General features: G+C 41.1%; 4 protein-coding genes across 4 annotated transcripts in view; 2 read left to right on the forward strand and 2 right to left on the reverse strand.

Annotated features, from left to right (window-relative positions):
• Positions 1–5041: 5041 nt before the first annotated feature.
• calca (calcitonin/calcitonin-related polypeptide, alpha) lies at positions 5042–6523 on the reverse strand. Its single transcript, XM_076110235.1, has 3 exons — positions 6438–6523; positions 5994–6119; positions 5042–5323 (listed from the first exon to the last, which is right to left on the reverse strand). The coding sequence occupies exons 1-3, from the start codon at positions 6521–6523 to the stop codon at positions 5146–5148; spliced, it is 390 nt and encodes a 129-aa protein (XP_075966350.1). The 3' UTR covers positions 5042–5145.
• Positions 6524–14135: 7612 nt separating this feature from the next.
• Positions 14136–17237, forward strand: cyp2r1 (cytochrome P450, family 2, subfamily R, polypeptide 1). Its single transcript, XM_076109736.1, has 5 exons — positions 14136–14372; positions 14954–15095; positions 15212–15844; positions 15997–16326; positions 17020–17237. The coding sequence occupies exons 1-5, from the start codon at positions 14136–14138 to the stop codon at positions 17235–17237; spliced, it is 1560 nt and encodes a 519-aa protein (XP_075965851.1).
• Positions 17238–19237: 2000 nt separating this feature from the next.
• On the reverse strand, positions 19238–60090 carry pde3b (phosphodiesterase 3B). Its single transcript, XM_076109734.1, has 16 exons — positions 59054–60090; positions 32407–32457; positions 31431–31679; positions 30759–30913; positions 29306–29406; positions 28970–29192; positions 28780–28871; positions 28038–28183; positions 27645–27770; positions 27126–27237; positions 26809–26922; positions 25470–25669; positions 23571–23774; positions 23208–23369; positions 22320–22578; positions 19238–22205 (listed from the first exon to the last, which is right to left on the reverse strand). Exons 1-16 carry the CDS (start codon positions 59939–59941, stop codon positions 21982–21984), a joined length of 3306 nt encoding a protein of 1101 aa, XP_075965849.1. The 5' UTR covers positions 59942–60090; the 3' UTR covers positions 19238–21981.
• A 3231-nt stretch (positions 60091–63321) lies between these two features.
• copb1 (COPI coat complex subunit beta 1) overlaps positions 63322–71640 on the forward strand; it is an 8761-nt gene continuing 442 nt past the window's right edge. The window contains exons 1-21 of the mRNA XM_076109735.1: positions 63322–63479; positions 65146–65299; positions 65627–65856; positions 66033–66202; positions 66322–66436; positions 66548–66640; positions 66752–66889; positions 67037–67156; positions 67438–67545; positions 67668–67814; positions 67943–68088; positions 68590–68686; positions 68790–68950; positions 69070–69190; positions 69286–69513; positions 69957–70136; positions 70293–70437; positions 70574–70693; positions 70810–70955; positions 71148–71237; positions 71429–71584. Coding sequence (XP_075965850.1) covers positions 65209–65299; positions 65627–65856; positions 66033–66202; positions 66322–66436; positions 66548–66640; positions 66752–66889; positions 67037–67156; positions 67438–67545; positions 67668–67814; positions 67943–68088; positions 68590–68686; positions 68790–68950; positions 69070–69190; positions 69286–69513; positions 69957–70136; positions 70293–70437; positions 70574–70693; positions 70810–70955; positions 71148–71237; positions 71429–71584 — 2802 coding nt within the window. The 5' untranslated portion in view covers positions 63322–63479; positions 65146–65208. The remainder of the gene's footprint in view (positions 63480–65145; positions 65300–65626; positions 65857–66032; positions 66203–66321; positions 66437–66547; positions 66641–66751; positions 66890–67036; positions 67157–67437; positions 67546–67667; positions 67815–67942; positions 68089–68589; positions 68687–68789; positions 68951–69069; positions 69191–69285; positions 69514–69956; positions 70137–70292; positions 70438–70573; positions 70694–70809; positions 70956–71147; positions 71238–71428; positions 71585–71640) is intronic.

Raw genomic sequence — 71640 nt, forward strand, 5'->3', positions numbered from 1 at the left:
CCTGTGATGGAAGCTAAAAGTGTCAATATGTATAGAAAAGTTTTGTCCCAGACAACCAGTCTGCATGCACAAAACATCTGTGATCCTGCAGCTAAACAAGAAAAGTAAGCTATAGCTCTAACTGACTCAGTTTGTCATCCAGATGGTGATGAGGGGAAAGTGACAGATGCTCGTCCCCAGACACTCAAGAGATCTGGCATCTCGAACAGCTCCTCCGGGGCTCTGAACTATCTCTACCACCAGCCCTCATCTCCTTCATTAGCTCTGTTTGCACATGGCTACTCACATCCAAGAGTGACCCACTCTCATCTGTCTAATCAACTCTGATATGCGTCATCTGTCAACACTCAGGGGAGAGAATTGCAAATTTTAAACACACCCTTGGACATGTTTCAACCACCACGGACAATATCATGTTTGTTTTTCAAAATTCACAGCTTCTTTAGGACTGCATATAAAAAAAGTTTAGAATAAGGAAAGCTTAGAGCATTTACTTTCTATCAAGCACTGGCAATCAATTACGCACAAGTATGTGATTTTGTTTTGCTTCTGTAGTTTACGATTATTAAGTCTATTTTTATGTTAAACTTCAAACATATTTAGTTGATAATTAAGTCTATTTCTTTGTTAAACTTCAAACATATTTAGTATAGTACGTGGCGGACAAGTGGACAAACAATCAGTGCTAAAAGCCTACATAAAGTGTTTACTTCAAAAAATCGAAAAGTCAAACAAAAAGAAAGGCTGCGAATATGGTAGAAAATATCCAAACTACCTATCGATGCCATTGATCAGAATCTACCAGTGAAACAACATTGAAATGTGTGTCAGGCTTGACACAGGTCAGTAGTTGGATGATACTAGCTGTGCCGAGTTTCAGGCAATCACATCTGTGTTGCTGTTAATAAATGCTCTGTGCCATCATATGTCCAGTAGACACACAGGACATTCTGTGAAACAGCTACCAGAGATCGAGATCCCTGCACTATAAAAACACAGCAGTAAACATACTGTCCAAACTTCAAAAAATGTTTACAAATGTGTGAGTGAAAGTGGCCAAACTTTCAACCTTGTGGTGAAAAATCCTACGTTGGTCGACTGTACACATTAAACTAGCTTTGACACTACTGAGTTTACATGACTTCTCTACACCATTCATAACAAGTCACACTTTTATCAAGGTGTGAGGTGTTTTAAACAGAGACTAATTCCCATATTGTACATTGCTGCAATATACACAACACCGTGCATCTGTGTTGTGTTATAATAATCCCTTGGTGTGGATGTTCCAAATTTTAAAAAAAGCAGTTCCTCCCTGAAGAGACAGTAGAATGGAGGGGTCAAACAACTTGTAGAACAAGCATGTCAATTAGGGAAGACGAGCAGCCGTGAAGCTCTGGGTCTGTTACACAGGAACTCCAGAGAAATAGCACTCAAGGGGGCTGTTAAGCCTGTAACAAATCGTTCTTGAGGATTAGCTCTGCAGGGAAATGTCAGGGTAACTGTTGCTATAACACAACATTTGCAAAAGAGGAGGAAGAGGGAGCAAAACTCTGTGTGTATTTCGTTGGCCGCTGAATATACACTTAGAAGATGGCCAGAAACTGATTCAAAGTCGTTACATAGGGACCAACTATTCATATGCTGAACAAACAAAGGACATTTTCCTGGTTTCGCAAAATAAATGCATTTCAGTAACAGCTGTGACAGAGTAAGCTGATATTATCTTTCAGAACATTGAGCTAACGTCTAACAGTCTGTCAGACATTGGAAACAAACGTTACAGTGGCTTGCAGTGTACGTCACACACCAGCCCATCCTTGCAAAGCTTTTATAAGTGGCTGATGTAAACCAACATTTACAAAGAGATTCAAGGAGGGACAAAATGGTTGATGAATGCATGGATTAAACATCTAAAAATGAAAAACCTAATACTACCCCATCAGTCACTCACTGTCTCAGGGAATGTGACAACATTTAACGTATCCAAAATAATTAACTTGAACTAAACTTAACAACTTTGTAAGGAAACCCTCAGCAGTGACAACGTAGATCTGCATGCGTGAGGTATACGTAACGTTATGTGCTGTGAAACCATTAGAAGCGCAGAAAGGAAAAGACGCAGTGTGGACAGCAGAGAATAAGACCAGCTTTCACAGTCTGGGAGGCCCGGAGCGAACAAGGTGAGCCGATGAAACTCCTCATGAGCTCAAAAATTAAAACCATCATGTTGATCTACCAACGTTGATGAATGACGACAAGATGTTACAAATGCCAAACACACATACACAGTCTTCATCGTGTCAGGTGAATTATTGAGCACTGGTCACTTGCCGTTCACTGTATAACTTGCAGTCATTGGTCATGCACCTTCTCCGGCGTCTTCTTGGTAGCCTTGTTGTTATTGTATGCTGCACGATGTCGCTTTAAAGGTTCATTATTAACCGATCTCTACTATATATTTATATATAGAAAAAAACTTTTAAACTAAACCACTGTATTGCTAATTGTTTTCTTCGCCACAGACTGCCCGCGTGAGGACAGGGCTTGGTTCTCGTTAATTGGTGACGCCCCCTCCCAGCCCAGGTAACTGTTAAAGGGGAGTACACACACACACACACACACACACACACGCACACACACACCTGGTTATACAGGTGCATAGGCCTAATGAAAAATGTATAAGGCCCCTTGCAGGGGTTAGAAGTTACTACTTTCGCCGCTGTGGGACTAATAAAGGATTATCTTATTTGATCTTGGTATAACACTTTCGAATCTCTACTGTTGAATGCACTGAGTCGAGTTGCATTATGGGTGATGTAGACAGCAGGGTTAGGGTTAGGTTTTTAGGGTTTTCATAAGGAAGAAGAATGCATGGAATGAAATAGATGATATCTCTGGTTCTGCATTGCTTTTCATCTTTTCCTCTGTCCATTGTGAATCCCACAACCTTATAGGAGTGCCATGTTGAAATAGATGTTAACTAAGTCTCCTGTTGGCTAATTTACATCAGGCTTTTAATAGACGTAATATAATGTAAATAAGACGTTATGCATCCCACGGGTAGTTTGTCCATATTCTAAGCTAAATAGGTAACTACATATATTATAAATTATTATATTGGCATTTAACAGCTACAGCACAAAATGTGTGCACATAGGTAGGGTGGGAGATACTTACAGTGAGACGATATAAATGTGTCAACCATTAGAGATTTTGCCATGTCATCTCTCTTGGTGTATGATAAGTGAATATCATAAACTGTATGATTTGATGCCCTTGCTTCTCATAACACATTATATGATCCTTTTTGAAATGAATAGATAGTGCTGCTGGAAAGCCAAGTATGGTTTACAGCTTATATCACCCAATAAAACAAAAACACAGTCAGACATGGAAGCCTAATGTAGCTAAAATACAATTTATTCCGGCTTTCAATTCACGATTATTACAATATTTAGAACCATGAGTACATTTTTCACCCTCGCATTGTGCACTATAATGAAATCTAATGAAGTGTTACATCAAGGCACAAGACAGCCATAGTTGTTGAGGGTTTTGTTGGTAGTGCAGACATTCAGTATCAGACTTCCACTTCACCTCACTGTTATGCTGATACAGGTCAGAATAATAGAATACAAGCAAAGACAGAGACAAACACATTGTCATCCCTCTAAGCAAAGGAAGAAAAATCTTTAAGTTTAGTTCATTTTTTTTCCTTGATGACGATGACACTAGTTATTTCTCTGTTTTTAAGCACAGACAAAGAATTAACACTGACAACTTTCTGAAAACAAGTCAGATCAGTCCATATTTGTTAAAAAACGGGCAACTATATATGTTCATCCAAGTGTTTGCAGGTAGACGATGATGCAGTTTTGTCACTCAAAGGAGGCAGTCGTTCCTAAAGAGCCAAAGAGAGGACAGAAAAAAGTTCAACTTCTAGAAAGAAAAGCTTTATTTCATAGATTGACAGTCGAGATCCACAGAAAGTAAGAGACACAGGTATCAAAGTTCCTTAGTTGTAAAATACCTTTTTGGCCACAGGGATCTCTCACAAAAAACACAATTTTATAAAGTTCATACACACTGAACCTGTCTCAAAGAGGACAGTAGAGTCAATCGGGTTTTTTTGCTGGTTGCAAATCAGGTTTGGTCAGCGTGTGGCACATAAATGACCATTAAGAGTAACTTGTGGATGTCCATACTTACCAACAAAATTAACATAATTGATTGTTATATCTAATTTCAGGAAATTTCAAATGTAGGTGCCCATTATAGGAATTTCACAATTCCAATATACATAATGGTAGAGCTTACACAAATCTGTAAAGTTGAATGATTTTGTTGAACTCGCTCTCTTGTACTTTATCTACACTATTATGCTTCAATGAGTGCTAACATACCATGTATCTGCTCTTGTGCTCACACAGGGCCGCGCCGCTTCCGTCTGCCAAACGCCTGGGCACCCACGTTGGTGGGAACAAAGTTGCTGTGTCCCAGTCCTCCTGACCGACTCAGGAAGTCAGCCAAGCGGTGGGTTACACAGGTGGCAGTGTTGCATCCCCGCTTCTGTGCTGTTGCATTACTTGCAAGAATGGAAAAGATAGTGAACACAGTAAGATACTCAGACATCTGAAAGACACACGTTTAACAGTATTATTTAGCATCAACAACAAATTAAACACAATGGAAATACAAAAACAGGAAATGATTCCAATAATTGTGTGTGCGTTATAGTCATGCTTACCCTTTTCTCCTTTCCTGTTTTATTCAATGAGTAATGTACAACCTATGTTTTCAATCTCGAATGAATTAAGAACAACTTCCATGTAAAAGATGAATTTATTAAAGGGGAACCAGGTTACTATGAAGAGAAAAATAATTAGAAAGGTTTTTAGCTGTTTCTATATTTTATTGTATTGTACAGAACTACCTTAGTAACACCATTTTTGGAGCTTTCAAGTCTCTGTCGAAATCGAATGCCTGCCAGTGGAAAATCAAAGCAAGGCTGTCTCTATGAAGTTAGTCAGACAAATAGGATCCACATGCATCAGCAGTCTTGTGAATGGAAACGGAGCTGGATGAACGAGCAAACGTTAACTCAGACAGACAGAAGAATAGAGTGGGCTGGAAACGAGAGTTTTAATTGTATGAGTTGCCGTAGTTTTCATATTGCTCAGAGAGACTTCGCTTCTTGCCAGGCGTCTGCGCTCCTACGTCGGTGCGGGGATAGGTTTGGAGTTTGTGAATATCCTGGGAGAGTTTGCCCAGCACACAAGTGCTTAAGCCGGTGCAGCGCTTAGAAATGGGTCTATCCAAGCTGTTAGGAACACAAGCAAACGTGCAGAAACAGGCTTACAGTAACTGTGGCATGCACATAAATATGAATAGTTACATGCATGATGTTCTAAAACGTCATGCGTTAAATTAATATTTGAAATGCATGCTAACAGATTTAACAGGCATATGAAGATATCTCGTAGTTGAGTTGTCATGCTATGCATGTTCAGTTTCTAGGATATCTATCATGCAGGTTCCCGCCTGTTCTTTGACATCATGCTCTCTTCAGTTTTATGACAAGGACACTTTCTTTCAGGCACATCATTTACTATTATTCTGAATAGATGGATGGATGAATTACTTACTGCAGTCCATGCATTAAGGGATTATGACAAAGAGTAGTTTTACATGAATTTCACTATATACACCTTGATAAAAAACAATAAAGACCAAAGCTGGAGCTGTTGGGCTTATAAACAAAAGTGTGTTATATGTTGCTATGATAAATAGATAGATAGATGGATAGATGGATAGATAGATAGATAGATAGATAGATAGATAGATAGATAGATAGATAGATAGATAGATAGATAGATAGATAGATAGATAGATAGATAGATAGATGGATGGATACCACAGCCTTTATTAAACTGTATTATAATCAGGGTTAACTATAATACGATAATACCTAAAAATAATAAAAGCCATACCTGTTTCCATCAGCTGTTTGGTGGTCTTGCTCATCTGAAGTGATCTGCATGAACTCCTTGATAGCTCTGAGTAAACTTTGGGCATCATCATTCGATAGTGTGACTCCATCTGACATTGACTCCTTACTAGATCTGAAAATAAACATTTGATTAAGTAATCTCTCCGGTTCTGCAACATTGGTTTCACTCATTTCAAAAGCTAACATGAACGTAGTAGCATTTTTACATCTATAAGCTTGCAAACTGATCTTTGGGAATTTGAGGAAATTAAGTTTATGAATAAAAAAATCAAACATATTTGGTTAGTTATGGTAAACAAGGAAAACTGTTCTGCAGAAATAGTTTTGAACACATTAAAAAAAATTAACATAATTCAAATAATCACAATGTTTCTTACAAGGTTAATCTATTTTATTCTTTATGGAATAATGCCATAACTCTCACCTGGATGGAGCTGCCTGTGAGACGTATATCTGACAACTGATCAGCACATAGGCAAGAAGGAGATTCCAGAGTTTCAGCATTGTCATGATTCCCTGTGAAAAACACATAGAATACAAACAAGGGAATCAAAATTGTTGCAAGGAAAAGTTTTTAAAATGTCCACAACATTTGATTCAAGTAAACATGATTTCTTATTAGTGCGGACTTACTCATCTAGTGCATGCACTCACTGCTATGAATCTTCTCTCTCTCTCTCTCTCTCTCTCTCTCTCTCTCTCTCTCTTACACACCCTCACTGTTAGAGCCGCTGAACTTGCGGAGGCTGATAGAATAGTTATTGGTGATATACTGCCACTGGAAGCTTTGCCAGCAACTATAACAGCAGCTCTGTCCATTAGCAGAATTAGCTGCAGCCTATCATAGATAGTATAACGTCATCAAACCAGCAAAGCTGCATCTCCCCACTGTTAGCACTCAGTATCCACCAGTACAGGTGGCTATCCAGTCTAGTCCTCACCTTCTCCAAAAAACACATATTCTGCTATTTATCTAACTCTTTAACAGTGACAGCATAATTTGAACAATCAACTAAAAAAACAGTCTTTTATCAATACTCACCGTGAGATAATAAATCTTCTAGTAATTAAGAAATTCAATGATAGTCTCACTTGTGAATCTGCTGAGCACTCTTTACAGTGCAGGGTTTTATATATGTCCCCCATGGGTGTCTTTATTAAGTGGTCATAGTCTATTGGCCAGTCAAATGGTTTAGCTCAAACTGCGAGCCAATCAGAAGTACTACGTCACTTACAGCAGGCCAGTAAAAGAGCTTGTACGTAACTGGCGTCAATAAATGGTCATCAGTGTGTTTAATTCACAAAAAACTGCCACGTATTTCAATGAGAAAACAAAACCTCACTGTCATAGTTAGTTTTAATTAAAATGGTCAGAGAATTTAAACATAAATCAGCAGTGCCTCCGTTATTGAAATATGTGATTCAATGTGATTTTTAATGTTGGGCCATTTCATCTGTAAGTGGTTAAGATGAACAAGGTTAGGGCTAATAAGAGGCACGAGATCCAAAGGTGTGCAGTACCTACTCACATACAGTGGGGACAAGATTCAGCACATTTACGAAGACAGTGAATGTCCACAGTTGATTCATGTTTCATTACGTATTACCAGATAGCAATGTCTTAAACTAAAAAAAAAAAACGTGTGACCTTTGTTGCAGTCATTCACTCAAGTTGCATTTTGAAATTGGCAAGAGGAACAGGGTCAAAGGTCAAGCGCATGGCTCAAATGTTCATCAGTATGCCATCTAACAGCCAAACAATTTGCAATTTGAATGTTTCAATATAATATTGCCCCATTTGACACTGCTGAACAATTTAGAAGTGTGTCTGTAAATACCAGAGTAATTTGTATCCAACGTGTTATTAGCTCTCGGCATCAGTTAACCTTGGTGTCAATTTCTGAAGCACAAAAGCACAAAGTAGATTTTAACTTCCCATGCCTCTGCATCAAATTCTATTCCTGACTTTTTCTGACTGTTTTGATCCTGTGCATTTTCATATTTTATATACAATAGGATAAAATAATGCCTTTCTTGAATGGGAATAGTGTCCATGGATACACTAAACCTTCCCACAGAATACAGTAGTGTCCATCCGGTTTCTCCGAGCTAATTACTGTGCTGTTGGTCTCTGGCCATCTTGTAATTCCCCTTGTGTAACAATATTGGATGATGTATCATAAAGCACCCTCCCTCCCAGTTAGTTTTGCGTCACAAGGAAACTCATTAGTGTGGATGAGCCTTTTAGTACTACTGAGCAGACCTGCAGGCTCTATACCAGAAGCCCTAAATTAGTCTCCAACAGCTCCATATGATGTCAGAAACTGCTCATGGAGGACTTAAGACTTTGGAGAAACCCAGTACAACCCAGTACAGCAGATATGTGAAGATAGAAAATCATGAGCATAGTACACCGATTCTGGATGTCAGTGCTCAAACAATCTTACTGTTTGAAAATTCACCAAAATGATTATAAATACACAAGTTAAAAGTCACGCTAACCACCTCTCAAACTCCGACAAGAAGGATCTCTTCCTCCATGACAAGAGCCGCCTTACACGAGTCTGTGTAAAAGTAAATACTCTCCACATTGTTTTGTACTCGAGGTGCTCCCAGGCCTTGGTTCACCACGGCCTGCTCTGATCAGTGACACGAGTTGAGGCAGAGAAATTACATTCCAAGGGGAAAAGAGTATTGTCAAGAATGCAATTATCTCACACTGTTCACAATCCCTAAAGTTTGGCACGAATTGGCCTGAACAATTAATTGCAACACAGGAGAGCATTCATGACAGAGAGGGCAGTGTTATGCTCAGTGCAGTGCTCATCAGTCTGAGCTGTGTCCCTGTGTGAACGTGTCTTCTCCCAGAGAGAAGCACCACTGTTCTTGGCTGGGAATAAAAAGTCTCAAAGAGAAGTTCCCTTTAAAGCTCACTCATATCAACATCTTGCATTTTTCGAACAGGCAGCAAGAGTAGATAATCAGCTGGAATGATACCACAGTTAGGCTATATACTGTATATTAAATATTTAAGTTGGTACATGAGGATTGTGGAAATTTGAGCATATGGATCATTGTGAGGTGAAGTGTACATCAGTCCTCTGAATTTTCGCCCTTCTAAGCCTCCATCCAGGCTAGTGTTGAATGTTGGAAGGCAAGCTGAACATTGAATAAGTCTTGACATTATACGGTCAGCTAGAAATAAAAAAAAATGCTCCTTGTCCAAGAATGTAGACAGATCCTCAATAAGAGAGGAAGAGAAACTCAGAGAATTTTATTTTTTTGTGAAACTAGAAAAGAGTCTACAACTGTTTTGGGAAGGGAGCAGTCTGACCAGGCAGAGACAGCTTCACACAAATATCACTATGGTACCTGATCTGCAGGAACACCTTCGCATGACCACTCAACTCACCTAAGCATAACAGATCCATTAAAAATGGCGGGAAATGTCAATGTGACTCCATTTGCACTACTGTCAGCTTTTAAGATGAAATCAATTGCCAGGTTGTAAGTGAGAATGTTTTTCTTGATATCAGGACCTGATAGACACAAATAGACAGTGGTTCATAGACACAAACAGTTGGACACCACTTTGGGGATGAGTTTTTTGGTTCAGTCCTAAAGTAGCAAGCTTTTAAGTGTTGTGAGTGTGAAAATAAAGCAATTGTGGCACTGTTGGCTGGATGACCTCTGAACCTACACTGGAACTGTCAGAATGGAGGAAGCAGAAAATTAACAAGTTAGTAAGTTGATGAGAAACTTTATTGTCCCCGTTGTGGAAAATTATCTTTGGCTTGACCACGAAGTGTTAAAACAATCCAGTGAAATTGTGAACACAGGCCAATGATGAGAACAAACAGCAACTGTGTGAAAACCTTTAATGGAAGTGAAGTGCCTGAAAACAGTTTACAGATCAGTCTCTGCACCTTCACAAAGAACATAAAATCACCCTCATTCCTTGCTCATGGAATTGCAAACATGAGATGAAGTATCCATTAGCAAAGGGACTTACACCTGCTGCTCTCCATTAGAAAGCTCACCAAACCTAGCATAATATTTAAACACCTGGCCGGTGGTTGCAGAGGGATTACAAGACCTCTTGATCTTCCTGCCACTTTCATTGTGTTCTAGGGAAAAAAAGAGGTTCTGGACAGCATTAGTATTACCAGGGAAGGTCGGTAATTCGATTTTTCCCCATGCACTTGATAATTCCAGTCATCCGGATAGTAAATAATTTACTGTAGAACCACAGTAGGGACCCACCCAAACGAACATGCCACACAATGCCCTACAGTTTAGCTAAACAGGAAGAGCATCTTCAAATGGCCTTATAATGTATAGCGACTGATGCTGTTCCACCACACATACAGTAAATGCATTAAATCCCATATATTGATCAGGAAATGAATACAATTATCCCAGGATAGGGTTATTATGACAATATGTAGAGAGGGGGGGGGGGGGGGGGGGGGGGGGGGGGGTGACATCATCAGGGTTATTTTAAATTGTTTATTTTTTATTTATTTTTTATTTTTCCAGATTAGATAACATGTTTGGGGTCAAGAAGTAAAAATGAAATGCCACACCTGACATGACCTGATAATATTTATGTCCTCTTTTTTTCCTTCCAGGTTCAACGTTTCCTGCCTTGTTGCTCCTCATATTACACCTGTATATTCTTGACATTTCCAAGAAGAAGCGGTCGTGATTATGTCAAATATGTCTTTCCATATTTCTTTTCCATAATTCTTTCCATGCCAAAATATGCTCAATGTTAACCACCTGGACACTCGTTGTGTCGCTGGTGTTTTGATTAATTCAACCGCTAACAAGATAATGCAACAGTGAGAACATGTTTATTTGATTAAATTTGACAGATGTGTTTAACGCTTCCAGAATAGCTTTTGAGTCTCTGGAGCTGGCAGGAAGCAAAGAAATAATTTGCAAGAATGTCCTCATTAGGTAGCCCTAACAAATATGAATGATTGGGAGAGGTCTATAGAGACTAAGTCTAAGAAAAAAGTTTACCAGCTGCCTCAGCAGGAAGGAACGGCTGGGAAAACAACTTCATGTCAGGTCAAGTTTAACTGATCACACAGCAGCATGGAGAGCATGGTTCTACTAAAGTGCTATAGTTTAAAACCCCATTAATGAGATGATAGTTTCTTGGGTTAACCCTTACAAGCTCTATCCGTTTTCAACTACAGACCATATAGCAAAAAGCTGTAGGCAAAACAATAAGTGAATTAATAAATAAATGTATAGTGAATACACTGTCCTACAGTTTTATGTATGTATTAAAAAGTGTTACCTGTTTTTAGAACATCCATGCACAGTCCTGCAGTTTTTAGCCAACAGGTTTGAAAAATCGAACACACAACGAATGCACGTTTGGAATGTGGTGCCTGCCTTAACCTTCAGCCTCTATCAGTAGTGCATGAACCTTCAACCTGTTTGAGTCAAGGAAACTGGATCAGCTTACTGGGGCAAAGTTTATTCATAAAAAAAATGTTTATGAATGGCAGTGGCACGGCCTCCCTACTCACTGTACCTTGCACATGTTTAAAAATAAAAACATGAATATATGAACCTGTGTATTATTTGAATAGCTTAGTATTGAATGCACAATAAAGAGGTATGTTTATACATGGCACTAGGCCCAGTTTAATATAAAACACAATTTTATACAATAAATATAGTCGGGGGTCTCTGCTCCATCTCTCGATCAGTTTGGGGGTCCTTGGCCTGAAAAACGTTGAAGACCCCTGCAGTGTAGTTCATCAAACCCACTATTAAAGTTGTAAAAACACTGAGGCATTGAGATGCTTTTAAAAATGTGCAAACCAGCGCTTTGATGCATGAACTCTTGCACACGCAATAATTGACATCACACTTTTGACAAATTGACACTTTTTTGTTCATATGAACTAAACTGGGCAGGATTGGCAACAGACCCATTCATATAAAGAGTTGCAACTGTAATAGAATGTTTAAACAAGAAAATAAACTAGATGAACATACCAAAACATAAATTAATTAAACACTTTGAAGTTGTATTATTGTGGCGGTATTGTGTCTTACTTTTTCCTGCTTCTGCGTTGAGAAAGATGTCAATATCTCCTCCTCACATGTGTGTGTACTGAAGAATAAATACTGTTCCACTATATTGTTAAAGCAATGGATTTAGAATCACAAAAACAATCTATTAAATGTTTTCGCTTGGGTTTGTTTGTTCATTTGGTTGATCTTTAGCTCTGAACATTTGATTTGTTTTTTCTAAAGAGCTCACCTTAAGCAATAGTTACTTTGACCACTACACACAGATGGAGCAGTCAACACAAATGAATTACATTTGAGGGAAGGAAAATATTATTTGAACCTTACTGAATGTGAGTTTGTTAATATTAAACATTTAAGATGAATAGTTCAGTAGTCATAATAGCTTGTAAGTAAGTTAATTAGCTGTCCCACCGATCACCCAAGAAGCCATTACCATGTTTCTTTTTCTTTTTCTTTTTCTTTTATAGCTTATTTGTGGTCTGAATTAAGATTTATGTGATTTATGTGCACGCAAAGAACAAAGAACAAGCTGCACTTAAACTCACGTCCACAATGACAAATGTAACTAAATGGCTTGCAGATTCCTGCCTTCACCTGAATGTTAAAAAGACTGTTTGTATGTTCTTCACAAAGAGGGCTTGCAAAGTGCCACTGGAGCCAGATGTTTATGTTGCTGGTGAGAGGCTACAGGTAGTGTTAGATTTTAAATATTTAGGAATTTTTATTGATTCTAATCTCTCTTTTAAAAAACAGGTAAAACATGTGACAAAGGTCGTAAAATGTAATCTCATGAATTTTAAATACATAAGACACTGTCTAACCATGCGGGCTGCAAAATTGTATTTGAATGCAATGAGTATCCCCCACCTGACCTACTGCTTAACCAGCTGGGCACAAGCCAGCAGCACAACATTAAAAGCTATTCATATTCTCCATAAACAAGCTCTAAAAACACTTGATTTAAAAAAAACAAAAGTCATCATCACTGCAATATTCTCACCAAACACCATATCCTGAGTTGGGAGAACATCATTAAATTCACTGATGTGTGTCTGGTTTTTAAAATGTAACTAACTACTAACTCCACTTCCCAGAAATACACGTCTACCTGAAACTTTAACATGGTCTATACAACATACTGAACATAAAAGCAAGGGTTGGTAATGTTGGTCAATTATCCAACTGAAAAATCCAGCCTAGTGTTGCAAACTCTTTTCCAATACAAATAACTAAATCTAGTGAGAAAATTCATTCAATAAAATATTGCAGGGATGTATTTTGTAAGCCGACTCCAGAAGTTAGCCCCGCACAGAAAATAAGATCTGTGGCAAGTTTATGATACTTTTTTTAATGTATTTTGACTAAGCATCATCTTTAAATATTTCATTGCATCTGAGTGATTTTCCCTTTGCTTAGCCAGTCAAACATCACACTGGAGTTCTTTAGCATCGTTTTCTTTTCTATTTGAGTTTTAAACTGTTCTGCTACTCTTGATCTTAATCCTTTTTATAACCTAGGAAGCAGCACCTCCCTACTGGGAGCTGCCTCTAAAATGTGTCTGCATTTTTGTCTGTGATTTCCTTGAAACAATGGCTGGCTCTGTGCCCACCGGTTTAATCCAGCCCACTCTCCCCTACTATAGGTTAATATGTTATATTTAATGTGATCCTACTTACATGCTTGATGTCAGTCTGTCTACTGCTCGTGCACGTGTTATTTAAGCAGCAAGACGCTCGTCTTGAGCCAACGTTTTACAACTTTCATATGGCTTGCATTAAGTGCAGTGTGACCAAGTGCATTTTATGGTGCGTGTCCCCCTTCTGTATGTTCATTCAAAGCTGCCCAAAAACCCAACCTATAGCCACCAAAATGATCCGGCTTATTGATCAAGTGCAGAACAAAGTTCACCAATAGTTGACACGGACTTTTCTGGCCAATCTTTGCTTTAGAGGCGGGGGATAGACAGTGTGCAAGATGATACATATGCGCTTCAGTTCTTCTGAGGAGAAGCCAAAGTCGGCAGAGGTAGTCTAGAGGTGGAAGAGAGATTGTTTTGAGAAAGATGGTTTCAATTCAATCGCAATCTCTGGTGCCGGTGTCCTGCGGACAGGCTCTTCTCGGTGTGGGCTGTTTGGCTGTCGCCCTCCTCGCTTTTCTGCTGGTTCGCCAGCTCGTCAAGCAGAGAAGACCACCGGGCTTTCCTCCTGGTCCATCTACCATCCCTGTGATAGGAAACATTATATCTTTGGCCACCGAGCCGCACGTCTTCCTCAAGAAGCAGAGCGAAATTCATGGACAGGTAACGATTCGGACTCGTTTTTATGACTGCAGTGCTTTTTAAACTCTGCAAACTTTGCAGTGCATGACCTTATGCCAGATGATCAGATTTGCATGACACACACACACACACACACACACACACACACACACACACGCACACACACACACGCACGCGCGCGCACGCACGCATTGCGAACAAAAGAGACTCGCTCTAACATTGTTTCTGCAGCATTTGGAGGAGAATAACCGACAAAATCAGGGGCCCCCGAAATGCACACAGAGTTTCTTTTGGTGGCAAGTTGTGCTTTTTAAAGTCAGACATAATTTAAGTGCAGAGCTGGATATCTTGTAAATGGAGAGATAACCTTAAATGTGGGTCAGTCTGTCTCATTCACTCACTGTCCTGAGCAGGGAAGTTTAACTGGCTCATGAAAACCCAGTTTGGACACTATTGACAAAGAGCGGACACAAGCAAAATGTTGCATCATGGCTACAATTGTGGTATTAATCTCACATATCTTGACCCGAGGCATTCATTTGCATAGAACTGTCTGCAAATAACAAAAGTACAGTGCTCATGTCGCAATGTGTACCTTTCAGATTTTCAGTCTGGACCTGGGAGGCATCCTGACGGTGGTATTAACTGGATATGACTGTGTCAGGGAATGCCTCTACAATCAAAGCGAGGTGTTTGCTGATCGTCCATCGCTGCCTTTATTCATAAAAATGACCAAAATGGGTGGTAAGATGATGTCATAAGATTACAATGCATACTATTTCTCATGCAACGGTATCTGAATCATTGCAGTTGCCACGATATAAGCTCATCTGCTTTATGTCTTTCTCCACCTTCCAAAGGGCTTCTCAATTGTAAATATGGCAAAGCCTGGATTGAACACCGTAAACTGGCTTGCAACTCTTTCCGTTACTTCGGCAGCGGCCAGAAAGAGTTTGAGAGGAAGATCTCAGAGGAGTGCATGTTCTTTGTCGATGCCATTGACGAACACAAGGGGAAACCCTTTAACCCCAAACACCTGGTAACCAACGCCGTGTCCAACATCACCAACCTGATCATTTTCGGTCAGCGTTTCACTTACAATGACCGCAACTTCCAGCACATGATCGAGCTATTTAGTGAGAACGTGGAGCTAGCAGTGAGCGGCTGGGCACTCCTCTACAATGCCTTCCCTTGGATTGAGTATTTGCCCTTTGGGAAACACCAGAAGCTGTTCCGCAATGCTGCTGAGGTGTACGACTTCTTGCTGCAGGTTATAAAGCGGTTTTCACAGGGCAGGGTGCCACATGTACCTCGCCACTATGTTGATGCCTATTTGGATGAGTTGGAGCGGAGCACAGGAGAACCCGACTCCTCTTTTTCCTATGAGAACCTCATCTATTCAGTGGGTGAGCTCATTATTGCTGGCACAGAGACCACGACTAATACCCTGCGCTGGGCCATGCTGTACATGGCTCTCTACCCCAACATACAAGGTCAGTTATAGTAGAAGCCACATCCCAATATGACAACATTTGACCCAGAGAGAGAGTTGATGGACATCTGTTTATCGGCTCCTCTAAATGTAATGCTTGTGTAATGTTCCTCATGAATAAATGCCTGAAGCCATCTGTTTTTCTCTTCAAAGAGAGGGTGCACAGGGAGATCGACAGCGTGCTGGCCAATGAGAGGGCACCCACTTGGGAGGACAAACAGAAGATGCCCTATGTGGAGGCTGTTCTGCACGAGATCCTTCGCTTCTGCAACATTGTCCCCCTTGGTATTTTCCGTGCCACCTCCCAGGATGCAAAAGTCAACGGGTACACAATTCCCAAAGGCACCATGGTGATCACAAACCTCTATTCAGTGCACTTTGACGAGAAGTACTGGAGCGATCCAGGTGCTTTCTCACCACAGAGGTTTCTGGACAGCAATGGTAACTTTGTGAGGCGTGAGGCCTTCCTGCCATTCTCCCTGGGTTTGTATCTCCGTTTCTCTTAGATTCCAATACTCTTGATAAAAATGATTGTGGCTTTAGGTTCTTTGATTAGTGAAACTGGAAGGTAATCACAGTATGTCCCAGGTCAGTGGTGACCTCAAATCAAATGCTGCCAAGCCATAAACGAAAACTCAACTGAAACACATGAATGTGCATCAGCGAGAATGGGGTCTTAAATACACTAAATTCTGTCTTTAGCTTAATTTTTCTCAGTGCAATCTACTTCCCCCTATAAATGAAATAGAAATGTAAAACTGTATGTGTCATGTATACATACCAACATCCCATCTACATAAATTCATACCCACCTTTGCATTACAAGACAAAATAAAATAAATATCCTGTTTGTTGAGATTAGAGCCAAAATATTTTCTCTCATCTCTCGCTCTCTTTTGTCATGTTTTATATAGTCCGTTACGATCACAGTTCATTGGCCGATAAGCATCCGTAAAATCCCCAAATTCAAAATAAATATCTGTTAAAAACCAAATGTGTTTACTTCAGCTGTAGCATATATTTATGATTTTCATTTTGTTCAAGTTCCTGTTCTCATTTTTTCCCCTCATCTGTAGAGTGTGTGTTCCCCAATGTCTTTCTTGTATTTTTGAGGACAGATGTTGTGTCTGTGTGTGTATGAGAGAGTCTAAATTAAAGAACTTTCTTTTTTTTCAGGGAGGCGGTGTTGCGTGGGCGAACAGCTGGCCAGGATGGAGATGTTCCTCTTCTTCACCACTTTGCTGCAGAGGTTTCATCTTCAGTTCTCTCCAGGAAGCATTCCCAGTGTCACTCCCAAACTGGGCATGACCTTACAGCCCAAACCTTACTCCATCTGTGCTGTCCGCAGGCAGCAGAAAAGTCCCTGCTTTGGAGACACTCCTTATCACAATTAGGCAAACAATTAAATACAGCTGGTTAAAATATTCAAGCCAGAATTGAACTAGTTTGCAGAGCAACGCAACCACATGATACAGGTGCATGAAGCTGTATCGCTCTGGACTGTAGCGTCCAGTTCCTGTGCATCACAGTTTTTCCAAAGGACTTTTAGGGATATAAGTAGCTCTTTACATATGAACATTTCATACAGTTTATACAATTACTATTGAATTCTTTTACTGAGCAATATGCATGTTTGCACAATACTTTTAAGCAGCAATGGAGGCGACAAAACTGTGTGCTGAAAGACATACTGGGAACAATTGCGTCTATTGATTTAGTTCTCTGTAGCTCAGAGTTGCTCTGACTCGAGAAAATGAAATGTCTATGAACCTTGGTGCGGTAGCGATGTCAATTATTGATAGTAAGTACACCTATGATGGATCATAGCCCTGTCCTCCGGACAGCTTCAGGTCAGACAAATTACACCACTTGTGGAGTACATGTGGAGCGAAATGTGACTTTCCAAGAAAGTTCTGAATACTGTGTGTTGGACATGGGCCATCACCTGAACTGACTCTGACCCTTCCTCTAGGGATTGCGCACTCTGGAAAATATGTCTCTTGGAAGGCAAATGCAACTCTGGTGGATTTCTAGAAACTGACTATGCAACACTGGTTTCTGCTAAATGGTGCTTATCAGTACTAACAGAGTACTGCATTTATGTTTGAGGTTAACTTTTGTTAGTCCTTTTTTTTTTGCAATACTGGTGGTATGAGTTTTGTTTTGTGTGTATTCATAAAGTCTTTCTTAAGATATTTAAAACATGCCATGTCATCTTTTAGCTGCTGCTAAATTGCTAAAACCCAACACTAAAATGTACAAAGATCACATATTTATTACTTGAGTGTTATCCACATGTTAAGACCCCAGATTATCCCTTTGAATACTTGCAGAATAATTTCAATAGGAGTATGCCTATTAATTCAGAGACGTACAATAATAATTAGCTATCATAAATTGTAAACTGTGTTGTTCATAAAGGTGAAAAGCAGCTGAGTCACCTATGCTCTAAATTTACCTCCCCCCCCCCCCCTTTGCACTGCTCTGCTCCCAGTAGAATACACTCGGACTTCAACACATTATGTGCTTTTTCTTCTGTGGCTTATTCACAAATTGAGCAGACACAGACAACATTAGCATCAATGTGGAGTTGGTGGACCTGGTGAATGCAAGTTCAATACTCTATCTCATTTTAGCTCAGTTTTTCTCTCCACCAACTCCTGAGGAAAATATCTGGTTCTTTAGCTGCTAAATGCTCCCCTATGTTCACCCAATAGTCGCTGGCTGCCGTTTGGTGCTGGGCAGGTAGAGTAGAGTGGGTTTTCAGAACGTTTTTGCCGAAAATAGGGTCCTGCTTCCGCCAAAAACGACACTCATGTGTGGTGTGAGCGAACCAAAACAGTAAAGTTGCAGGCCATAAAACCAAAACCATAAGCTAAAAGACACTGTGTTATTGTTAAGGAGAACTGCAGTCGGGTGAATATTGTCTGAGGGTGTGTGATCTTTAGCAACCTCTTTCCTATCACATGCAACGATTTGAGCCTTTGTTAACGTAAAGCATATTTTTAACAGCCGCTTTAAAGGCTCTGCACACCCACACAGGTGATTTCTGTTAATGTGGCTGATTAGACCTCTGCTCAGGCTGAAGTTGGTTGGAGCTCTGCAGGGTTTCATGCCCTTCTATCAAAAACAAGGGCGTACATTGTTCCCCCATATCAAGCGCAACCCTACCAAGAGTAAGAGAGATGTCAATCAAGCAGTTTGTACACATCCACTGACCTGAGAGGAGGTCTAATAAGGCGTATAAGTGCAAACACCTGTGAGAGTCTTTAAGGCGATACTCTTCTGTTTATTTTGGGTGGCCTGGACACAAAAAGTAGGTTATTGTAGTATATAGTGAGTTTATACAGACACACACACACTCACACCAATAAAAATCAATGAGAACGTCTGATACTTTAGGGATGGTGTTTTATGACAGCTATAAATAACAACAAAAATCAGTTGCCCCCACAATGTAGATAAGGGTGAATGGTTACATTAGACAAACGTACGTATATTGATGCTACATAAGGGTAACAACCATTCATAGATGTATTTATGGCACAATCATCAGAGGACACTGTGGTTTGAAAGACTGCACAGTGAGAAGCCAACAAACCTTTACAACTTAACGAGCCGGAGTATGTCGGGTCGGGAGCTACCGAGGATTTATGATCCAGCATGGCTCCATGTGAAAAAAACTGACGATAGAGTTGTCAGAATGCATATGGCTCTGACCTGAGTCCAACTCTGACTTTTACCACCGTCACTGCCACTTAGAGCCCGGTGAAATATTTGACTCGAGGTGTTTCTCTTGCGTGAACAGTACTGGAGCCCAGAGAGATTATGCCAATCAGTGTATCGAAGCCCACAAACTACTGTATGTAGGTAAAGTTTGGCACGAGTTGGGTCGACTGGGACAACAGTGATACAGAGAGATAATGAAGAATACAAGAGTGGTTATGAGACAGAACAGCGAGAGGCTGAAACCAAGTGTCAAATCAAAATCAAAACACCAAACCCCACAGTTCCACACCTGTAAATAGAAGTAGATAAAAACTCTGGAAACACAACGGTAATTACAGGATCTCAATGTACAACATGTCAGCTGCGTGTAGAAAACGGATGCATTCATTTGATTATTTAAAAAATATATATTTATATGCACATACTCTTTTGTACAGCGGCTAAACACTTGTTTGGTATTAAAATGTGCACACCTGTATCTATTGTTTTGTCTTTAAATATTACTGTTGATTTACACTGCTTACTTAACATTGTCTCCAGAGATTATGATTTTATAAGGTGACAAAGGAGCCAGGCACATATTCTGCCTTCCCTTTCATTAAACATTGTATTCTAGTGGAATGCCAAGAGTTCTTGAGACAAAAATAGAGAACTAGTAGTAGTATATGTATATATATATATATATATATATATATATATATATATATATATATATAACAAAACCAAAAGGGAAATGAACCCTGTATCCCTGGGTTTGGCAAAAACAAAGACATAATAAGGAAAAAGAGTTGGGTGAGCTTTCAATTGATCTAAACATCTGTGTTTGCCTGCTGACTGAAACACAAATAAATAAATATGTACTGTTTGCTTGAAAACAGAGAAGATCGAACATTGAAAAATAAATTACCCAATAAACTGCGAAACGGTGTTGCTGCAGGAGAGACTTTCGCTGTCTGCTAAGAATGGAGATAAGCGTTTCTCTAGTGAGGTTGTAAAAGGTTATGCAAACAGTGTCTGAATGGCCGAGAGACCGTATGCTCCTCTGTCACTGAGGATTTCAATTGCTTGAATTTGTTTGTAGTCAAGTCGTTCATTGAAAGATTACAAACTACTTCAGTCACCCAGATTAAAATTAAAATTCTTGCAAAATAAGTATTCAACTTTGCGTGAATCCTGAGTAGCCTTTAGAATAGTATTTAGAATCAAAACAGGAAAAATGAAGAATCCATTCATTGAAACATCACTCCTGATCTCAATGTTAAAACACCAGAGGACATTTCACAGATTAGAAATCAACCATCACTGAAAGGACACACAAAACTTACATATTAATAATCAAAAATGTGCTCTCTTTCTCCCTACTCATTCTCTCTATCACATTCCCGCCAAACATATTCACACACTCGAAACAAAATGAAGCAAGTAAAGTTAAAGAATCCCCCCCCCCCCCCAAAAAACAAAATATAGACGGGTGGTACACATGAGTAAAAGCATCAAAAATGATGCAGATATAATGCTCTTAATCAGTCAACATTTCAATAATGTCTCTGTGACTGAGTCTGATACAGTGTTTTGTGTCGCCAGCAAGGAGAGAGAACTACACAAGCCTAGGCTCTGGGCCAATATGGACTCAGTAAAGGTTCAGGCAGGCACATTTGAGAGATATATATATATATATATATATATATATATAATTCAAAAATATACCTGACATTGAAGCTGAAACAGTCTCAGTCTCTTGTCTTTCCGTGTTTGAACTGTTTGCTTTGGTAAAGGGTATCAATCGCTTCATGACGCTTGCTTCATTATTTTTCCTCTTTTCTCCATCTTTCATTTTTAAATAGACAGGAATTGTTTTGTACCTAAGGGAGGTGTAAGCGCTTCGTATTCAAGGCAGCATCACAGCCAGGTCACCATGGAGGGAAAGTCAAAGCTGGACCCTGTCTACAATCTTCTTCTTCTTCTGCACCTTTTCTCCTCAGCTCTGGTGCTTTTTTTCTGGGTGCGCTCGACTCTCCATGGGGTGAAAGTGCATAGGAGTTGGGCTCCCACCGTTGCAGCAAGGATCCGCTCACAGTAGTAAGGCCTTTTTGTTTCTCCAAAAACAATGTGACTGCTTAAGCATCTGAGTGTCTGCACAGTGAATCTTTCGATATGTGTGTGTGTGTGTGTTCATGTGAGAGAGAAAGAGAGAGAGAGAGAGAGAGAGAGAGAGAGAGAGAGAGAGAGAGAGAGAGAGAGAGAGAGAGAGGAAGCAAAGTGTGTTTTATGTGCATTTGTCAAATGTCTGTGTGTGTGTTTCTCACGTCTGTTTGTGTTGGTGAAAGGCAGGTGGTTGAGGGACTCATGTCCTTGAACTGCCTCTCCTCTTCTTCTTCACGCGTCTCTGTTCTTTCATTCGTTCTCTTGCTACTGCCGCTCCTCTCCCTCCTCCTCCTCCTGGATGACCTGGATGTCATCTGACGAGGAGGTGGGCAGGCCGGCTGGCAGGATGGGGAGGAGGCCGTCTGGCTGCTGCTTGCCGAGCTCTTTGCTCTTCTCCTCCTCCTCTATGGTCTTCTTCCACACCTTGTGGTTCTCCGTCAGGTGCTGCATAATGCTGCAGAACAACCTGCGGCGGCTCTTCCTCCTTTCTGCAACGAAGAAAACACAAAGAACTGTTGAAAAAAAATAAATCTAGATTGGTTTACTGTAATCTGTTTTTGCAAGCAAAGCCTGACAGCACTGATGAGCTGTTAGTGTCTTACTTGGGGCCAGCTCGTCCTCTAGCTCATCATCTTCATCCTCATCTTCATCTGTGTCTGTGTCCACCTGCCCCTCCTCATCGTCTTCATCTGATCTCTCTTCATTAATCCAGTGGCCCGGAAGAAGACCAGCGGCATCATAGGAGTTACAAAGTGGTCCTACAATGTGAGTGATGAAGGACTCCTGCAGCTTTGCCAGCTGCGGAGAGGAGCGGTCCATGAAGGGGCTGATGGGTAATCCCAACCTAGCCTCCTCATCACCCTGCAGATTAGAAACAAAGATTATGGTCTCGGGGACATAGATCTTCAATGATGAGCCTTGATATAAACTACAATCACAGTAATGGGAAGAAAGCTATTAGTGTTACAGTACTCTAACTAACATTTGTTTTGATTTATTGTTTTTTTATTATGCAGAACATTTCCCATGCAGGACAATAAAGACTCAACTGAGCTGAGCTGAAAGGTCCTCCTTAAACTATTAATTGTCATATAAATTTGCCTCTCTACATTAATAGATGTCACTAATATAACTAATCTCTCCCTTTTGTTGTTGTTCCTTGTCCTGTCCCTTATTTGTAACTTTGCTGTTTAGATGTTGAAAAGTGTCAGACATGTGTTTTCTGTGGAGGCGTTAGTGCTGGGAAGGGGATTACTTTAGGGTATAGATTTCTGCCGTTACTGACATATTACGTTCACGAGAACGGACCGGACGGATTGACGGACCACCCGAACACATAATGCCACAGATGTCGCCGGGCACGGAGGCACGAAGAACAAGAGAATCTTGTTCGAGGTATTCCTTTTTACCTGGGTAAAAATGCTAAAGATGAAGATGAATCGATGAAATGGTCTGTGTCAACTGAATACACATCAGCATGCAGTCTGTACCTGCTCATAAAATTCATTGACGATGCCTTCTGTCCACTTGAGGTGCAGGTCACGGACTTTGGCCGGCCCATTGATATCTGCCAACTTGATACACACTTGACACACCAGCAGCCTGTCGTTCTCATTGGTCCAATCAATTCCTGGACTGTTCACATCATTCACCTGTTAACAAACAAACAAAGATGGATGTCGTATTACAAATGGTCAACTGATTTTTCCTGCATCCATTACGCTGCGTACTAATTAGTCGCTACTAACTAAACGTTAACGTACCAGCCTAATGTTTCAATCAATATTTTGCCAGATATTAAAGTATCAATAAATAGATAATGATCTATTCTGGTCATATAACTCATCTCAGACCTTGGCATTGAACTCAGCCAGGAAGTCAAAGTGCTTCTTGAGGTCTGTGGCCAGTATAGCCTCGATGACGAGGAAGCGAAATCGCTTGAACTCCACATGATCCAGGTTGACCAGGAAGTTGAACTCGGGCCGGGACAGGTAGAGGCTCCAGGCAGACGCAGCGTGGTGGTTCTCCAGCACCGACCTGTCATTGTACAGCACCGCCTACACCACACAGGAGGGAAAAGCCAAGTGGTGAGCGAGGGGAAAGATCGCACGCTAAGAAGATTCCTCCAATTTCCTCTAAAATGTCAGCAATAAATCTGCTTACATAATACGTCTGCATAGGTGTTACACAATGTGTTAAGGCTTTAAAAATAGAAAGCACTCAGGAAATGAGATAAACGGGACTTGAGGGTATTTGGTTATGATTGTAGATATGTAATCGCCTCAAACGCAAATATAGCTGAGGTTAGAGACAGGTTAAAAGTAGTTATGAGGACATTAGATACCACATAAGCTCACTGGCAATCAATAGGTTCAGGGTTCCCTCTCCCTTCGTTCAACCCGTTTTCCTGGGACTTCTACAAAACACAGACAGTGTGAGTGCTATCAGTGGTCATGTTGAGAAATTACAATATTTAAACAGGGGCATGCAGTTAACCTTTCCCCCGCTCATTTAAATGACTGTTGACAGTGAAGGAGCACAATGGGGATCAACTGGCTGTGTGGAGTGGAGGTAATCTTATACATGATCTCCTCTTCAGACATAGTTTGGACAGTATATTTAACTTTGTGTTAATCTCAGGACATCAAATAATGAAAGTATTGTATTTACGTAAATCAAGCAGAAATTTTGCATCCAAAAAGGCTACTGTTAAATGATACTACGCATAGCTTGGCTTTGTGTTATGTAATATGTAAGGACATGCCATCTAATGAAAATGTTGACTAGGAAGTTACAGATTGTACAACTGTAAAACTGCAAACATAGGGTTTCTGTAGGATACTCATAATACATGAGAACAAAACACCATTTTGAATGAATTGTTTCTAGTTCCGCAAATACACGTTAGGCAGTCAAGATGATTAAGAGGTATGTAAAAACTAAAGAATTATGATGATTTAAAAAATTAGACAAAAATAGGATATGCAGGCAGTGCATTTCGTGTGGCTTAGTGCATGTGTGGGTTGATCATTCATGACTATTTGTGTTGAGTGGCAGTTTTTCTGTTGTCAGGCAGACGTGCAGCAACCACCAGGAGCCACTCAGACAGACTTTGTCACTACTGCAGAGAGACAGATGTGTAATTTTGTGTTTGTACACAGGGCTTGCCTCGGGGACAAGACGTCAGTGGTTATATTTGCCTTCCTGTTAGAAGGCAAGTTGCAGACCTGTTGCAAGCAGTGTCCCTCACCGTGGAGTGGTTACCTTAGTACAGTACAGACAAATGCTGATACTGCAGCAAATGCATTTCATTTCACTAATATCCACGGATGATATTGTGTATTGCTTTGTAAAGCTTGGACAACTGCAATAATAGTGCACATACACACGTAATGTACGGGTGTAATAGAAAAGTATAAAGAAAGCACTGTGCTCCGGTGTTCACAAGGATAGCCAGCAAATTGGCCACCAACTTTGGGAAGTATAAACGCATGTAGTTCAGTTTAGTATCAAGGTGGCCAGTTTAAAGAGGGGACTAATCTGACAACCAATGATCGAACGCCAGTTACCTTTGGATATACTTTTGTACATCTTCCGACACAACAGTTGTGGTTAAATGTCAGTTTGCACAAACCCATATTTTGAACATCTGCTCCTGTGTTTCTGTAAAAACATGTGTGTTTATGTGTCCCAGTGAGCTTCATAAGTTTGTCCATTTATGCTACAAAACTTAAATAAATGCTGCAGGATACCTGAGATGCATTAGTGGCTACTAGAAAGGCATTTGTGCGACCGGGATGGTCATAATCGTGCATTGCAGCTGCTACATAAAGGGCCATGAGCTCCAGGGCAGGTATGTTCCAGGTCAGGCAGCCATAGCTGTCATCTGAAATCGAGGAGCTTTTGGAGGAGGCGTAGGATATCCTGCCTGGAGAGATCCCACTATCTGAATCTGGAACATGACAACAAACATGATGGATGTCAATGGATGTCGCAGTGATGAAAAATAACATGTAGGTCTACACCGTCATTGTGATATTGTTGTGGCAAAAACAGGTTTGAATTGTGGCTTTTCCCAAATAGAGCAAAACCTTACTTGTGACTTATCTCTATAATTTAAGCAGAAATTGGATCGAGAGCACACACACACACACACACACACACACACACACACACACACACACACACACACACACACACACACACACACACACACACACACACACACACACACACACACACACACACACACACACACACACACACACACACACACACCTCAACTCAATTTCTCATATCACGGCTGATTTCTCATCCCCTTCTCTCTGTCCCTTCTTATCAAATGACAGCTGTTCTGGCAGCCTCAGTGTTAGACGTCAGCGTTTAAGTCTCAGGTCATTTTTAATGGAGCTAAACTATCATCAGCAGAGACCAGCCTGGGAATTTCTGCTTTTTTAAACTAAACTATCTTCAGATAAAAAAAGCCACATCCCACAAAAGAAGGAAATTCTAAAAGCCACAATCAAAATCAGTCAGATTTACTGTATTTCTAACATCAGAGCGTGTCCAAATAATATTTAGTCCACAATCTCTTAATGAAGTAGTAGTGTACACACTTCAAAACAGGCGCTATCAGCAGGAAAGGATGAAAAGTGTGAACACTTTAATAGACACCTTTTCTTTTTATTCAGTGATCTAATCAGAAATTTCTTTGCACGAATATTTTGTGAAATTGGCTCAACCCGAGACATCAAACCGGTAGCACACCTATATGTATGCTGTACAGGGTTAGATGTTATATTGTTCTGTTTAACTTTGCATTGAACTAATGCGCATTCTCCCACCCAATAACCTGACTTCTTCCACCAGATGTTCAGTAGCATTGGTACACCAAAATGTCTTAAACCAATCAAAGACTATATTATTCATGCTAGCTACATTCTCAATCAGTTCAACACATCGAGATATTACACAATGCAACCATGCATTTAGCCCGAGATGATTGTTGTGCAGCCATGTGTCCGGGTTGTAACCTGTGTCCAACAAACGATCGAACAGCTATGTCTGTGAGCAGTGAGTATATGAGCCCACCTGTGTCACTTCCTGTCACATGCTCACTGTGAATCTGCTGGAACCCGGGGATTGGTCGAGTGGTCAGGTACCAGACAGCATGGAGCACATCAGTAGCATGGACCCTGTTATGATCTGTAACCATAATAGTTTAAATTAGTCTATTGCACCATTAGCACTCACTTGAAAGGTTAGATCATTTATGGTTAACTGAAACTGCATCTTAGCCTGGCCACACAATGAACAACACCATGAACAACCTGGCCTTACATTCAAAAAAACAAAAAACTAATGCGAGTCTTTGAATTTCTTGAAACACTACACTGTGTAATACTCACAGGGAATGTCCCTGTAGCCACTTTCCAGAGCACAGAAGTATGTCATGAACTCCCTCACAGGGATCTTGAAAATTTCAAACAGACATGTATCCTGGAAAAGGGTGTATGTCACCTGGGGAAACACAAGCCAGCTTTACTGAAACACCAATCAGAACACAACCAGCTCCCTCAACGGTGTTCAGTGGAACATTAAAATACATTGAACATTAAAATGACTTTGTGCACACCATTATGCATGGACGAGAAGTTCATTATCTGTGCAGACATGTCATTTCCAGCAAAAAAAAAAGAAAAGGGACACCATTTGCACTTACTGAAATCTAATAATGTATACGTATGTTGCATGTTTACGTTAAAGTCAGACTAAATGCTAAAAGTCCTGCCAGCAGGCCCAAAAGGCTGCAATGATGATTATATCCAGAACGGTTTGCTTTTCTTAACAGAGTAGACAGGCCGACAAATTAAAAGAGAATCTGCTACAGTGACAGGAGAGGACTGGTTTGTGCGTGTTGTACTAACATAGCTGAGTATCCTTCCGCTCTTCCCTCCTGTTCTGTCCACCAGGTCAAAGATCTGGAAGTTCCAGGTGTTCATCCTCTCCATGAGAGCCTCATGGTCCTCCAGCATAGGATGTAGTCTGAACTCCTGCTCACCCGAGACACAATCAGAACATATAGTAGAAATTAGCAGAAGTATTGTTTCCACTGACACATAATGCTCTGAACATGCAAAACAAAACCTGAATCCCTATCTGCTTAATCATTGTAATTAAGTCCAGGTAAAAGTATGAGCTGTGAAACGCATGTATTGCTGATAGAATAGTAAACTACATGACAAATGGAGTAATTGTTTCTTCAGCTGTTTTTCAGTAAACAATCATATTGTAACCCGGAGCCCTCTGATCAAGCACACCTTTGATTCCTGAGTCTGCTGGTCTGTGCTGGAGCTCTTCTCCTTCTCCTCCCCTGCAGCGTCTGGTCTCCCGTCCCCAGACACGTCCGCCTCCACGCTCTCCTCCCTGATAAGAGGCTCTCCTGTGAAGTCCAACCCTTCACCTGCTGCATCCACAGAGCACAGGAAGCCGTGAGTATATGGACACACGCGCACACACACACTTACATGTCAACTTCTCTCTTTTTATCTTGTTACGTTCAAGTGCATGGATTTTAAACTGAATTTAAATGAATACATTGCAGTCACAGAATGAAATTGCTCTTAGAATTTATTCTCTATATTGATTTGCCATATATTGAAGTATTTAAATGGACTTTTAGTAAAGATAATGTCTCTTACTCATTTTGAAAAATAACTTAAATAAACTGAATAGAAAATAAATAAATCAAACCCTATACTAGTCACCAGAAGGTATAGCGGCTTTTGAAGTTGAGAAAACAAAGTTTATTTTAAACGTGTTAGTGTAGCTAATAAACTAAATGTTACAAAATTAAAATATACATTCTTTCATGTGTGCTCCTCTGTCTGTCTTTGTGTGCATCAACTTGCATTGTGTTTGGGGTCCAGCAGAGGGCAGCGTTAACCCACTAAACTGCTTACAGAAGTGTTTCTCTTTCGATCTCCAGCAAGACTGTCTGCCACCACACCAATACACTACTTAATAATGTGCATGAAATGTAATGCAACGTGTTGTATGTACCTGAGCGCCTGCGTTGAGCCTCACTGGTAAATGGTTGATATGATTCCCCTGTTTCACCGCTGGAACCTCCCTTGGGCATCTGGCGACCACAACTAGCATGGACACGACAATCACAGACATGAGCAATTGCAGTTATAACCACTAACATAGAATACACAGTGACGTGCTGCTTCAGTGCTGCAGGTCTCACCTGGTGCACAGAGGGAAGTGGGAGCTACGGAGGGCCTGCTGGAAATCAGGTGAGCCGAGGGTGTATCCCAAGGGCTTGTGCAGGTTCAGATTGACACTCGGCTTTGTCAGGAAGTCAGCCGTGTCTGGGAACTCCACAGGCGATCGAGTGACGAGGGACGACGAAGAACCGGTGCCAAGACTGTGGCTTGGCGAGGTGACTGGGCTCAGGCTGGGAGATGCGCCTGGAGAGGACGAAGGGAGAACAGGAAAGAAAAGAGAGGCATGAGATTTAGTCAAAACATGAGCAACTAATCCACATGTGGTGTCTCTGAGAAGTTTTGGGGTTAAGTCTCACCTGCTCTCCTGGACCCGGCATGGTAGGTGAGGGTAACAGAGGAAGACCTCTGCTTGGGAATGGTGAGCAGGTTTGGATTGGGCCCATTAGACAGGCCTGAGCTGGAGCACAAAACACACATATTCAACTCTGGCTTGAAAAATATAACATCACCTTTCAATCTAAGCATACTTTGAGCAAAGATAAAGAATAAGATATGGAATACTCAATGTCTCGCTGTCAGGTGTTTTGTTTTGATCGTCTTAAACAAAGACGCTCTTCGGCCAACAACATAGCTAGTCTCTACTACCATCCTGTGGAGAAATATAGACACTACACCCCAGTGTCCACAGCAAGTTTATTGTTTGAGTGGATTGAACACTGTGTAATAGATTTGTTTACAGTCACTAAAGGAGCCTAACTTTCTCTCAATGCATGTGAACCGTAGGTACTATTATCGTCCACTTAAACTCATTCCTTAATTGTGTAAAATTCTGATTTATTTATCACTCAGACAAGAAACAACACTATGACGTGTTAACAGCGCCTTCTGCTTTTGCTTTCTGTGAAATTGAAACTCACACAGGGCTAAAACATACATTTTGGCGTCGGCAGAAACCCAATAAAAGAGAGTACTTCAAAACTATTTCTCACAATTTCTTGTTCGTGGGTGACAGACTGCTATAAAACAAGCTCAGTGGCACAGTTTACAATTAGAATTGTACGTGCATTTATAGGTTCTTTGTTTCTCAGCCGATGATAGCAGGGTCTGGTCTGTCCCATGAAGCAGGATTTGTGGGTCTGGCAGCTAACTTTGCACTTCTCAGTCTCAATCTCACACAAACGGCTTCAAACCAAAACAAAGGCTGTGTTTTTTTGTTCACGGTTCAAGAAATGAAAGTTCCTTCCTCTCCAATCAACTGTGATGAAAAGGGAGTTACTGCAGTATGGACAATAGAGTGGCATGTTTTCTAAAGGTTAGAATGACTTTGCTTTTCGTGATCATTTACTGTATGAAATATATGAAATAGAGCCAATGTTCTGCTCTGGTAATAAAAGTGACACCTCAGCATAAGCATCTAACTGTCAAATCTGGCTTCTCTACTCAAAATCAAACGTGATCTACGTTTATCGCCTGGTCCTCAGTACAGATGTATAATACCCAGTCGACCTGGTTTTCTGTGAAGTGTATGGTTTCTATTTTTATAATGAAGATGAATTCTTGCTTATTTAGAACTCTCTGAGACCTATTCATAACATCTTTTTCAGGCTGACCATAAACAAAAAATGACCCTTGATTTCACTGTGCACAGGTGCTGCTGAGCCACCTGAGGAAGATCATAGCTGGAGTAAAGTCACATTGCAAATACGGCCAATTAATCTGCTCCTGCACTGGGCAGGTTCAGGGTAAAATATAGCCCAGGTGACGTGTGCGAGCTATTCTGAAGACGGTGTGTTTTTTGTTTGTTGGTACCTGGTCAAGTTGAGTTCAGGGTGAGGTCTCTTGCCAGTGTTGCGTTCCCAGCGTAAAGAGGCGGAGTCGAGAGGAGAGAGTGCTGAGCACGAGGAGGAGGAGGTGGAGCTCCGCCTGGGCTGAGGGGTGGGGAGGCTGTTTCTGCTGCTCAAACCCTGATGGGGAAAGGAAGTCTCCAGTATAGACAAATGTGTTGTTGTTTTTTTTACACAAACTGAAGATGCTGGTCATGTTACATAAACAAAATGATCACATGATTTCTGAACTCAAGCCACATTCAGACTGACAATAGCACAACGTCAAAAACCATAAAACTAGCATCGGGCTCCTGCAAAATAAAAAACAACAACATACAAGAACAGGGTCATATGGCCAATATGTTTACTGGCTCAATGTTTGCGTCATCTGGCAACATAACACAACATCTGGCTCATCAAGTATGTGAATGGTGTAATTCAGGCATCTACATTGTGACAATCAAGGACACTGTCGCTCTAATAACTTTTCACAGCTGTAAAATCCTTTCTCACAGTAGATACTGCCGTTTCTGAAGGAACTTTTAGTGCCTGAGCTAGTTCCTAAGTTCGGACACAATAACTCCTTCGTATAGCGTATTACTCATCTCTTTAAGCATCCATACTAGGTAGTTGCAGCGGTAGTGCTTTTACCCACCTTAATGATTTTCCTGTCACTCCTCTCCACAGAGTCCTCCACCTCATCGCAGGGGTAGAAACCTGGGAAGGGGGTGAAGGGGTTGACCCTTGGGCGGCATGAGCCCGAAAATGTCCCCATGAGGCTTGAGATGCTGCGCAGGGCTGAGATGGTGGGTGGCAAGAGAGAGGAATCCGTCAGCAGGTCCGACACCAGGTTCCTGGCCTCGTTGATGACTGAAAGATCCACGCCGTTGCCGCTCACTGCACCCTGCCAAATGCACACAATACATCACACGGATTAGGGAACGGGGCAGCAAATGCACCGTCAGAGAGGCAACTTCAAAAGTAGTCTCACCCCAAATGTTGGCTCATGGCTTGTGTAGCCTCCTGCTGGAGTGCACCATAATATTGACAACAGACAGCGTGACAATCTACTGACTCATGCCAATAACTTAAATAGACGTTTGGGCTAGCCGTGTAGCGGTAGGAACGACGACAGTAATACAAATACACTGTAGCTAGAGCCCATATGAAAAGTGTAGTGCTATTCTAATATCTAAAGTGAAATCTCATAAATGGTGAGAGCACTGTAGCACAAACAGGTGTAATCCCCGCGTTATTCAGGGCACCTTTTAATGTGGGAAAGTATCCTGGCTGGCTTGGCTCGGCCTAACAGGAACAAATAATGATTCTTTATTGGATTACGCAAATAGTTCAAACAAGACAAGGAATGACTGAGTAAGATAAAAATGTGGCATGACAACAATTCCAAGGTCATTGTATGCCAGCTTTTGCACAATGTGTATTTTGCCAAACCAAAAGATGTCAGCAAAAGAACTGAGTGTACTAAAGGTGACTGATAGACAGCTTCCACTTGTGGTCTACTCAGAGACCACTCTGTCTCTGAACAGACCTGTGTTATCTGTGTGTGCTACTTGGATGATGAACCACGCACAGGTACCTTTAAGTACAACTTAGATAAACACAGTACTGACCTGATACTGTGGTTTGTACCAGTGCTTCAGATCCCAGTCCCACAAGATCATCTGAAAGATACAAGAGAGACACATAAACTGCATATTATGTTTATTGTGCAGAACAGAGAATATGAAACGTATTTACAGAGAGAGAGAGAGAGAGCACAGGCTTTGACCTCCGCTCCACTATTAGCACACTGTCCTAAGACCTTTCAGTGAGGGCACTGGCAGGTCAGCGCCAGAGCTTCTGTTAGTCTATTCTGCCTGTTATCCAAACACACAGTGTGGTAACAGTTTACACGAAGGATTTCCTGCACCACTCGATGCACTTTCTACTACAGGTATGCTATTGCACAATGCCGTAGCCACAGCACACTGAGGCCTTTCACTGACAGCAAAAGAAGAAAAGCAAACCACCACTGAAATCACCACGGCACGTCTACAATGGAGCTATGAGATCTTATCTGGCTCAAACTACGTCAATTGGCAGCATTTCCACACTATCTGTTGGTAACCAAACAGGAGCTCTCACACATGCACGTTACAGCGGTGTACAGTCAAAGCTGCAGCAGGTTGTGTAACACCAAGCTGCAGGGCCTGAAATAATCTAATCCTCTGGCTCAAGTATAAATACAGACATGATTAGTTATGATAGCCCTAACTAGGTTTGTTACACAGTCCAATTATACTTTTGCACATTCACTGATTTCCCTAATGTGTGCATTTCATTTTGTCAGCTATATGCACATTGAAGTGAAAGCACTGAATTCCCCTTTGACAGCATTGAAAACATAAAGTCTTCCGTTTGTGGTGAAGCCGTCGCTTCATGCGGCGACAAAAGGACACAGACTGCAAGTCTACTTTCGTGTTTTAATGGCAAGAAATATGGCAGTTTTGCGATGTAAAATCCAGGCAGTAGACATTTCTTTTTAAGAGCAAACGTGCAGTCTCACCCCACACCACGAGGGGGAGAGACACAGACGATTAAGCCTCACAATTACCAACAACCTCAACCTTACATGTAAACACACACACCCTCACAAATCCTTTTTTTTTTTAATCATTAACATTAAAAATGTTATACACTTGATCAATCATTCGGTCACATTCATTCAGCAATGGCAAGAACTTCAATAACATATTTAGTCAAATAAATTCACTTTGTTTAATAAGGGATTTCCTTTTTAGAGGTAAACTTTCCAATGTACTCTTATATACATATACTAGTCTTCACAGCGCGGTTTATTCGGAGTATTTATCCTATATTCCTATCCTATACATGTTGTACTGTTCTGCATGTGACACATGCAGTGCATGTAAGCTATAACTACGGTTACTAAACAGATCAGTGGCTCCATCCCGTCTCCTCCAATCAGTAACTGTTTCATTGATCAAAGGGGGGGATGTTGGGTGTTTGTCATCAGCATCTGTACAATGCTTCCAAACATGTAATATGGCAAATAAGCACTGCCATGGCAACCTGACATAGAGGCCAGCAAACAATGCTCCATACACCATGGCAACGGGATGGCGGGAGACGGCCGGAGGACAGAGTTGTTGGCCTTCTGCTTGTTTACGGAGAAGGATTGAAATGGAGAGGGAGATGGGTAAATGCTGGAGGAGACGATGCCATTAAGTGGAGAGTTAAGAACAGAGAACTAAAGACGGAGATTAAAAAAAGAAACGTAGACACAATTAAATACGACGTACGCTTGGCCTTCATTCCACTCAACCTAAAGAAGTTTAGTTGCATTCCCTACCGTCCCTCTCGATCACGCACGCAGTACACTGTGATGCACTCAATACAGCATAGTTTGCGTACAATCTGCCCGCACCACACCTTTACAGTATGCCTTTGCACATTCTGTGCACATTAACATGAATGTCTTCTCCGCCTCACACACACAGCACAGAAACAGGAAAAGCTGGCTGAATGGGGGCTCCACCACCGCCGCCATTATCGCCATCGCAGCGTGCACCAAGCAGCAACTTATTTACAGTGAGGGCATTTTGCAAGTGACGAGATTAAAATCTTTCAATGAACAGGAGATATTTTCTTTAGCGATGTTATGGAAACATGACATGAGGGCAGACGCAGAGACGGAGACACACAACAGCTGACACGTGAGACACCTGCACACGTGCAGACGCACAAAAGCTGGAAAACATTTAGCTGCATTTAAAGGGGACATATTATAATTTGTACTTGTATATACAAAGGAATCATGAGACCATCTTATAAAAATGTTGTGGGGACATTTGTGCAATTGATAATTATACATCAATTTCATAACTTCATATTTACACTGGGAATATGGGGACATGCGTGCAACAACCTCAGACTGCCTACCTTTTAAATCTTTCCTCTACTACTCGTATATTTCACTACTTTCTATTCGGGGCTGGCTTTTAAGCACACGTGCACAGAAAGAGCCTGTTAGACTCGTGTAATTGCCCGTATCCATTGTATCTGCCAGTCTGCGTAACTCTGTGTGCACACCATGAAGACTATTTGTGGTGCAGGTAAAAAAAAAAAAGGGATATTAATGCACACCTGCATGAATATGCAAAGCAAACAGGGAGAGATCCAGCTTTCTTAGTCCCGACACAGACACCTTAACAATCTTCAAAATGAACAGAAGTTAAAGTTCATTTTTTTAATGCAGAAACAGAGATTAGAATGCCAGCGTAAAATGTATTGAATAGAATTGAATTGGCCCCATTGTCAACGATATCCAATCCAGCTGTTTTGAGTCCAACATCCCGTATCGGTCCACAGAGAAAACAGACAATAACACACACAATCAAACACACACTCAAAACTAAATATACACATCAAAATAACACTGCACACACACACACCGTTATTAACACAAGTCGTAAAGATTTCCGAACAGGAGTCAATAAACCTCGCGCAAGCTAGTAGACGGCCAGTTGTTACACCTGCGTGTCATATTAGCTCGGCTCTGTGGTGTGAGAGGTGCTAGAACTGATAAAAACACGCTAATAAGAGTGTGGGGGACAGAGAAAAGGTATCAATGAGGCAGGCAGGCTTTTGTATGGAGAGAAGCAGGGCTGCTGACGTCAGTCTGCGGCGACACACACACCGTCAGCAGCCCTCTGCACATGCACACGTCGCTAATGAGGACTGGTCTCTAGCTGTCAAGACACCACGGGAAGAAAAGGAGAGAGAGAGAGAGAGAGAGAGAGAGAGAGAGAGAGAGAGAGAGAGAAGAAAAGAGAGCACAGGCTGGCTTGATTCTCTTAGGCCTGTTCAGGAAAGACAGTTAACCAGATGAGAGGACTGCAGAGCGTGTGTGTGTGTGTGTGTGTGTGTGTGTGTGTGTGTCCTAGTGGTCAGACATAGCTTGAACTGCCAGGATATGGCTGGGCCTGTACAGCACAGTGCCAAAGCTCTGGCAGGTAAACTGACGGTAGGCCAGCAGCAGAGGCGACTGAAGGAGATGCAGACTGGGATTAAAGAAACAGTCTCTGAACTTTTGACCCAGACTCCTACAACGGTGTTTCCTACACAACAAAATTGACCCATATAACAAAATAGATTATAGGTTTACTGTAAAATATACTAAATACAATTATCACTATAAATATATAATCATGTTTGGTAACAATGATATATAATGACTATTTTCTTCATAATCCCGTTAATCTTCCTCACAGATAATGATAAACACAAAACGGTAAAAAACAAGTGCAACAGTGAACTTACATTAACCCCTTACCAAAGATGAGGAAGTTGAAAAAAAAAAAAAAAAAGGTTTTAAACTTAGATTATGTGGAAGTGGTTAAGATGTCTTTAAAGTAGAAATAAGGCGTTGACAAAGGCAACATATGTACATTGTAACGAGGACAGGAAGCATGAACACTGGTGAATGGAGGGCTTGTTGGCTTAAAACACAAGCGTTGGCCCAAAAGCTCACAGTGTCCAACATGCTAATTGTTGACATCCAGCAGTGGAGCTCAACCTCAACAACAAGCAACTGTATCCTTGGTTTGCGGACATTAATCTCAATAACATTTGAAAAACATTTATCACCACTTTTTTGGCTTGAGCAAATGGGAAATAGAAAAAAAATGATTACAGTCTCAGTACAGACAACCATGAAGACTGTTGTGTGCGGCTCATCTTTTAAATCAATTCAAAAGCCATGTTGACACAGCTCGAATTTATTTCTACTTAGTTATAATTTATTGCATTTTTCAAGATCAAATTAAATGAAATTCATTTTGTGTATGGTTTAGAAAGCACTCAAACATTCATCTTGAATGCTGAAAACAACATAAGAAATTTAACAACTGAAGGGTTTGTAATATACTCATTTTTAGTAATTGATAATATTATTTGTTCAAATCCTGCAGCCCTGTGGACAGATCTTTGGTAACTTTTGTTTCTCTAAATACATCAGAGCATGATAGCAACATTGTAGGTCATGCTGATATATTTTCAAATGAATATATCATTGCCACAATTGCTGTATCGAAATACCTTATTTTTTACTCTTTTGTTCCACTTTTTTTGGGGGGGTCAGTTGCTTTACAAAGTCACAATTAATGCAGAACGCAATCAGTCACTCTTTGCTGAACGGTTCAAAGAATACACTGAATCAGAGTTAGCTGTTCGATGTCAAAAGTATGACGTAACTAAGCGGTTTCCAGTGAAAGGTTTGAAGAAAGAAAGTACTTCCTCCCAGTCTAACCAGCCAAACAATCTACAGGACCAAAGACTTGTAAAAATCTTTTTGCATCTGTGCTGCTTGGCTCGCCAGCAGCCCACAGGTCAACGGAGCCAACGGGAAAACTCTCGGTACTCCAGATGGCCAGTCCGCCTATGGCTGTCACCAGTGTTGTCAGGGCGACCTAGCAGGACCATGGAAAATTCTTTCGACGAGAGAAAGGAGCTTGTGCAAAATGTCATCCCTCTCTTTCACACTCGTCTACCACTTCACTGGACTGGTGTTGCTCGGCGTCTGCCCTGCAAAAGTCAGCGTCCATTGGTGTCATTTGTAGAATGAAGTACCTAAGTATGACGAGATCCGCTTCTGGCATGAACGAAGGGACAGGTCACCATGTCATACATGGTTCTCCTCTTACCTGTAGAGATATTTATCAATCTACATTGTTTTGTTGCGAGTTGCCTAGCTTTGGAGATATCGGCCGTAGAGATGTCTGCCTTCTCTCGAATATAATGGTACCATATGGCACTCTCCAGAAAATCTCTCTCCAGAAATCATGACTTTATTTACTCAAGATAATCCACATACCTTGTTGAACTATAATTCTGGGAAGAAACATTGCAGTTCAGTTTTTCATGGCGCTTTGAGCTCCACAGGCCGAGTCCCATTCTATTCGAGCGAAGGCACACATCTCTACAGCTGGTAAATCCAAAATTAGGCAACTCCCACCCGAACAATCTATATTGATAAACAGCACTACAGGTAAGAGGAAAAATATGTTGTTGTTTTTTTAATGGATACATGTCTCGTTTCTCTGGTTGTAAAAAATAACTTGGTGAAATTAACAGACAGAAATGAACAGCAAAGAAGAGCTGAAACAAACTAACAAAAACCCACTAATATTTCAATAGTTTTCATTAATATCACAATGCAGTTTCCATAAAAAAATAACATTTAATTGGCTTTAATTAGAGTGAGAAGCCACCTAAGTTTTCAATTTCGTCTCAATCCTTGGGGGTGGAGCAACAGAAAGCACATAATATGTCCATTTCACCCCACAAGGTAGCATTCTTTAAAATGTTCACAGTGCAAAGCTTTACGGGTATTTATAAAAGTGAGTGTGCTCAGTGTGGAGACACCCAGGCTAGTGACGAGCATGAAATAGGCTTTGGAATAAACGTCACGCTGTATTTAGGGTATTTCAGGGACTCATCTGCCTTGCTTGTCTAGACCCTCTGCTCTATATGTACACAAACAATAGCGGCCAACGATTCTTTTGGGCATGTCACCACGGAGTTATCACCTAAACATGTACAGTGAATCAGAGGGAGATATATGCTGTGTGATAGTATAGGAGAAGCTGATCTAAAGCATGATGTAGTACAGGTTACTAGCCAGTGTCTGTATGGCATGAGGTTACTTGGCACCATGTTCCCGTGTGCTACAGGAGGATAACAAGGTAGCAACACTGAATAAAGGGAACACAGCCACAGAACAGAGGGAACGCTGGTGTAACCGAACAAAATCTTTTGGATCCAGGTATCCCATCTGAAACAAGAATAATTATGAGGAAAGATGAGCTTAATTTTTTATATATTTTGCTGAAGTTAGTGTCATTACTGATCTGCTTTTCAAGAAAATGGAGACAACTCATTAGTTTCCTCCTCACATCCCAGCACCTTGTCACAATATATGAGGACGGTGCTCTTACCACCAATCTGTGAAATAAACAACTAATGCGAGATTGATTTCTTGTAATAGAGTACGTTTTAAAAACTGTACATCGACAGGCCTTCATTCACAAAGTAGACACACCCACCTCCAGGTCATAAGCCTGACCTTTGTCACGACGCAAGATACAGTGAAACACCTTTTCTAAACCTCCCCAGCCTTAGCCTCTCTCCAGACAGCCATGGTTGTTGTTAGTTATTGAGTTACAGATGCATTATCATATGCAACCAGTGGGAGAAAGTGAACACAATTTAGGTATTCACAAGTTTGTACACAACTCTGTTTCATGTGGGACATATTTAACTCTGACGTACCACCCACTCCAGATATTACCAGTATGGGATAGTACATTCCAAGAAGTACAGTATGTGTTAATGTAGGTAGTAGTTTCTCAGTATTTCGTATTCAATTCTCAATGTGATGTTATCCAATTTACCTATAAAAAAAGATAAGCATTAAGGATGAAGAAAAGGCACAGAGGCCTAACAGGCTACAACCGCTGGACTGGACGAGTAGAGGAGGCTACAGAGAAGAACACCTGGAGGCTCAGGAAGGGAAGGCCAGACTAGACATCCCTCAGGCCGCTCTGAGGCTGCAGGTGTGTCCTCGTTTCAAGAGGAAGCCTCGGGAGATATTAAAGGGTCCCGGCGGATCTTCCACACTGTCAGATTTAGTGCATCTCTCATCTGACCTTGGATAACTTTAGCATCCACCAGAAAGAGATGCAAGAAGGTCAAGAATAAAGACAGATGACTGGATTGGTAAGAGCTATATTAGTTGACCAAAGATTATTAAATAATGATGACTTTTTTACTACCTTAAATACTTTTTAATTCTTTGTCCACCTTTCAAAGCATCCCAGCTGTTTTCATTTGACATCAAAACAGCTGATATCACGTGACATGGATTTGCATCTATGTGTATTTTACACCCAACCGAGTTGGTGTATTTACTGTCAGTCCTCAGCACGTCAGAGCTGGAGAATAACTGCATTTCCCCACATATTCTGTCAGTGTGACGCACAAGAAATGAGCCAGTTATCCTCATCTAGTCATGCCACTTAACCCATTGTGTTCACCTGCGGTGCATTGTGTTGCAGAAAATGCTTTGAAAGATCATCATGTGGAACAAGCAACAAGATTGAGCAATGAGATTGTCAGCATCTCCTGTGGTAGCTGTTGACAAGGAAAGCTTTGTTATAGGAAACAAAACAAAAATGCCACAACAAAAGTTCGAGACATCGTGTGCTGCGAGATGGTTATCAACGCAGATGATGACTAGAAGGATTCTTGAGCCCATCCTGGACGGACCTGGACGTCCGTCAGCAAAGCGCTCTTATAGCCAATGAGTTTTACAGACACACAGTCAGGCGAAGAATTACTCTTCTCTACTTGTGCAACTATATATCACAGTCTTCAACATACTTGGGGCAGAGAGCGCAGAGCCTCACACATGTACAGCAGTGGGAGGAAAACCAAAGAGGTCACGATGGAGCCTTTGCTAAGGAAATGGGGCAGCAGCTGCTCGGTGCCATGCTTCATGTTGAGGAGAAGCCACAAAAAGTGGCATCGAAAATGTAAAATGCAAACAAGTGGAAATAGATTTCAGTAAGACGTAATCTATTTTAAACGTTAACAGATTCATTATTTTAGTGCAACAATGCAACTTTAGCTTTGCCTTTTACTCAAAATGGAATTTAAGATGTACCCGTTTTTATATTATAAAGATCTGTTTTGAACAATGTGAGAAGATATGTATTTTGCATTTGGGAAATTATCCAAATTTGATCAATTCTTAAGATTCTATTTTGTTATGGACTGTAAAAATGTTAAATCTTCAGAAAATGTTCATTAGAAGTCATTCTGTTTATTTCCACGCATTAAACTTTACTCCCTATCTTTGTTTTAAAGAACAATAGATGAGGATTGTACAAAAAGCCATTATTAGAATTATACAGCAATACAATAGGAATAATAGTGGGTTTTCTCCCCTTTTCAGTTTATTGCTATGAAATGACATGTTAGTTATTGTGATACTGATTGTTGATCATATGACTCAGTCAACAAAAAGACTACTCGCTACTACACCTTTGAGATGTAGGAGAACTGAATATAAAGATGTTGTTTTGGTGTAGGGATGTGACAACTAATTTGTAGCTTAACAAGAGACACATATCTCAGTTTAACTGTCAGCGTTGACTCACACAGAAGTATGAGTCAATGCCAATGCCACAATCTGAGTAAAGTCAACCCTAATACATCAATGATGAACCTTTTTCCCCACAGTGGTCTGTTTCATGGTCAAAGGGCCGGTAACTTTCCGATTGTACTCGACACCAAAACTAAGTCGGCAGCTACCAATGCTGACAAAATACAGCCTGCGCACCACTTGGCAGTGTTTTTAAGACCTACAAAACCATAAAGAGAAAAGCAGATGAAATTGTATTTGAATCTGACGGACAGCATCTTTTCCTTTGTAATCTAATGCCAGTGTGTGCTATCTAGTAAATCAGAAAGGACAGACATTTTGAAAAAAATCTAACTTGATAATAACTAATAAACTGATAGAAGATAGGATGCAGTTACTAAGGCTTTGTTTGGGCATGGTGTTTGAAACTGTGTCCCTTACATTCACAGCTACTCTGCGGGTCAGATATACTGCAGGTATAGGTCTCATGAGACTTGTCAGACAATGCATTCTGCCCACTGTAAACAAACGTTTAAAATATGCATTATATAAACAGAGTTCAGCTTTTAATTCAAGTTGATGACGGCAAACAGACTGGCCTCAAGTCAAATAATAAAAACACTTTTAGGATGACAATTTTAGACATAAACATATTCCACATAAAGGGATTTAATCCATGCATGACTTTGGCCCCACATTTACTGGAAACCATTCAGTAAATCATGCCCCTATAAATAGTTGCAGGCAGTCTGCACTGCAGGCTATGTATGCAGGTTACATTTTATCGGAGCTTAGATTTTTTCTTTTTTTTTGTTGACCTGGAACGCAACAATTCATAGCTATCACAAGAGATTGGCAAGAATATAGGCATGTATGACCTTTGGAGAGTGGTGGCAGAGAGCCCAAGTGTAAATACTCGGAATAGTACTTCACAAAGTCCTTTCTGCTGACATTGATTTGCTGATCTGCAGGTTCATAAATATCCCGGGCTCACCCAGTGTTAACACAAGTAATTATTAAAAGGACTATTGACCTTATGACGCACAGAGAGTACAGTCAGAGCCTAACAAGGGCTTCCTGTCATCAAAAAACATTCAAGCAGCTGTTTATTCAGGTAAAATAAGTAGCCACATCTGTCTATCTGTTTTGTTTCCCTTTTCTTAAACCTGTATTTCCCTCTACCGATATCAGCACAACGTTTGGTTTGCAACACGCTGTTTGGAATTAGTATTATCAAAGATATGCGAGAGGACAGAGGTGATCTCAGTGCCAACGTTTTTTTGTTGAATCTGCGCCCAGGCCGCCCTGGACCAGACGGCTTTACCGTCAAAGACACCCTGCGCACATGCTGGTGTTGTATACATTTTTGGTTGCATGGCTTTTTGTTCCATACATTTTATCTACGTTTGTTTACGATCTTACTCCAGGAGTTTGACTCCTGGCAGGCACATGGGATCTACTGGGTTTTTACTCCCCAAGCTCTTGAACTTTAATGCCGCGTTTAAACCGACAACAACGCCGTGTCCAAAACTACAGCGAGGTCGCTCTGGGCTCTGGCACAGAAACACAGCGTAGTCCGGTGAAAACGCTGAACCTGGCTCAGCTTTTACAACAATGCAATATGTCATATAGCTACACACTACACTGGCTGGATTAAATGATGCCACTGTGGTAACTTTCCTGAGTTGTACGTTTCTTCTCCTCTTAATAGAACAACCTCCTGTCTGGTGTTTTGGCATCGGATAGGCCTTTTGCATGTTATCGTGGATCAGATCGGCAGTAATTGAATGGCGGTTAACATTATGTATGCTAACTGGGTATGGCAGCTGCACCACATGTTTATTTGTACCGAGCATTCATTTAAAAAGACAGCTAGGGACATTTTGGACAGGCTGTTCATTTATGTATAATTCAGCGCTGAAGCGATTAGTGGATTAACGGAAAATGAATGGACAACAATTTAGAAAATTGATTGAGTGGTTAAGTAATTTATCAAGCAAAGATGCTGCACACTCTGAGGCTCCAACTTTTCAAATGTGAGAATAAGCTACACTTTCCTTTTCTTTAGATCAATGTCATATTTTGCATTTTTTTATTAGTAAGTTGTTGTAATTGTTGCCAAACAAATGGTCCATATTCTCAGCATATTCTACCTTAGACTGTTTCCTTCTATCCAAATGCAAACATGTCATGTATGTCCTTCACACGCAACCTTTTTTGACCACTGTGGAGCCCAAGACCAAGCTGTAGTTTGGAGGCAGGGAGACCTGAGTACAACAGGAAGGTTATACCTGATATGGACATGAGAGCTAGATGAGGGAGGCTCGAAGCCTTGTAAGGGAACATCTGGTTTTATCATGGAATCAGTGCGAGCTCCTCTCATAAACACAACCTAACGCCTGTGCCCTGGAGCTCTGGCCAATAACAAGCATGTGAACACAAACGCCATCCATCAGAGGCGAGCAGCGGGAGGAGGAGTTCACAGGGAAGTAGAGAGAGTGAGACACAGACACAAAGAGCAGCGAGAAGAGACGGAAATTGTGTGTTAAGTAAATCATTTACAATCAAGTGAGCAACGCTGGCTCTCGGCAGCTTCTTATTTCTACTTTACGTATCAAATTCACAAAGCTGCCTTTAAAAGCTGAGGTTGAAAAAAAAAAAAAAAAGCTTAAGAAGCTTACAGTTGTACACTTGTCAAATTAAAGGTCAAAATCAATATGGAACTGGCCGCTCTTGAGCGCCTCAACGTCTGTCTACTTGTCGTTAAAGTTATTTGAGATTGCACTCAAATTACTTATGGTTATACATTTTTGAGGGTAATTTAACCAAATTCAATACACTCTTCTAGGCAAGTTCATACTGAGGGTCTGTTTGTGTGCTCCATAGAAACAAAGGGCATGTTGCCGCCTGTCCTTTCCTGCCCTCCTGATGGTGGTGTGAAGGCCTGGGTTGGATCATAGACGTACAGGTCAGCATCCTACGCGACTCCTTCATGTATTTTTGTAAGTGCCTCACAGCTACAAAGGTTTCTTGTACGGCAATTGTAGCTGGATGTTATTTTTACAAGGTCCGATAGGCTACAGAAACTTTAGTGAGTGATATAAGATCATAAAATAAGTGGCTGTAAATCATTAGGCTCATACACACACACAAGAGTCCAGGGAGAAGTATTACTATGCTCTGTAGCTCTATGGAGCCCTTTAGCCTCTTTTAGGTCAATATTTTGGTTTAACATTCGAGTATTTACTGTGTGGTTCAGTCCGTGGCTCCCCGCTCTCATCTATCCCCGTCTGTAGCAGCAGCAGGAAGCTGTTTTCAGTCAAAAAGCTACCTGCCTGACAGCAGACAAAGTTGGCGACTAGCTGGTGAAGAAAGTGAAACACGTAGCAACCTCAATACGCAAACATTTTTCTCAGGAGTTGGTGGAGACCAAACCGGAGATAAAAGCAAAGTGAATTTTGGACATCAGATGGCCCGAACATGACCCAAATGAGATAATAACGTTGCTCTGTGTCTGCTGAATGTGTAAGTAGGCCACCGTTTGCTGACAATAAGGCTAAATGAATATCTCAAAGCTGTGTGTCTGTAAGCTGGCTTTCCTCCGCCCTCTAATGGCCAGAAATACAAGAATGCAGCTTTAGGGTCTGTGTTTAAAAAAACACTGAGTCTACATTTCAAATGGCATACTTTGTCTTTTTACTTTTAGTACATACTGCAGCTGCCCTTACAAAGTACGTACTGTTGCATGCAGTATGTATTCAATTGGAACACACTACTTCCTTATAACATTGCACCTTGAAGTTTGACCCTCTTGCTCATATATCAGCTGCGCAGAGGATTGTGGGTCAGAATAGCCAGAAAAGCATGTTGGCTTGCAGACTGCAAAAAGCGACCGGATTTAGAAGGACATCCTGGTATTTTTGGCATTCTGCATTTGACATACTATGTTCTGGGACATACAAAACCTTTTTCCGGCATACTAAATCATATGGAAGTATGGGTATTGGAAAGCACAGTATGTTTGATTTGTCTCATAGATCTCTATTTAAATCCTTTTAAATATAAACATTTCTAGATCTTCGGAATATTTTTGATAGCTAAAATGTCAAAGACCGTACTGCAGTTCTGGCATTCCATTCGACGCAGATGTTTCAGGCAAAACGCCCTTTTTCAGTGTGAGGCAATCACCCACAAGTGTGCACCAATCCGCTTCCCTTGGTATGGCAAGACAATCGAACGCTTTTTACAACAATGTGTGGACATACAGCATCCCCGTGCTGATAGTTTGCAACACTGTAACACGTCAGGGACTGAATCATACACTGTGAGAGGCCCAAAATGTATTTTGTTGCAACTTTGCAATGTAACAAAAGCAATAGGTTGATGTTTCATGAGAATAATCCACCCTGGCTTGGTACAGGGGTGGGGTGTTTCACACTGTAGCGTCCCTGGTGTTTAGTGCACACATAATGGAGTGAGACTGCCATGAGGCAAGCATGCACTAAGAGACGAACACGGAGACGCTGCTGTTGGAAAAGAGTTAAGGAGTGCAAAGTAAGGACGAGCAGTCGAGTTCAAGAAGTACTGATCGAAACAGCGAGTTTCATAAAGTGATGCTGTAAATCCGTTCAACATTCTTTCTGGCGTCAGATTCTTGGAAATAGTCAGACAAAGAAACGCACATGTCTTCTTGCTTTTAAGAAAGATTGCATCAACAATATTTGAATTCAATAGATATTTCTGCAAATTAGCACAAAAGCATTCCAGAGAGGCTATTTGGGGGTGACCTTCATCACAGGACGCAACAGTCACATGACTCCAATTCAACAACTGAGATATCTAATTCATTTGTAGATACTTATCTTCTGCTATTGATGTGTTCAACAAACAGAAATCATACATATGTGTAGTTTTGTATCCTAAACTGCCATTTAGGATACAAAATGTATCCTAAATGGCAGTTAAAGACTAATGTCACAAATGAAGGCAGAATAGAAAATGTTTTAAAGTTGACTAATATATAAGGGTAGTTTTTTTAAAAAGTGGGTGTTTGAAGTATTAAATCTAAAATTCCTCATAAAGGAGTCTTGCAGTTTACGGTTTAAACAGGCTACTTTCAAATAGACTGGGGTCTTTGAGTTTTTTCTCCCCTCGGTATCCCATCATCAGAACGAGCAGACTCAGCAGCTAGTGCTGACAGAGTGCGGATCACAAAATGATGCTGAAACCACCAGAGATCAGCATTTTACATCTGTAGGTATAAACTCGGAGCTCGGTGATGTCTGCCTACATCCCGAGACAGATGCCACATGGAATAAATACTGGAACTCTGGCCGACGTCATACAAACAAACCCGAGGTAGGTTTACTAAACAGAGTTAAGGCGAGCAAAGGTGAGGCCTACATGTACCCAGTTTGCCAAGTTTTGTGTAGTATACAGTCCTTTGACTTTAGATTTCTAGGTATAAAAACACTGTGGCATTACTGAAAAAGAGCACTCCTGTTTATAAATAAAGTATATCAAGTCTAAAAAGGGGCAAAACTTCTGTATTAGCAATAGTCTGAAAACAGTGATTGTCAGGTTCAACAACAAAAGAAAGGGAGAGCTAGAAAATGTTAATTTCCTTGGATTAAAGACACGAGACCTTTGCACGTATCACTCTCTTTTTTCTTTATATACTTTATTAAATTGTTAATTGCGTATTGTTTTTTGGACCTAATGTCACCCGGGGCATTTTGGATGAACCACACCTGCCATCACAGAGCTTGTTAGCCTGTTGTTGTGCATGATGTATAAATATGGGTGTGGTTTCCACTTTTCAACCATACTGACCTGACAAACATATTAAGCTTTGTTTATACTCGCGCTTCACACCCTAACGCGAGCCTCAAACGTCAGAGGGCGCACAAACAAAAATGACCTGTGAATAAGCAAGAAGACAACGAGTGTAACCGGCAAGAAGCCATAAACCAACCTCCCCAATGCTGAGGAGGGATTGTAATTAACTGGAAACTCATATCTCATATTCACGACTTTATTGCCTTTGCACAAGCCCTGTAAAGAAACACGTCAAGTATTAAAGGTACAATATAGAAACGAAGGTTGAATATCCTGTAACAATTTGATTTGGCTGGCAAATATATATATTAGTGCTGGGCAATGATTAAAATATTTAATCGCGATTAATCGCATGGATTTTTTGCGATTAATCGCATTGTTATGGCAAAGTTCAATAATGAATTCAAAAGTAGTGTATTGCGCACTTTTATTTTAAAAGTACTGCTATATGAACAAAAGGGCAACAACATTTGGTTCACGAGATGCAGGTAGCATGTTTTATACTTAATGTGAATATAATTCATACTTTGTTGGCATCTTATTCTGAAAACCGGATGTTCGTCTGAAGAAACCGGATGTTGTCTCACGTTAATCTTTCCGCTAACTTTCAAAGTCCTTCGCTAGCTCCCGATCTGTGCCGTTTAAATGCGTTTACCGTGAATTTCAGCATATAGGTGCACTAAAATTACTGACTATAGGATGTTTGCTGGCTTTTATCCCACTGTTCTTGTCATCCTCTTGTTGTTATGTATATGTATGTCTCTTGTCTTTAAATAAAAAAAAAAATTAAATAAAAAAAAATATATATAATAAATTTAAAAAATGCGTTAACGCGCGATAAAATAATTGTCGGCATTAATTAATGAATGCGTTAACGCGAAATTAACGCGTTAACTTGCCCAGCACTAATATATGTATATATATATATATATATACACATATATTAAAATGAAGATTTTTAAGACCTCCTGTTTCTAAAGCATCTAAAAACGAATTGGGATTCTTTGTATAGTCCCTAGACATATAAATAGTGCTTCTATCAGTGAAGTATTTGTGACATTCAGGTGATTGTGCGCACAGCGCGCGCCAAGTTAGATAATTCAGAGGTGCACGACCGAGCGGCCTGAACACTCGCGGACCCATCGCGCAGGCTGTGATTACATCATTTTCTGGCGTGTGCGCCCTGCGTCAGCTTCACTAAGGAGAGTATAAACTAAGCTCCAAACCTTAGCGGCATGGAGTGAGTGTGCAGGCGTCACCTTTTTCTTCATTGACGCCGTTTTCTGTTAGCCTTGCACGTCATGTGCGTAGAATTATTTAAATGTCATTCCACCTTGTGAAAGACCAATCGGCATAATTCCTTTAAAATTATATTTAGAAATGAAAGAATCTACACCACTGTAGGTTATTGTCATGAAGCATCCGACTCACTGAATACTGGACGGAGAAATCAGTCCAGTGTCATGAAACACAAAGCAGACTTAAGGACTCCCACAAAACATTTCAGTGCTGTTTGTTTTGTAGAGTTGTGTCGCCTGAATGTGACCTTAAGCTTGTTCCATGACACACAGTTAACTTCACTGCATTATCTTCATGGACAGCATATTAATGTGTCCCAAACATGATAAATGATCGTCGCTGAATACATAGCTTAACAGGCCTCTATGATACTTTTAGCCTTCAGCAGGGCCGCACAGTCGTTGTTCTTTTTAGCATTGCCAATCTTCAGTGATTAGCTACACTATTGATGCATGTGATCAAACACTTATTAACAGGTGAAATGTATGATGATTATGAGTGGCTCTTTCAAGCATACTTGAGATTAATAAGTATCAAAGTCTTTCTTCAGCTCAAATACTTGTGTAATAGAACTAGAATTGTTTACAACCCAAGTATCTTGTTCCGATAGATGGGTGAAAAATATAAGAAACTGCCTAAATGTTTAGCAAGCCTTTCAGCCTCCTTTTGTGAACAGAAAAATATGTAAAAAAAAAAAAAAAGGAGAAAAGAAACACACCAACTAGCTAGCCTAGAAAATGTCAGCTGCATTTTGCATCTTTGGCTCTCCTCAATTTGATTTAAGCCTGTTTTTGTTATTTGTACAACCAACCAACCTGCTTTAGTTACTGCATCTTTAATACATGTCCACCCCCCCCCCGCCAACTACTTGTGTCTGCAGCAGAGCACCTGGTGCCTAATGCCCCGTATCAATGGTGCCATGCTAGGGTGCCTGCTGTTGATATGTGGCAGCAGGTCCACTGTCCATCCAGTCCATCCTTTGATACAGGTGAGCGACATTTATAGGGTCTAAATAGGGTCGCACTGCAGCAATCAATCCAATGCATTGCGGAATGTATCAGTATCAGCAAGAGACAAGAGTTCAATGTTTTGATTGTGTATAAATACACGAAAGCAGCATCTCTTAATTGAATATCAAGACAAATCTTTGGCTTGCATCACTCCAGAGTGACAGATGTGCGCCTGAAGCTGCGGGGAGGGGGGGGTTTAAGTGTCTTGACAAACAACAATTTCACTCTTACAATTTCATTACAAATGGTAATGAAACCACTGCCCATCGGACCTTGATCCCTTAACATCACTCTTCAAAGGTTCTTATGAGCACATCATGAGAGGACCTTCCCGGGGAGCAAACTGTGTGGGGCGGTCCTAGCAGCTCTGACTGTATCTGAGAGGCACAGTGTGCATCAGCTGCAGAGGGAGTGTGCGATTAGAACCCTGTGCCCTCCGCTCACTTGTTCTGTCATCAGTGAGCTCCATATGACTGCCGCAAACACCTATCTCAGCCCCACCACCCACCCACCCAGTCCTGCTGGTGCTGGTTTATCTCCAGCAGCAGCCTGCATCAGCCATAAAAAAAAAAAAAAACAGCCATCTTCTACTGTAAACCTGGTAGATTACTGCGTCACTGCTCTCTAACCTTTCTCACATTAAAAACAAAGATACTGTCTCGTGTGTGTCAAGCAAGCATAAGCTAATTATTTTTGGTTCGGTATTGTAGCTTTGACGCAGACAAAACACGTGTCAAACTGCAACAGAAATAAATTCTTGCAAAAGTGAGAACTAAAAACAATGCTTCAAGGAAGACGTGCACTTCTATTTTAACCTCAAATGTAGATAAGCTTTTTGTTCGGTCCACTTCAACGGGTCAAATTTCGTGTGCTGTCGCAGGAGAGAGAATGGAGGGGGGGGGGGGGGGGGGGGGGGGGTGATACAGGTCCCTGGGAACAATGGCGAGCAGATCAAGAGCAACCTTGGCCGGATGGGGGAGGAATCACACTGAGGCTCAGAGTCAGAGCATTTCGTCAGACACTAAATCTATCTACAAAATCTTACTTACATTATGTTAGGGGAAGGGGAGGAGGGGTGTCTGGCATTTGAGGCTGTGTGTGTGTGTGTGTGCGTGTGTGTGTGTGTGTGTGCGTGTGCCTGTGTGTTGGGGGAGGGGCGGACGGGGGTTAAAGGGAGAAAGAAAAGGAGACAGCGACAGAATAAAGAAAAAGTGAAGAAAAGGGGGTGGGGATTGGCCGAGATCAGTTTCTCCAATGTATATATATATATATATATATATAAATATTATTTATTTTTGCTTAAACCTCACCATTCCACTTTGAAAGATTTACTTTTACCATAAGTCGCTCAGAATAAATTGTGCAGTTATTGGAAATGGCGATCCTGTTGGTTGAAGTTGGGGTTTTCATTGCAGTGACTAATAGAGCTTCTCAGTTTTGCCCTTTTCAGTGGGATCTGCCCTCAGCTGCTAAACACACACAAGCCCTCCTCTGTAGCTGTGGCTGACGTCAACCGTCACTTAGCAACAGCCTTTTGGTGTAAAAGCAGCAGCGCTGACACCGTTTTCAAAAGAGGCGCACAGAGAACGACAGAGAGAACTGAGAGACAGAGATAGAGAGAATGAAGCGAGGGAGAGAAAAGTAGAGGGAGAAAGTGAGTACAATTTTCGGCGAGATTGCTGTGCAATGTTTGGATGAGAATGCAATGCCGAAAATCACAATTGTATGCATTCTCGGTGCCACAAAACGCTGGAATCCCTCTAGTCCAACCGTGCCTTCAAATGATCACGTAAAGCTTTAAGAACATTGAAGGAAAAGATGATGTTATGTCAACAAAGTCGTCTGGAGGCTATTACCAGCCAGTAAAACCTCTGGTGTGCACTCACTTAAATCAAACTTAAATATACTACATCCCTCCCCTTGTGCTTAAATTCCCACAGCAACAATTTACATATGTGCTCACACCGTCTATGGCATAGATGTCTAATTTTACTAACCCCCCCCCCCCCCCCCCCCCCCCCATGTCACGGACTGAACCAACAGTCAACACATGCGAGGTTCAACAACCTCATCCTGAACTTAAAAGCTCAGCCACCTGAAATATTTGCATTGTTGGGAACCTTGTGGTGTGATCCAAACTCTTTGAGACGAGCTGCGCAGTAAAGAAAACTCCTCGGTCTCCTAAACTACAAAAAAAAAAATAAATAAGTTTGATTGTGTTGCAAATGAAGCCAGCAGTGCGAGGAACATTAGTGTTCTCATTAGTAATCTTCTATATTTGCAGTTTGTTCATGTAGTGGAAACAAGCAAAGTATGGGAGGCTGATACAATAGTTGCAGGTGTGTGTGTGTGTGTGTGGGGGGGGGGGGGTCTAATTAGCCCAAACTTAGTTGATGGCTCGGCACCCCCCCCCCCCCTCTCTAGTCCAACATTCTGAGCCCAAACAAAACAAGAACTCAGCCACGAAGAAGCTTTGTGCACAATAACACGAGCAGATAGACGAGGTCAGGACATCACATCAAGGCTCATTAGAGGAAGATAAGAAAGAGGGGGAGAGCTGCACAGCTCTTTATACGCATTTCCAAACGAGCCATAACCCGAACTATGTCCTCAAACAATAATGACAAGAGAGACAAAATAAAACCGTGTGTGAATATTTGCTCTTCAGACACCAGAGTCATTACGGCTAAGCTCTGGCAGACCTATCATGAAAACTAAAGAGCGGCAAGCTAATTGCTGGTGATCGTGACGCAAACCGTTTCCAGGGTAACCCGGGTTTTGGAGTACCCGCTCCAGCATTTCCTCATCTGTTTGCACTCACACCAGCAGGCTGACAATGCAGCCGCTGCATCCTGTTTCACTCTGCAGTCAGCCACACACACACACACACACACACACACACACACACACACACACACACACACACACACACACACACACACACACACACACACACACACACACACACACACACACACACACACACACACACACACACACACACACACACACACACACACACACAGCTTAACCCTTTGTACCGAAGAATTAAAAGCAGCTACGCAAACGAGTTGTGACGTTTATATTATTCACAGAAGCCCATCAGGGTAACAACAAAACTAATTGTATTAAATTATATACATTCAAAAAAAAAAGACTCCATCACACATATAGGCAACATTCTTAAATGCTTAAATGTTTACTTACTAACAAAGTGGCATCAGTGAGGAGTTGCTAAGCGATGAATTGGGACATCTCGGCCTTGATATTGCGACTGTAACACAAGCTCCTGAACACGGAGGTTAACTTCACACGTCACTCTGCCTCAGCTCAACAACAGCTCGGTTTCACATTTCATCAAATAGATTTGTATTATAACAATCAGCTCAAAGACAACATCAACAACACGTTCACTAGATATACATTTCCATATTTATATTCATCTTCTCTTATAAATTAAACTGTGGATACCACACAGGGCTTCGTACTTTAAAGCTGTTGTATGTTCACATGGAGTGAGAGAAACATTAATATCTACATTTAAGCTTCCTTAAAATAAAACTAAAAACACACAGAACCTTTCTTGCAACATTTAATGGCCTATATTTTAAGACAATGCATTTCTTCTCCATCAGCACAGTCATTCAAAGCTACAGTCTATTCCAACTTAAGTTATATAAACAAGTATAAAAAGAACAAATTAGGTTGAGCTCAATCTTACTTCTTTTTTTTTTTTTTTTTATAAGTGCAAAGAAAACATGAAGACAATTAGATTGTGGCGTTTATGACGCATTCTGAGCACGCAGGTGTCCCAGCATGCTCAGCAAGGTTTAATGTGGTTATCTTTTATACCTTTAAGCAAGATGGACTTATTTATATAGAACATAACCAGCATGTGGAGGATTTAAAGTATACTGGAAACAAAACTGAGCGATTGTTTCAGCACACGCAACTCATCTTGAATTTAACACACGTCGTTCAGACAGTTTAGTTTTGATGACAGTGAAGCAAAAGGCAAAGGAGCTGGCAGACAGTTCCCCTCACAGAGGCTTTCATCTCCACAGAGAATACTCACGAAGGGGCAGAGGATGCAAACAGTATGAACACTACTTTGGCTACAATATCATTTGATCTCATTAGACCAGTGACAACACAAATAACCTCATTAGTATTTTTTATGAATCACAAATCTATTCGATTTGAAACCATTAAATTTGACCCAGATGACTTGGTCTGTGCTTCTATGATACTGATGGAGGGTTTATTCATTAGATGTGAACATTACAGAACTAGTTCAATGCACTCACACCAATAGTGACGGCCTGTATACATTCAGACAAAAATGTCAAATTATAAAAAAAGGAAAAAGTGATATTGTGAAATACTCAAGAAGCCTGTAGCTTGGTCTGATTTCTGGATGAATAAGCAGAGTGGGGGGGTTTTCGGTGGCAACTTTTTCCTCCTACAGACTCTTTCTATTGCACACCGTTCGCAAGACGGACAATTTCTCCCTTTCTCATCACTGCTGGAGGCAGACACTATAATCTACAGGGCGATTAATAAGACTTGGCTTTTTTTTTTTTCTTCTTCTTCTTTGCAATCACCCTGCGGTACGTCACTGGGTTGTGACGTCAATGTTATATCATGCCACATGGCTTTACAGCAAGCGAACGTGACAGCTGAGAGCTGCTCTGCGTTTTCACCGCTCTCCCTTCCAACCTTTCTCTCTGCAGCCTGCGTGCGTCTCTGCTCTTGTCTGGATGGAGGGGGGGGGGTAGTTAAGTGTATTATTTACCCCTGCCTGCCCCCGTGGAGTGGTAAGGAACCACACAGAAAGAGGGCCTTCTCCCAGAATTGTACATTGCGCTGCCAGGACTGCCTCTCAGGTCTCACTGATGAAATATAGCTTTTAGATTTCTGCCATGAAAGCCCAAAAATACAATAATCCTACTTAAAAAAAAAAAATATGATCTCCACTTTATCTACTAAAAACTAACTGGGTCTCAGAGACACTTGCCGACAACATTTCGGGGAGGAACAAGCTGCCATTCAGGTTGGAGGATTTAATCGTTGTTTTGGATTCCTACGACCCAAATATGCAGCAGAGAATTTGTGAACATTTTTCTCAAATCGTGGGTCTTAATTTGTGACCTGTGTGACATGATTGACGGACTTATTTTGGGTCTCCTATTGAAGAATAATTTAGCACAATACAGTGGAGCTTGTTAATGCAATAAATCTAGGACTCAGTGTGCCTAACCCCTGGCACTTGCAGCCAATCCATAAAGCTTTGGTTGTGCAAGAGGTTTAGAGTTACTGTGCCAAAAAACATTATCCGAGACTTGAAATGAGAGCAAAAACGAACATTACTTGAATCTGGAAAAGACTAAATGAGACAACTAACTGTTTTCATGTGTAAATCATGTTTGCACCTTTTACAGACAGAAACCTCTGTCCCGTTTCAGGATTTCTAAATGAGCAGTCTAAACACCCAACTGTGAAGGGTTTTCCTTTCTAGTCAGTGTGACACATTTTAGGATCGCACCTCCAATCAAAAGACGTGCTCGGCTACAGAGACCGTCACCGAACTCTAACGCAACACTGCGTACGAGCAAAGAGGACTGGGAGGTTGACCTTTAAGAGAAGTGGAGCAATCTTTTGACTCATCATAATGTGGCCATAAGAGGACATTCAAATGAATACGTCTGTAAATCCTAAACACTTATTCTCATTTTTGTTTGAACTTCTTGCCTTTTTGTTCACGTCGAATAGCACGATTGTACTTAGAATATGCAAATGACAAAGTATTTTATCAAAGATGATGCTGTCAAAATATGCTTTAAAGCCACGGTGACGGCATCAAAGAAAACGTTCCTGTATGAGTCACTGACAGACCACGCTATAGTTGAAATAACGCTATGGCTTGCATTAGTAAAAAAGAAGATTACAGTAATTCAAAAATCATTTTAGCGAAAACTAATACTTTCAAATAATAATAAATATTGCTTGATTGGTTACCTAACAACGTCCTACTTACATCATCTTGACGTTAAAAAATATCTAAAGAATATGTTGAAACTGTAAATAGTCTGGTGAAATGTGTGCCACCTGACAGCTGGACTTAGGTGATCGATGAAGCTAGTTGGTATTGGTGGTCACATGTAACAATCATTTGTAAAGTCAGCCTTTTCAAATGTAGCTGTTGAAACGCTTGTGATAAAACTAAAACAAACGATGGAAGCTTTGACGGGCTGGAGAGAAACTATATTTTTGTCGATCAAATATGTGCTTGTGAGTATCGGTGCATGTCCACTATATACACCGATTCAACTCTGTACGTTTTTCTGTCATTTAGTTTTAAGCAAAACGTCTTTTACAAAGTTTTACAAAGAACGGTCACAATCTCAGCCTAAACATAGAAGAGCTTCGTCTAAACACACAATTACCAACTGTGAATGAACTTCTGCTGTTTGCAATACCAACTAATAACTTTAGGTGGCCCATCCAAGCTTTCTATGAGAAGTGAAGGTGAAGAAAATGTTGGGACAAAACATCAGAAACCTTGAATGTTTATAAAAATATTCACACACGTGTGTCCTCCATTTGAACTCGCAGATCGGATTCACGGATTATTAAAAAAAGAGGGACGGACGCCATAAACTATTGTCTGAAATTCTTGTATTTTTAGGTGCAAGTGTCACTCGGGTATTACGGCTTCACAGCTCTTTAAATCCTTCATGTGCACGACTAGTGACAAGCTGGACACAAACAACCACAGGTGTCTGGTGGCACAACGCTGGCCCTGCCGTCTCTCAGGCCACTGGGCGCATCGTCAGAAGCAGCACTTTCAGTTTGATTATTCATGACGGTGTCCACTTGCACAAAGTCTGCACCCACATTAATGTGAGTGCTTGTGAAGAACACATCAAGATAGTTTATATACGTGAATACAAAATGTCTCACAGTAATAAAGCAACTACTGCAAATATCTTCAAGTGTTTGTATTAATGCACAAGACGTGTCATAATATATGAAATCAACAGATGCAGTGGAGGCAATAAAACGTAATGCCATTATGTTCTATATTAGGACTCAGAGCGTATTGCCCGCTCATTTACCACAACACAAAACAAAGTCATGTTTAAAAGTATTTATGGTCGTGGGTTTACCTCCTGGTTAGGACCTTTGCACCAGACAAAGTACTGTTGCTGTAGTTACCTGCAGTACAATATATAATCCACATGATTGAAGGATGTTGGTCAAACTGTTCACAGCATATTTGTTTGGGGTGTCCTGCTATGCCATTTTAAGAAGCACCTGGCAGTGAACCATAGCCATGGTGTGACATGATGAATCATCAAAAAGGCTGAGGCTAATCTAAAAAAATGATGACAATGTTTTTGTTTAAACTCTTGTGAAAGAAACATTTTCTTAATATCTAGTTTACTTCGTTTCAAGAGTTAGTTCCCACATTGTGTCTCCGGGGGGGGGGGGGGGGGGTGCAAAATGTGTGTGAAGATGTAGAACACGTTTGACATCACCAGTGAACCCTTAGTGACTCCTTTCCAGGCCTGTCTTTCTGCCTCTTTTTGCCGGCCTCTGACGCAGAAGCGCTCTCATTAACTTATATCACAAAAGATCATTTCTAATGCTCAGTTTACGGTTCTTCTTCACTGACTAGATTACCAGATTATCAAACCCAGGAAAGGAAAAGCTCGGTGCCACCAGTAGCTACAATTCAAAACGAGATCCAAGAGCATCAGCAATCGCTCTTACCTACAATAATTGTAGGGCATTGCAAGGCCGCCCCATTAAGTAAGATCTATCCCAGCATGCAGTGGGCACAACACGTCAGACAGGTTGCCAGTAAGCCACATCAAGAGAAGGACACCTACAGATAGAGACACACACTCACCCAAACATTCACAACTTTGACGTAAGGGTTTTTAACACGTTTTTTTAAGGACAGCATGATGACGACGCAGGCCGCAACATATGCTCGCAATTTTAGTTATCTTTTTCCTCAATATAGTTTGTGATGCATGTCAGATATTCAATTGATAATAACACAATCAATAACCTCTTAACCACTACATTATTTTGGTTTTTTTTGTTATTGTTTTTGTCTGTCTACGGTGTACATTTATGTGATTTTTTTGGAGCAGGCAAACAACAAGGTAACTGAAGCAGACAATGTAGCAATTTAAGAAAAAGGAATACCAATTAAAGAAAAACATGGTTTGTTTGATCAAATAACAAAAAACAATGTCCTGTTTCAACTTTCAATGCTTCAACTGACAGTGCTAAGGTTAGTACTTTAAGTGCACCGCATGCTGTACATATCTAAAGAGACAATTCAGTCTTACTCAGTTTCAAGTTCTGGATTCCCAGTCGCTGAATATGTCAACACTGTACTACACTGATTGTCTATTGAGTGAAACATAAATGTGGAATGGGAATACTCTTGTTTTTACTAATACACAATGCTTTCTTAGTTGTTTACAATCACAAATCTTCTGCAAACAACTTGGATCAACATACGGTGGTTTCAAAAACACCTCATCTTAAGTTCAAGTCAATAACTTTGTCTTCCAAATGAAAAGGTGGGCAAATGTTGGAGCTGAGACCCTCATCACGAAAACTTACTTTAAGATAGAACAGCCTCCATATATATACTGTTTACTTTTAGCTCATTTTCATTTAAATGAAATTGTAAATATGTAATAACAGAACAATGATTCATAGGATAAAGCAAACGGTGAAATTGTGTTTGTCTTGAATGATCCAACCTGTTTTGTTCTGTTTCAGTCACTGAGGCCTAACTCAATGTGACTAATCTGCTAACAGCCTAAAACACAATAAGGTGGAAAAACAACTGCTGGAAATAGAACAACCGAGACAAACTGATGGATATACATTTTTTAGTTCTCTGATCATTTCTAACAAAGTGTGAAGGACACAAAAGCAATGTGTGTGTGAGCAGACGGCTTGGCTTCCACGAAAGAAATGTTTTGTTTTTTAGAAAGAAATAAATGCCGACAATAATGTCGGCATTTATTTACACACGAATTAAGTCAGCAACTTGCAGCAGCAGCTTTGTGTCCACAACATATTGGATGCAACACGATAGTCTTCATTGAGAATGGACATCACGCAATATCGGTGTATTGGTTTACAAAACTAATGCAAAGTAGAAGGGAGCACCATTTTGCGGTGGACCTGCAAGCAGACTTTATACAGCTTGTGTACACAAGCAAACAAAAAGATGAGGAAACACACGCTGAATGTGGACCGTAAACACTGGATAATCCCTGCGTGTGCTCGCCATCATTTTGTTTTGTTGACTGCTAGTCAGGTGGGACCGTAGGCCACATCACTTGCTATGCTGCTGGCTGTGTTGTTATTCTCCCAGCCTGATGTAGGTGATTATCTGGTATATAAACTTTCAAATGAAAATATTCCCCACAAAAATACATATATGCTCAAAATGATGGATGCTATGAAGTGATGTAGACAAGAAGATTGCACACAATAGGATGCTGAATGTTAATTATAAGTATCCATAGGCTGTAAAAGACACTTTTTAAATAATTGGCTGAAATGCAAAGCCCTTGCTCGGCATTTAGGGCCCATGCAATAACACTGCAAAACACAATGTTAGTTTGCCTGCTACCTGGAACAGTACTTTAAACTTGAACACAAAGTCACCTATTGCAAATCTAATTATTTGGTTCAATGTTTTCTTTTGTTGGTCAGTAGTTGGATTCACTTTGTGGGTTTTTTCATGACATGAGATTGTGCGTTTCCCTCCTCTGATGCACATGTGTGCCTGGGTAGCTGTGGATGATTGGGGGGGGGTATTTGTGAACAATAACAACAGACGTGGTCCTGCAGGGGAATACATACCTGTTCTCTGGATATACAGGGTAAGGAAGGTCTGCGGGGCATTTTACAACTGCCATAATAGCTGGTCGACGTTTCCCCGAGTGAGACGCAACTGGACCTTCTCCTAGGTCTGATCACCGGGACCTTTTCCTCCGTGGAGGAAACCCCACTCGGTGCTTCCCTCGACGGGTAGTAACGGTCAAAACAGAGCCCCAGCAGGGAGCCCGAGACCCCGGCGAAGCAGGCGAAGAGCGGTCTGATGAGTGCGGGCAGACCGCTCAAACTTGTGAAAGAAACCAGCCACACAACGCTGGCAAAAACCAGTATGAGAACACTGTGTTTGAGTTTCAGAGTGGGGATCAGGGTGAGCAGACCCACACATCCCAACACGAATAACAACCTGCCCACCATTTGCATCTGGTGTTGGTCCTCTCCCCATTGCAAAAACCGCAAAACCAAAAAATCCCCGAGGTAACACGATGCTGGCAGTGACACGAGCCAACATTTACCGCTCTCCCTCTTTTTCCTCCGCAGGTAAAACGTTAAAAAGAAGAAAGCACATCCTATGCTGAATAAAGGACTGATGGACTGGGAGAAGCCCGACAAAAAAGTCCGCAAATCCCAAAGCGAGTCACTTTGCAAGCTCCTAGAAATGAGGAAAGAAACCGCGAGGGCTACGAACGCGCCGACGTAAAGGGCAGAGACCTTTAACAGTTTTGAATTAAGAATGTCTTCGTTGCAAAACCTGCACACGTTCAACAAAAAACCCCTCGGATGGTCCTGTTTGAGAGGGGTGACGCAGCTCTTCACATAGCCGTTCCTGAAGCCCTCTGAGCTGTTTACACTTCCAGTTCCGTCGTGGTGCCTTGTTTTACTGTGCAAAAGCTCTCCTTCCTCCCGTGCAGCCATGGCTCGACTGTGGCTCCTCGTATTCCACGCAAAAAGTCCCCCTCTTCCAATATTCACGCCGTGTTAACGCTGAACTACATGACAGCGAATGCACTCCATGGTCACTCAAACGTGCTCCAGCACTCGGACTAAAGAAAGAAGGTGAGATGTTGTTTTTACAGAAAAGGGGCTCTCTGTCGCCACCTAGAGGCCACCACTTAGACCGGTCAGGGCTTTGTACTGTGGAGCGTTCAAGTAATCCTGGGCGGCATCATTATTATAACGTAATCAATATACTCAGGGGTTGCAGTTAAATACAAAACTTTAAAAAATGCTCCCATTTAGAGAATAAAGAAACTTTTCAATAGTTTCACTCCCCTATCCTAGTTTAACTGTTTCAGATATTCCTTGCAGGAAATACTTTATTATTGATTTGAAATGTGTTTTTAGACTCGATCTTATCTCTACACAATTTCTATATCACTTGTTCAAAATAGACACGTATATTCAACTTTATTTTCAGACACATGAGTCCATATAAAAAAGAAAAACAAATACATAAATTAATGAGTGAATTTAGCCGAATGTTACAGAGTTTGTTACATTTTTGGATGCTTCTAACGACTCAAGCTCTCGCATATAATTTGAATTGGCTTGGCCAAAGTCCACTTAAATTGTATAACGAAAGTAATAGCCTACGTCATAAAAATAATTGGTCTTTTGGTCGGTGTCGCCACGCTGCATCAAGTTGCTCTGGGATCGTTTGCTTCGCCTGGTTCGCTTAGCCTTAGTCGAATGTCGATCACACTGATCAGAAAAACAATGTAAGCGGTGGTAGCTGTTGAGTAGTGGTCAGATAGTTAACGTTTAATAAATATGTAGTTGAACATTGTTTCCGAATCAAAGTTAATGTTTATGACTGGCAAAAAAAAAGAAGCCCCACCTGGATGCTATCGGCTATAGTTAGCTAACGCTAAATACATAAAGGCTTTCCACGAAGGTAAACTAGCTTGTTGACATCCTAAACTTAGAAGAACATTCTGTGAACATGATAGACAACAAGACTCGATTGACTGAACGTATTGACCCACGTGAACTAATCAAACAAGTTCTCACCCTAAAACGAAAGACCTGTCCCTTATTTCACGTAACTGTAATTATTATATGGTCCAGGTCATATAGACTTAAACAAATACAACAGCAGAGTGATTACAGACTGACCAGTTTTAGCTGACACAAACAGTTTTTAGCCATTTTCACAGCAGAAAGTTTGTAATGTCACAACAGGGCAGGGTGATAACGATGACTGCACGCCATTGCATTGAGCCGTTGAATAGAACAGGGCCGTCTTTATTAGTTACACCTGTGTCTCTGCTGATAAGTTAAAAATATCTGTGTAAAAAGGTCTATGGAAAGGCAGGGCAGTTTTATCAATAGCACATTTGAGTACGGTAAAGATTAAAATGTATGCAGCAACGAATAATGGACAGAGGAAGAAAGTACAAGAAAAGAAGAGAACAAAAAACAACAAAAGATAAGAGAAAGAACCCTCAACCCCCCACGAGAAACTGACAAATCCTGCATCTATCCCACAGAAAACAAACACAGACATACACACGCACACATTTATACTGATAATTTATCAACCTTGAGGAAATAAAAAAGTTTTCACTTTACGTAGCTTGGGCCCAGTTGTCTCAGACCGTAAAAGACACTGTGACTGTACCATGTGGATTGCACATTTTCTGATTTCCAGATGTAGCTGGGTCAGATGTAATATATCAAATAAAGGTTATATGAGCCCATGTCACAAAGACTGTATATAAAGACATGTCATCAGATGTTTCTGAAAAGTAAAGATCTGATGACATTATTCTAAGCTTTACTCCCACTCAGTTACTGTTGGTTGAGTTTGTTGTCAGTGGGGTGAACAATGCTGCCTTTTAACACTGAATACACTTGTGTAAATTAAATATAGGCCCATGCTTGTCTTTTGCCTCTCCTTTTGTTCCGTAACCGGTATGACGATGCCGTTTGGAGAGCTCAGGTTGGTCTCAACTCAATGCTTGTATTCTGCATACCACCATGACAACATTTTTTGTGTTAATATTCTATGAAATTTTTCATCAGTAACCTGTTATATATTTTTCCTATAATTAATAATTGTATTCCTTCCTGTAATCTGAATGATCTGGTACAATAGGAACTGTGTGGCCTAAGAGAAACCATGCCAACAGAACAGGATATTTTTAACTAAGTTAATAAATGAGAATCCCAGCAAGCAGAGTAGATAGCAGCATGTGTTTTGCCATTGCTCTTTGTCTGACAAGGTTCTGTAGTGTAATGTAAACAAGTACTTTGCTCTTGACTTGAACCATAAACCCTCCTTATCATAAAAACTGCAATTTAAAGATGTATGCCTATGTAAACACTTGCATGTGTTAGAATTATTGGAGTATATTGTAGTGTTTGCAGCCATACAATACTGTTAAACTAATGAGTATTGTTTGTGTAGCAACAGCCTGATGCAGTTTAGTCCTCCGTGCCATAAAACTTCATGGTCCTCAAAAAACTATTCCACAGACAATATACAAAACCTATTATTTCATTATGATGAACATGTTTTTTTTTTTTTTTGCACTGGCAGTTCTTATTAATGAGATTAATTAATTGCTGGTTTTGGTCTTTAAATGGGATTTGTTGATAGCAATAATAAGATGATAACATAACTACACTTAATCACGTATTAACCTTTCATATAAAAAATTGATTTGTCAAAACAATGTTTCTGTGCTATTTTATAAGGTTTGATATAAAAGTAAAAGAAGTGAAAAATCATAATTATATTTGTATGATGTTTGCTTAGGGCCTTTGGCCATGGATTGTTGCATTGCTGTCAATTTGTAGTTAAAGAGTGGACGATAGTGACTTAATGAACGACATACGGTTCATTCAAGTTCCCGTGCATTCACTGTATCACTAAGACTAAGCTTCCACTGGAGGGTGCTGCATACAGATACTGAAAACTTGGTAATACATGATTGTACAACATTACAACTAGCTGTACAATTCTTTTGAAAGTATACTTTGTCTCTTTCTTAAAGTGTTTACAGGAAATACATCACTGTTGCAATAATCATTATTCATTGTTTATTTTTTTTTTATATGAAAGGGCAGTTACCTGTAATACCTGAGTGACACTTGCACCTAAAAATACAAGAATTTCAGACAATAGTTTATGGCGTCCGTCCCTCGTGTTTAGTGCCCAATTCATTATAGCATTTACTTAGTCTTAATTTAGCTTTATTGCGAAACGTCTTCAATACCATCCACCCATCATTGGCGACAGTCTTGTTTCTCATGTCTGTGACGTTTGGGGTTCATTTTACATTCGCGTTTGAGCCATCCGGCGCACGGTAGCAGTGATGTGGCTCAGAAAGTAATCTTCCACGTCAGTAGGAAGTAGTGGAGAGAGGGATCACCTGAGAATTGTTACAGATGTAATTATCCAAAACTGAGTGTCGAAGGCCACTTCGGAGGATAATAGTCGTGCAATCAGGTAAGTTATGTTACTTAGTTTTAACCAACATAAGTGATGTTTGTTTTCTGACCCGTTGTAACTGCTAAAGCAGCTAGCTAACGTTACTGTCCTCCATTTCATTGCTAGCCTGGGTAAAAGCTAATTTGGCGTCAGCTAACGTTCGCTAGTTAGCATTTGATTATATAGCTTAATTTAACGTAATCAATTGAATAGTCGACTGACTAGCCTCAACGATGTTTGCGTTTAATCTGGGGTTTCGCTCTACAACGTTTGATGCTAACGGAGGTAGCGCTGCTAACGCTGTAACAGCAGCTTCAGTGTGTACGAAGGTGTTAATGCTGCGTGTCACACTTTATTAACTTCGGGAGTAATAACCTCGTTGTCATAACATTGTTTTTTTTATTGACAGTAGTCTGTTTTTTTTACAGACAAAAGCATCAGAAAATGGATAAAAGATATTAGAAATTGTAAACATAACCTCTTGTTGTTCAACTATAACTATAACGATATGTATTCTAAGACAGCTCAGCAATAACTCAGCTCCACCTTTTGTTATAGTTTGAACCGTGACACACTGTATGGCTGTCAAGAAAAGCAAGCGGCCATGTCACTTACGTCTCCTCATAATTCAGTGTTATTTATTTTTTATATTGCCAAATCCATTTGAGCTTTGTTTTACATTTCCGAGAGTATCGAAAATACTTGTCTGTGTTGTTTGGGTCCACAGGTAACGTTATTGTGAGGTGGGCAGGTTGTTAACATCTTAATGCTGACAGTAATGAATATTGAAACAGTGTTGCAGACTTTGTAGTAAAAAAATTAGCTTTTTATGTTCTACTTCCTGACCCACAGTTGGACGTTGCCCCCCCCTCTACTTCCATTGACAGTATGTTAAGATGTATATTTTAATGTCCAGTATGAATAAGAGGAATTATTACAGCAAGAAAAACAGTTTCAATGAATTCCGACACCTGACTCATTGTGATTTTGAGTGGGTTCACATGTTACGGATGTTTTTTTTTTTTTTTTTAAGCGTTTTACACGGATTACAGTAGTACACTGTTGCCTCTTAAACAAATGCCTCATCACTTTAAATAATCCCTGTGTAGGAAACAAGAGTATAATGATTCACAACATTTTGTTGCTCCCCTCCATCAGTTTTCCTGACCAAGGTTAGTGAGGGGCTGAAGCGTATCCCAGCATGCCTTGGGTCAGAGGCAGATATTGCGGGACAGGTCCCAAGTCTACGGCAGGGCGAACACCAATTTCCAATTTATGTGTTGTGCATTTCTTTGAGGGGACTCTGGAAGGACACTGTTCTGTTTGGCGACGGTACTAAATAAACAATGAGCCGGTGTGCTGTAAACTTGCAGTTTACCTCCAGTAAATAAGAAGCGGCTATATTTGATAAACCATGCTTTGTAGACTCGATTAGCTCTGAACGTTTTCCAGTAAAAGTAATCCCCTTGATTGATACCTGGTTGACTGTTCTGTGTTTTAAAAAGCTCATAGAAGAAGAGTTGTCTGCCATGCTTTCTTTGGCTTCTCTCGTTTGTGTCCGTTGTTAATGCAGATTTAGTTTAATTTCTAGTTATATCCCACATTTGCTGCACTTATATTTATGTGTCTGAGTATATGTTTTCTCTGCTTTTTACTAAATCTACTCCTCTTCTGTTTCTCATAGGTATTTTTCCAGTAAGCAGCATTCATTGGGATTCTTCTAAACGGACACAAGCCCAGCGGCAAAATGACAGCTGCAGAGAACGTTTGTTACACTCTGATCAATGTGTCAACTGACTCGGAGCCCCCTTCTGAAGTCAGCCTCAAAGCTGATCTCGGTAACTATTCTTAAAATTAACTTGCAAAGCTATCTTGCATGCAGATGGGAGATATTCATTTCTAAATGTCTCCACCTCAATACAACGGAGGTGGCTGGAATTTAATTTGTGGTGCTCACAGAGTTGAAAAAAAATACTCATTAAAAACCCAACATCTCCTTTCTGAAATGAATGAATTGCTCATCAAATTACAAATCACTTTATATCCTAAGTGGAATAAAAAACAATTCCTTCAGAAAGGTTTTAGATGAAGATCCATGAAAGTCATAATACATGCGTGAGGCCATGCCGATCAGATTTATAGTAAAGTAATGTTTTTTTTTACAGAAAAGGGGGAGATCAAGGCAAAGACTGAAGCCCTGAAGAAGGTCATCATCATGATCCTGAATGGCGAGAAGCTGCCAGGGCTGCTGATGACCATAATCCGCTTCGTGCTGCCACTTCAAGACCACACCATCAAAAAGCTGCTGCTGGTTTTCTGGGAGATTGTTCCCAAAACAACGCTAGATGGAAAACTGCTTCAGGAGATGATCCTGGTCTGTGACGCCTACAGGAAGGTAAGATTCATCCACTCAGTCTGGAGAGCTGTATCTTTATAAATCAGGTGTTCCCTCCATCGTTATACACCGTGTGTATCAGCAGGGAAAATACTGTTTACAGTAACGGTGTGAAAACAAAACGAGGAGAGTTCTTTTTTTTCAGCAATCATGTGAAATCGTTCTCTGAATTCCAGGACCTGCAGCATCCCAACGAGTTCATCCGCGGCTCCACTCTGCGCTTCCTGTGCAAGCTGAAGGAGTCCGAGTTGCTCGAGCCTCTCATGCCGGCGATCCGGGCCTGTCTGGAGCACCGTCACAGTTATGTGCGCCGCAATGCCGTCCTGGCCATTTACACCATCTATAGGTACAGACTGTTTCATATTTGATGTTCAGTTGCCCTTCCACACACACACACACACACACACACACACACATGTTTTGTACTGTGAATAACAAACGGCTGATGATATTTACTTGTTTTAGGAACTTTGAACATCTCATCCCAGACGCTCCAGAGTTGATCCATGATTTTCTTGTCAATGAGAAAGATGCCAGCTGTAAGAGAAACGCTTTCATGATGCTGATTCATGCAGATCAGGTCCGTAGCATGTTGTCCTTTTCTTACTGTTCCTATTGCTGTGTGCCACTATGACCTACAGTCTCTATCCCAAACTTACCTCGTGTCATTCGACGCATTCGCATCTTACAGGATCGAGCTCTGGATTACCTCAGCACATGTATTGACCAAGTTCACACTTTTGGTGACATTCTCCAGCTGGTCATTGTGGAGCTGATTTACAAAGTGAGTCGAGGCCTTTACTGGTCTAATATAAGCTTAGTAACACAACAGCATACTACCAGAGGAGCTGCTTTCATGTCTGAACTCTTGCTGCTTTTGTTCTCTGCCTGCTAGGTTTGCCACGCTAACCCCTCTGAGCGCGCTCGGTTTATCCGATGCATCTACAACCTGCTGCAGTCCTCCAGTCCGGCTGTTAAGTACGAGGCTGCTGGCACTCTTGTCACCCTCTCCAGTGCTCCCACAGCCGTTAAGGTACACTACCACGGTTTAGTCAGTGATCTTGTGTGTGCCATATACTGTATACATACGGTACTGACATTGTACTACACATGACCCAACAGCGGCGATGTCTTTGGTCTTGTTCCTTCTCTTATGCACTCTGTGTTTTTTGGACTTCAGGCTGCTGCCCAGTGCTACATTGATTTGATTATCAAGGAGAGCGACAACAACGTGAAGCTGATTGTTCTTGATCGTCTGATTGAACTGAAGGAGCACCCCACTCACGAGCGTGTACTCCAGGTACGCTGAATTATTGCTGGGGCTAGTTTTTTGCTGCAATTAACAAATAGAATGTAGTGCCTTATAAACCTCAAAGACCATTGTCCTCTATCTCAAAAAGGTTATTATTGAAAAGAAGATTAACCAAAATATAGGCCCCCCTGAAAACAAAAACACGATTGACCTTCAGACATTTTAGTAATAGTATTTATGAGTCTTTTGAGTTGACCCATTTGCTGCATTGGCAGGGCATTATCTCCGTTAAGACCTAACGTGGTCGTCTCTAATGCTTTGTTATCCAGGATCTAGTGATGGACATCCTGCGCGTTCTCAGCACTCCGGACTTGGAAGTCAGAAAGAAGACCCTGCAGCTGGCGCTGGACCTTGTTTCATCGCGCAATGTTGAAGAGGTCAGTGGACAGTGCACAGTACATCCATGTTATTGTTGTTGATTACATGTCCGAACGTACGTGGACACTGGGGGGGTAAATGGAATATGCTGTTAATAAAGCGGCATCTGTTTGTTTTCCAGTTGGTGATTGTTTTGAAGAAAGAAGTGATCAAGACCAACAACGTATCGGAACATGAAGACACGGATAAGTACAGGCAGCTGTTGGTGCGCACGCTCCACTCCTGCAGCGTGCGCTTCCCTGACATGGCGGCCAATGTCATACCGGTGGTGAGTTTCTTATTGTTTAGATCTTGAAATTTGTTATATTTCATCGTTTTGAGACCCAATGGCGGTTTATACTGTACATATGATGGGAATATAGTAAGGCAGTTCTTTTGTGTTGACATGACTTGCAGCTGATGGAGTTCCTAAGTGACAGTAATGAGGCAGCTGCTGCTGATGTGCTGGAGTTTGTACGGGAGGCCATTCAGCGGTTTGACAACTTGAGACCCCTCATCATCGAGAAGATGCTGGAAGTCTTTCACGCCATCAAAACCGTCAAGTAAGACTTTTTAAGTACTTTGAGGGGAATACTATGCCTCGTCTTGGTTTATGTCTCTCCCCTAATGGTTATAAAAAGCAGGTTCAATTTGGGTTAGCCGATGTGATTTATAAATAGGTAAGGCGGTCAGCGGTTAAGTATATATTATTTATAATTATTTATTCAGTCTTTACTAATGAGAAGTCGGTACTCGTACTGAAACAATGCCTCAAATGTGAGCTCATCTGTGAGGCAAAATAGCACATTACAGTAGTTCACCAGCAATATCGACAGCAGTAGATAGACGATTGAAAATACACAAAAAGGGTACGTTTTGGTTTGCTGGTTACTTGAAATGAGGAATGGAAGTGGTCTGATTTAGGTCAGTCTGGTCTAACAGTCATTTGTCAACTGTTCCATAGACTCGGCTGAGTCGTGTCATTAGGGCTGGGTAGTACATCAGTACAGGAGTATGTAGCATTGTGAATGCTCATGACCTTTGTCACCGTTGTCATGCTTCAGGATCTACAGGGGAGCGTTGTGGATCTTGGGAGAATACTGCAGTACCAAGGACGACATCCAGAGTGTGATGACAGAAGTGCGCAGGTCCTTGGGCGAGGTATGTTTGTCTGCTATTGTCAGAATTGAATGTGACACAAGCTTACCTGACACTTCATGTAAAATTGTTACAAATATCTGACATATGGCTCTCGCGTGGACAGATCCCGATTGTAGAAAATGAGATAAAGAAAGAGACGGGAGAGGTGAAACCAGAGGATGAAGTAAGTGCGGCTCCAGCCCAGAAGCTGGTGACAGAGATGGGCACCTATGTGACACAGAGTGCCCTCAGCTCCTCCAGGCCTTCAAAGAAAGACGAGGATCGGTAAAAACTGCAGATATTTATTCAATTTTTTTGGGGGTTGGGGTATTGTTATTTGGCTTTACTATTCAGTGGAGTGTATGGAGTTTGGTCATCAATAAACACCGGTTTTGTTGTTGCAGACCCCCACTCAGAGGCTTCCTGATGGATGGAGACTTCTATGTGGCAGCTTCCCTGGCCACCACACTGACCAAAGTGGCCTTGCGCTACGTTGCTATAGTTCAAGACAAAAAGAAACAAAATGTAAGTTGTCCTCTCTTCACCGACACCTTTTTGTAAAAACCACTAAACCAACTGCCTGTCCCTCTAATCCCTGCTGTGTTGCTGTCCCCTCTCAGTCCTTTGTTGCGGAGTCCATGCTGATCATGGTCACTGTGCTGCACCTGGGCAAGTCCTCTCTGCCCAAGAAGCCAATTACAGACGATGACGTGGACCGCATCTCGCTGTGCCTCAAGGTTCTGTCCGAGTGCTCGCCACTTATGAATGACATTTTCAACAAGGAGTGCCGCAGATCCCTGTCACATATGCTGACTGTCAGACTGGAGGAAGAGAAGATGTCACAGAAGGTAATCGCAGTTGACTCAGAGGGCTGAACTTAAATATTTAACCTCTTGACCGATAGGCACAGCTGGAGCATCACCACAAGTAGAGGAAGTGAACACATGTTGTGTGTTGATTGCATAGTTTGGACCCAGACTTCATTTATCACTATTGAAAGTGTGTAGAACATGTGATAACTGTGTGTAGGTGGAACACGTTTTGTTTTTAAGAATGTATGGCCTCACTATGCAACAATAATACATGAGGGCCCTGGTTGCTCTTCACAAAAACACTGTCACTGTAATATTTGTCTTCATTCTGCACAAAATGTTACTTGATTTTATTTGATTTCTTGCTGTTACCCTTTTGTTTTTAAGGTATGTATGGTGTTTGAACTCCGTCGTGAGCTACTCGTAGGCCGGATAAGCCACCAAAAAATAACCACATACGTTTCTTATTGTGACCACAGAAAGAGTCTGAGAAGCGCAACGTCACAGTGCAGGCAGACGACCCAATCTCCTTCATGCAGCTGACAGCCAAAAACGAGATGACATCGAAGGACGACCAGTTCCAGCTCAGTCTGCTGGCTGCTATGGGCAACACTCAGAGGAAGGAGGCTGCTGATCCCCTCGCTTCAAAACTCAACAAGGTACACCACAAGCCCCGCCAGAGAGATGGAAATGACATTGAGAACAGCACTACTCCTTTGTAGAAAGGAAATCGCCAAAAAAAACCTCTTAATACTGTGAGGAAATATTATTTAGTTATAATATAATTAAATGTAATTCATTTTTGTCCTTTCTAGGTGACCCAGCTGACGGGCTTCTCAGACCCGGTCTATGCTGAAGCCTATGTTCATGTCAACCAGTATGACATCGTGTTGGACGTGCTGGTGGTCAACCAAACCAATGATACTCTCCAGAATTGCACTCTTGAGCTGGCCACTTTAGGTTAGTCTGGTTTATTGTCCACCTCACTCCACAAATGTACAGGTTCTCTTCTCTATTAAATGCTTATCCAAGCCAATCCCATTGTGTTGCTACATAGCGCTGTGTATTCATTTCACTAAATGTCTCCATCCCACAGGGGACCTCAAGTTGGTTGAGAAGCCTTCACCTCTAACTCTGGCTCCTCACGATTTTGCTAACATCAAGGCCAATGTCAAGGTGGCCTCTACGGAGAATGGCATTATATTTGGCAACATTGGTAAGACGATCATTTTGTGTCTGTTTACCTTCACAATTCAACTTGTGTTTGTTTTGCTGCCTGTAGGTACAGAATGTTTTCTTATTTGTTGGGGACGTTTGATTCTGTCTTTCCAGTCTACGATGTGTCGGGAGCTGCTAGCGACAGAAACTGCGTCGTCCTCAGTGACATCCACATCGACATCATGGACTACATCCAGCCAGCTTCCTGCACCGATGCCGAATTCAGACAGATGTGGGCAGAGTTTGAGTGGGAAAACAAGGTAAGCATTTGCATTCCACACAAGCATTGCATTTCTACTTTGTGGCCAGTTCCCAGAAACAAACCGGCTTCACAAACATCACTTTGTTTTGCATCTTAAATCTGATATTTTTTACAAGGTTCTCTAGTTTTACTTTAAATTAAAACGCGTGAATGTAGAAGATTGTCTCTAAGAAGTCTTTCTGTGTCGTAGGTAACGGTGAACACCAACATCACTGACCTGAACGAGTACCTTCAGCATATCCTCAAGTCCACCAACATGAAGTGTCTGACTCCTGAGAAGGTTGGTATACAGCAAAGAAAGGCAATGGTGGTTTTAAAGATAAATGGTGCTGGTGCATGTTGAGAAGAATCATCAGTGGCCTTTGTCAGTAATGAATCGCCATGCCCATTGTATTAGATGAAGTGTCCTAGTGATCCTATGCTGTTGTTTTACAATATTCTCAACTCTCTTCTTTTTGTCTTGTAAACCAGGCACTGTCGGGCTTCTGCGGCTTCATGGCTGCCAACCTTTATGCTCGTTCTATCTTTGGAGAAGATGCTCTGGCTAATGTCAGCATCGAGAAGCCCATCCACCTGGGGCCTGACGCTCCTGTCAACGGACACATACGCATTCGAGCCAAAAGTCAGGTGGGTCACAGCTGCTGCACCATAAACTCATCTCTGAAGTTGTTTTTTTTTTGCTC

The sequence above is a fragment of the Anarhichas minor genome, unplaced genomic scaffold (genome assembly GCF_050575085.1).
Source record: "Anarhichas minor isolate MPS153535 unplaced genomic scaffold, ASM5057508v1 ptg000042l, whole genome shotgun sequence".
NCBI classification, from domain to species: domain Eukaryota; kingdom Metazoa; phylum Chordata; class Actinopteri; order Perciformes; family Anarhichadidae; genus Anarhichas; species Anarhichas minor.

What these genes read in the sequence shown, in the direction of transcription:
- calca (XM_076110235.1), bottom strand. Translation starts at nt 6,523, where the DNA reads ATGACAATGCTGAAACTCTGGAATCTCCTTCTTGCCTATGTGCTGATC. An exon ending in TCACAGGCAGCTCCATCCAG is followed by an intron (nt 6,120 to 6,437) that starts GTGAGAGTTATG and finishes TTTCAGATCTAG; the next exon opens with TAAGGAGTCAATGTCAGATG. An exon ending in CAAACAGCTGATGGAAACAG is followed by an intron (nt 5,324 to 5,993) that starts GTATGGCTTTTA and finishes TGTTCCTAACAG; the next exon opens with CTTGGATAGACCCATTTCTA.
- cyp2r1 (XM_076109736.1), top strand. Translation starts at nt 14,136, where the DNA reads ATGGTTTCAATTCAATCGCAATCTCTGGTGCCGGTGTCCTGCGGACAG. An exon ending in AGAGCGAAATTCATGGACAG is followed by an intron (nt 14,373 to 14,953) that starts GTAACGATTCGG and finishes TGTACCTTTCAG; the next exon opens with ATTTTCAGTCTGGACCTGGG. An exon ending in TCTCTACCCCAACATACAAG is followed by an intron (nt 15,845 to 15,996) that starts GTCAGTTATAGT and finishes TTCTCTTCAAAG; the next exon opens with AGAGGGTGCACAGGGAGATC.
- pde3b (XM_076109734.1), bottom strand. Translation starts at nt 59,941, where the DNA reads ATGGCTGCACGGGAGGAAGGAGAGCTTTTGCACAGTAAAACAAGGCAC. An exon ending in CCTGTATATCCAGAGAACAG is followed by an intron (nt 32,458 to 59,053) that starts GTATGTATTCCC and finishes TGTATCTTTCAG; the next exon opens with ATGATCTTGTGGGACTGGGA. An exon ending in CACTTCCCTCTGTGCACCAG is followed by an intron (nt 28,872 to 28,969) that starts GTGAGACCTGCA and finishes TGTCCATGCTAG; the next exon opens with TTGTGGTCGCCAGATGCCCA.